A 72,089-nucleotide genomic window follows, 5' to 3' on the forward strand; every position below is an offset into this window, starting at 1 on the left:
TCCTGATTGTTTACTGCTTGGGCTGCTACAATATTCTCCCCAATAGGCTCCTCGTGTTGTTCAGTTGTGTCATTTAGCTCCACCTCTTCCTCTATTTCTTCTTCTGAGTTCTCTGTACATTGCCAGCCTCTCGGTTTGTGTACTTGTTTCTTGTTCCTTCTTTTATTTTGCGGACAGTTATTTTGTAGGTGTCCTGTTTGTTGGCAGCCTCGACATCTGAATGCCGTGTTTTCATAATCAAGGGGTTGTTTCCACTGTGAGTTATTGTGGATCAGAATTATATTGTCAGGAAGCCCTTCACTGAGATCAGCCTCCACGCAGATTCTGGCGAAGGTATGAATGCCTCTGTCTATTCTGTCAACATCTTGCTTGATGTAAGAACCTATGGCATTCCCTATTGCTGCAAACACATTTGGAAACCAGAAATGTAACGGTAGATTGTGGAGCCTAACCCAAACCGGCATTTTGGACACCACCATAGTGGAAGGATCGAAACCCGGGAACCAGGGGGTCATGAAGAGGCCAGCATTGCCCCAGAACCATGGCCCCTCCAAGAGAACAGAATCTTTCTCCTTAACCGAGTCAAATTTTACCACAAAAAAACCCTTTGAGCACAAATGAATGTCACAATTTGGGGTCCATGTGGAATAAATCCACTGTTTTAAAGCATCTGCTTTTGGCCAAAACCCATTGAATCTGCAAATGACAGCTGTTGAAGAAAGGTCAGAATTAAAATTATTTACCTCAGGCATGTCGACTTGCAGAACCGGTATCTGTGGTCTTTGCTCCACAATGTAGGGTCCAGGAAGATCTGGAGTTGGTGTTGTTTTCGCTTCGCCCTTCCCTTTGACAGCATCTTTAAAGGAAGTTTTGCCTTTAGGGCCTGGGCCAGAGCTTCCCCCTCTCAGCCTTGTGCTTACTGTGAGGGTTGAGTCTCGGCCAATACCATAGCACTGTACTGTACAATTATCCTGCAAGATTTTGCCGGCATATATCAAACTTAGCAGATTTGAAGGAATGCCTGAGTCTGTTTGTATTTCATCTTTTATATCTTTAATCAATGATCCTGTCCAGAATTGCTTACAGACAGTTTTCCCTGACAGCATTCTAATGAAAATTTGATTTCGTTTCTGTTCTGGGGCCTGGGTATCTGGCTCGGAATTTTTCTCCCCTGACATTTCTCCTTTTTGGGGTTCTGACCCTCCAGGAGCTGAGTGCCAGTTCGGCCGATGGATACCGTCCCTCGTTGGGGCCAAAAGAGCCATGAGATCCGAGCTCGCTCTGAGGCTCATCTTTTGATTTTTTCCCAGATCCGCTGGGTAATGATCAGATCTGTTGTTTTGTGGAGCGAGGGGGGACAGATCCGTCTCATGCCACCTTGGGAAAACAAAAAAAGACATAGAGATTTCCATTCTGCTCTGTTTCCCATTTCCGCCGTCAAAACAAACTAAAAAGGGCAGCTTGCCCGTTTGATAGCGCAGAATCCACTGGGGCTGTGTGTGATTCGAATGATTTAGATCATAGTAACCGTGACAGCGAAAATGGGTCTCCAGCTTCGCCCTGGGGAAAACGATACATGCCGCACAAGGGTAGAAAAAAACAAAAACCTGATTGCTGTGGTTCAAAACCTGTATCAGCCTTCCGTTAAGGAGTCCAGACCACGTCTTGTGGTTTCCTTGCAGCTCAGTGTGTCTCTCGTGCCTACCCCAAAACGTTCCTGCATCGTCCAGAAACTCGGCGGCGGCGGTAAACCTTGCGGAAACCCTATGCGCACGAAGCCCTGCCATCGTTCAGCTTAGGTAGATCAGGAAGAGCTGCCCCAACTTATTTTATAGTTGATCTTTCTTAAGAAGTTTGCCTTTAAGGTTCACCGCGTGATGTAGATATACAATTCCTAAATATGCAATCTAAGATGTTAAATAGTCGTTTACTTTCTTTTTGCAATGAAAATCCTAGCTACTAAGGAAAGAGAAATGAAATTCTTTCAACATAGAGCAGAGAGCACACACTAGATGCACTTTTCCTAAATCAATTTCAGAATGCAGTCTAAATGAAAATGCACATGCATGTATTGTTTTTCAGTTTCCTTAATGTGAGAATGAAAAAAGAAAACTAAGTACAGATCTGAACTATCTTCTTTCAAAGCAACAGTACTAACAATTTTCTCTTCAAAAAACGAAAGGAAGGCTAAGATGACACTTTGCGATTTCGAATTCAAAAAAACAAAAGGAAGACTAAGACGACACTTTGCGATTTCGAATTCAAAAAATGAAAGGAAGACTAAGATGACACTTTGCGATTTTGAATTTAAAATTTCTTTTGACACTTGAAATACTATTACTTCAAATCAAATACAATGGCAAAAGTGTAATCGACTATCTAAAAGAGGAATTCTTTACGACACTCTTTTTCTTGACTAAAAACGACACTTGCAACACTTTCAAATCAAAAGACAATAGTTCGATTAAGCTACTTTTTGCAAAGGAGAATTGTAAATGATGAAAAATACATAAAAAAACATTCACAATTCCTTATCAGTGGAGGCTGAATAATGCAAAGGAAGATGGTTTTGATAGTGATATACTGATCATAGACAGCAAAACTACTGAATAAAGCTGAAGACAATGAAGAAAAAACCAAAATCTGGAGGCAGAAACAGTCTTACTCAATCATCGCACCTATAACACAGGGAAACAGGGATGCATCTCACCTGCAACACACGGGAGGTGCGATGCATCTAGATTTCCAATGAGAGACAGTGCGATGGTCCAAGGACGAGACTAAGCTTGGTTTTCACTCACAGTTTGCAGCTAAGTTCAGGGATTTAGGTTGAGCTAATGATAGTCAGTAAACACAAAGTATAGGGGCTGATCTAATGAGGTTATTTGAGCTACCATCAGGGCACTTAGGATGTTTGCAAGTCAGATGTTCAGTTCATAAACCAACCCGGAGATTGACTGAAGCAGCGTTGATCTACTTTGCAGTTGCATAGCAAAAACAATTCGAAGGCTAGCTGGCTTAACATCAGGCTCCGTCTGTGGTTTATAAAGGAAACAACATTAACAAAAAAAACAAACTATTCGCTCCCCAATGGAGTCGCCATTTTGTTATCAGGAAAACTAGTGTCCATTCAGAGCTACTAGTCCCACTAAGACGGGTAGCTATCTTAGAAACAAAAAAACTAAAGTTACTTGTGTTTTCCTTTCTGAGAGATAGATGAGAGAGAAGCAGAGAGTACCAACCTCAGTCTTTCGCTAGTCTCCTTACTTGTTTCCTCTCTCCCTTGATAGAGCTTTCGCCACTCCTTCCTCACTTGTCCCACTTCAAAGAACACCTGTAGAGTCAAAGCAACAAAATATCATCAAAGCATAGAGATCTATAACCATAAACAATGTAGGATCAGATGTACATTAACCATATAAATGCATATACAAATACAAGATTCAAAGATATACAAGCATATGGAGGAAAACTCAAATAACTTTATTGATAGAAGTAGTAGAAGAGAGGATTACAACCAAGTTGTCTGATCCAACATCATCCTCCCAGCATGAAAGCCCTCTTCACCTCATACAAAGCAAGATCACCCAACAATACAATGTCTTCAAAGAGAAACCAACAGCACTTCCTTGCAAATTACAAAATTACAGCCTCTGGATCTCTAGGATGAGGGATCCATATATAGATGTTTGCAGGAGAGTGAGTCAACTTCTGGGATTTTGATTAGTGTCATTTCACTGATAGTTCTTGGTTCCACTTGGAGATTTCATGATCTCTTACTCATCCCTGGGCAAATTCAAAGAGGCAAGTGTCATATGAGCAGTTTCTAGAAGATTCTTTGAGTTTCCACCTAGCAAACTGCTTCTGCCATTTGTCTGCTCTCGCTCATCACACCCTACAAAAGGGATTTTCAGTATGCATCACACCCCCCGTGTGTAACAGGTGAGATGCATCGCACCCTCAGCATGAAGCACTCTGTATGGTCCAGTTTTGACCAGTTCTGAGCAGTTTTTTAGGGAGAAATTCTGGGAAATGATGTAATCAGCTGACCTTGTTCCTTTAGGGTATGAAACAACACTTTTAGGGGTTTGAGAGCCCTTGGTTTATGGACATATGTGATTGGGGTTGTAGTGCCCAAATATGTCTATAACACAACTCCTTATTTTTTCTCTCAAGCTTCTTAGCATGTCCATCCAATCAAGATATTTTGGCATTCCTCGCTATTCAACTAATATTTTCTCTTCAACTATCCTTTCTTCTTCATATCCATGATGTGATTGCTCAAAGCTATATTGCACCGTTTTACTATTCTTTCCTTGCTCTTTTGGTTCTATATTATACCACCCTTTTTTGTCACATGGTCCTTAAACTTCATCTCTTTAAGACTTCGTGTCTTTTATGTGTTGTCATACACACACATAACTATTAGATTATAACAAATCTCAATGCATAATAAACATTATCACCTTAGCTTTCTGTTTAAATTTTTTGGTGTATAACTAGCTACACAATTCACCTTGGTTAGTGTATTCATATCAATAAAATCATATAGATCCTCATTATTATGCCACATGTAAACATCAAATAAACTATACCAATCCGCACACATAACCAATATGCAAACAACCATACTTCTAATGCTCGACATAAGGTTTTAAGGCCTCATTGGATCTTCAAGGTCCAGTGTCGAACCCTCACTTATTAGTTCTATGATGATGCCCTTCCAGTCCAAGTGTTGCACTTGGGAGCTCTCATACCACTCTGTAATGTATCACCTTCTGATCCCAGCCCAAAATGAAGGTTAGAAGGATTTAGTTATGATGTTGACCCAACCTCCATGGTGTCGTTATGAAAATGGAGTCTAAAATTCAATTCCTTTCCAGTTATTTCAGAACTTAAAATGGGTAACATCGTTATGTTCATCTCATCGAGACCTTTCCAACGATATAAAATTTTGCCTCGATATGATTCTTGGATCGAGAGATGTGAATATTTGAAGATATAGAAATTACAAACCTTGCCACGTCATCATGAATTCCCACATGGGAATCACATAATAGCCCATTTGGCACTTGACATTCCTACTCTACCATCTTGGATAACTCCACATGCATAGACACACTCCTTCGAATAATTTGAGGTCGGCCTATTCCACTACTTCACAAAACTTTAAACTTAACCAAAGTGCCTGACCCCCGACCTGGATGTCGGCACGATCCCCAACCTGGAGATCCCTCCTGACCTTACCACCAGGACCGACTAGGCACTATGACTTTGAATGGCCTGATTCCTGACTAGCGGGCTTGCCCGACTACTCAGTCTAGTACACACTTTGGGTCAAACACAACTTCACTCGAGATCCAACCTTTTCAACCAACTCCCTTGACCCTTGACTTGGTGGGTCCTACAGGTAAAATCAAGCATGTTTTGCAAGTGTTTTACACTTACAATTTTTTATTTTTTATTTTCCTGAATTCCTTCCTAGTTTTACATAGACTCCATGACATTCAACTAATTGTTGAAAGATGTACAGGAGTTATAGTGAATAAACTTGGAAAAATAACATTCCTCAAAAGATGCGCTCAGTGAGTGTGCATTCATGGGATTTTATTCATAATGACGTGGAACTTGAATAGCTCCCTCACACCACATAAACACATTTATTATGACCAATAATCTCATACACAAAGAAACTAATTAGCACAATCCAATAGATCGTATGCGTCAATTTCATTAAAGTCACACAACAATTTATGCTCACACAACACTTATAGGGATTCAACCATTTTTTAGACATGCATACAAGAAATCTAATATCCATTGACAAACAATAATCCATGTTCCTTAATATCAGTATGATCATTGATCCATTACCATACACATGTACATGTCATTCAAAACATTAGGAGCATGATTAAATACTTATCTCATGTGGAAAATAGTTTTTCAACTAAGACTAGGAATTCAACTCTCCACCCAACCATAGACAAGCTACAACCACTATTACTTGTAGTTCTCACCCCTGAGCCAGATTCCAGAGCTTGAGGTGGAGTGCTTTCCAAGGGAAAGCTTGAACAAATAAATAGTTGAAACGAGATACCACTAGGCCACTCTACCTTCATCCACCAACTACATGAGCTTCCTCTCAACCCTCTAAAACTTTTCATATGTGATGTACATCCATGCCAGGATACCGCGTTATAAAGAATTCAACTCACTTTCAGGAGAAGAGATTCCACATTAAAAGGAAGATTCATCAGTGGATAAGCCACCATAGGAGCGTCGAAGCCATTTTACCAGATAATTCATCAGTGAGAGCGAGCACCAATGTTGACACTACCTAGTGGTTCATCAGATCCCTAAATACCTGGGTGCTTCTCTCCTATTTAGTGGTCCATTAATCCACAAGCTTCTAGTGGTTCTTTAGCCTTTAGGTGAGCTAATGCTCTCTATAATTCTTTCACCCAACAAGCATATATGAGGATCCTTTAGATGGTTTTTAATCTCTCTAGAACTTAACAACAATGAATTATGGTCGTTTCCTTATTTTTGTTCTCACTTCCACACTTCGAGAAATTTTCATTCTCTTACCACAATTTTCCTTGCATGCTTTCTTCCACTGCTTTTTCACGCCCCCAAAGAGCTCGTTCTATCCCTGCATATGTCTCCATGAGTGCATGAGAGTGATATCCCTCATGAAAGTCCTCGTCGCTTTCCCAAACAGACTAATCATCCATCGTTCTCCAGGATTGCACACTAGTCAACCTCCCAGGACAATTCAACCCGTGCTGCCTTTAATAGTTTGTCCTTTTCTTGCTTTTTGTTGCAGCTAAAGGAAACTTGGACCTATCCCTTCTTCTTTAAGTTAATTTATGGCATAGTTAGCCCATGTAAACCACTTATCCAACCAAGACTAATAATTAAAACCACATTTCCCTCAAGCAATCTCCTTCCTTAAGAAATGGAATTTGTGTCCCTCTCTTAGCCATTTGAATAATTACAAATATCTAAAATGAGAGATATTGACCAGGGGATATCACATATAATGTTCTAGATGAGGATTTGGGATGCTTGGCATCTTAAACTAGCTTTTGGAGGCACAAGAAACTTTAGGGGCTAATATTTGTAGGTGAGCTAATTTTCCATGTTTTTTCCAAAAACAAGATTCACCAGTTTCCATTTTTTTGAAAATGATTCACCCACATTTTATAGGATAAAATTATTTTACCTTAAAAATCACCAAAAAATTATATAGACTAATATAAAATCATTAGAAATCTAAATATTTTTACAAAAATATTGCCAAACATTTGACAATTTGCATATTAGGGACTACTAAGTTTCGCCAAGGTTTCTAAACTTTAGGATAAACTTCCATCCTTGAAATTTCCTTGTTGGGAGGATGTTATCATATGTTTGAAGCTCAAAACCCTTGGATGCACAACCATCCTTCTTGGGAAACCAATTTTAAGAGCTTGGCCTTCCTCTATTATAGCAAACCAAGTTAGAGTTATATGTCCTTAAGGCCTCTTTAATAATGTTCTAAATAAGAAAAAGAGCCTTGGAGATGTGCATACCCTTGAGGAAAACACTTAGGAAAAACTTGGAAGAATTAGGAGGAGTTTTGAAGTGACCTTGAGCTTTTTCTATGTATTGAATGAAGTTTTTCTCATTGTGACACAAGTTGTATTGCATGAAGAAAATATTCATGTGATATAGCCATGAAGAAATTTTGTTGTGCAAAATAGTGGAGGCCACATAGTCTAAGGGGACACATGGAATGGATGAGTTAGATATTGCAGTAGGAAAGTATTTATGTGGAGTGAATCCTAGAGGGCACACGCCATGGACTTATTGGCTGGATTCCATGATAAAGGTTTATGTAGCGTGACGTATCACACCAAAACAATTTGTGGTGCAATACAATGCACCCATAGACTTTTGTTGATGCATGAAACAAGGAACCTTGACATGAGTTATAGGGTCACAAAGTTCAAATTTTGGGAATGCATGAGTAAGAAGAGAAAGAATCCCCTTATAAATGGAAACATGCTAGTGTGGTAAAATTATCACACAGAGAAAAACATGAAGGTGCAACATAACACATCCATAAAAGGTTCGGATGTGATATGTTGCATCATTTAAATATTTTGTGAATGTGATATAGGAGGCAAGAGATAAGAGAAGATAAGGGAGAGTTGGTGTGTTGGGAAATTTTTGAATGGTGCACCATATCACAATAAATTAATTTTATTTCTATATGTTGCAAGCAACAAAATCTTCTAATGATATGACATGGGGAGAGGTGGTAGTTTTTTCACATGACAGAATATTTTCCCCTCTATGAAATGGTGCAATAATAAAAACAATGGACACTACACAAATTTTTTGAGGACATGGTACAAGAGGCCAAGAATAGAATGAAGTTGGGGAGAAAAGAAAACAACCTATATAACATAGAAGGAAGTTTTTATCCAAAGTGATATTGCATAGGAGAATTTTTTTACCAAGTGATATGTTGCATGGTGTAAATAATTCTGGCACAATAAGTTAAATGCCATAGATGTAACAAAGGAGTTTGTATATGTTCTATAAGCTAGAAAAAGGGAATTTTTTCCTTGGTAATCATAAAATCCAATAGAAGCCCATACAGGTATGACATAGAATCCATACAAATGACACATAAAAAAGATTCCATACCACTTGTACAAATGATGACATGGCAAGAAAGAGAAATCTCTTAAGGAAAACTCAAAGTTCTATATCTTTGTGCTCGGACCTCATAATTAGTCAAGAATATAGTTTTTGGAAGGCTCTCGATGAACATAACACCTTCAAAATTTAGAAGTGGCGAAAGAGTCACGATTTAAGAGGAAAATTCAAATACCTTACCTCCTTTATGACATTTAAGGGGTTGGGTATGTTATCCTTGTTATTATAATAGCCATGGACATCATAGCTTTGTATAGTGAAAGCCTTTGAAATTACACAAGCATTTTGAATGACACCCTTTCACTTGCAATGTCATTGTTGGTGATCTGCACCATAATACAAAGGTTTGTAAGCTTTATTTGTGTTTTTATAGGATTTGGATTAAAACACAAGTAATTTTTAGTTCTTGACCAAATTGGTGTGATGCACAATGATCGTTTAGGTTTAGAACTATGTAATTTCACAAAGATTTATCAAATATAGGTTTCTTGGTTGTAGCCTTTTTGGGACAAATTTAAACTTGTGCACAATTTTTTGTTCAAGATTTGTGTTGATTGATTTACAATGGGATATGATATTGTACTCTATTATTTCATTTATGTTGATATATGATACTAAGTTCATTGATTAGTTTGATGAAATATTTCATGGTTGTGTTGTGCATATTTTTTCTTAAAAAAACAATAAAGCCTACTTAAGCGACTAGAGCTTATATGACCAAGTCTACCATGTAAATCTAGTGATTTCCACATGTTTCCCGTATTCTCACTGTGTGTTAAAACATTTATAAAATTGAAAATTGTGTATAGTTGTAGGAAATACTCATTTCCATTGTCCATGGAAACACTTTAAAAGAACACAAAAACAAATGTGTCGAAGAAGCATATATACACACAAACACAAGTTCCAAGGGAAGCATACACACAAACATAGGAGTTTTAGAGGAAGGATATACACATAAAGACAAAATATTTGAAGCAAGGAGAACAATTTTTTCAATGAAGTGCAACAGAATCATCAAGCACCCTCATAGAAGTGGTTGGTGTAGGTTGTTTAAAGCAATGCATATCAAATTAAGTTCACAATAACAAGTGTTTGGGTCTCACATTAATTAGGTAAAACTAGATACCTATACTGGTTTCTTACTAAAATGTTATAGAAGAACATGTGTGTTCTAGTTCAATCATAATTTGGAGTGTTATAGATAAGACTAATATTGCCATAAATTTTACCTATCAATTTATTTTAAAAATGCCTTGAAGACTTCAATTTGCATTTGTGATTTTGTCAATAGTTACTAACACCTATATTTTTCCAATTGTACTTCAATTTTTTAAAGTATGGAGTAGCCACTATCACTTCCTTTTTTCCTTTAGGCTATGTATGAGTAATACATCATTCCAATTTTCAGGTGTTCTATAATTACTTTAGCTTTTCCATTTGACTTGCATGAAACTATTAAATTAAAACTTCTCTAAAAGGAAAGTATAAGTAGCTTTTCTATTAATTTCACTTGTTTTGATTGGTAATAAAACAATTACAAAGTTATTATGTTTGTATATAAATTTACATAGAAAATGTGTTTTATCAAGAAAATTAATATATTTTAAGAATGAATAAGTAGTTAATAAAAAAATAGGAAAGACAATGATTCTAGGCTCCGCGTAGGTCCCAAAGTTCCACCTCCAAACTTCCAAAAAGAAAACATTATTCTAGTATGTTAATCCCCAATTCATGGGTTGCTCTATAGGACCTAGGAAGTCAACCAAGACAAACACGAGGAATCATTCTAATATGCTAATCTTCAATTCATGGGTTGCTCTAGAAGACTTAAAAAGTCAACCAGAAGAAACACAAGGGATTTCCCAGCTCCATCCAACATCATTAAAACTAAAAACATATTGCTCTACTTTGCCATTAAGAAATAAGTGTGGGAAAATACCATAAATTTCATGTGAATGAAAGTTTACCCTTTCCTATAGATTCAAACCACCACTTAACATTATTCAGGATTATTAATTTTGGTCCTCCACTTAATATATACATTGAAATAGATATAGATTAAATAACTAAGGGAATTAGATTATCCAATATCCATTTTTTAACTTTAATATTCATTCTTTCAAGCAAGAGGCTTGAGTGGCAAGATAAATCAATGCATAATTCTTAATATGTGTTAGAATAAAGCTGAATCAATGTTGAATGCTTAATACATGGTAGAATTCTACTAATTTATCTCTTTTGGTTTAAGAGTATGCCCTTAATATGATTTTTGCTCCATCAAACTCTTACTCTCAGTACATGATAATACCAAACTCTTAATACATGGTAGAATTTTACTAATTTAAATAATCTAAAGTATTTTGTTGCTCAATGTTATGACTCCTATTGAACTTGATCCTTAATATACACTAATCTTGAACTCTTAATACATAATATAATTCTATTGATTTAAACTTTTTTTGTTTTTTATTTTGTCTTTAATATGATTCTTATCAAATTTATTAGATTTTAATATGATTTTTATCAAATTGATGCGTTTTAATATGATAAATGCGATTTGTATCAAATTTAAAATTCATCAAATAAATAATTTTTTCATACACTTTATTATTAAAAAATTATTTATTATTATAAATCTTTTAATTCTATTTATAGAAGATCTTAAATCTTTAATAAAAAAACCAAATCTTTAATTTAATTATTTGTTTATGATAGAAAATGAAACCCTCATTTTTATCAATCCCTCGATTCTATTTATGTGAAGTAGCTTGAATCCTGGATAAGGAGCCAAATGTATTGCTTTCTCTAAATCCATCTGTAAGTTCTTTATGTAAACTTGATTAATAAATTTAATTTGCTTCTAAGTTCTGTTAATTGACATATGGATATGGAATAATGACAAATTCAAGACTTAAAAACCTGAATGGAGAACACTGAAACCACAAAACTAAAAATTTCAATCTTATCTTTTAAAACAATATCTTAAAGTTTGCAGATTTATAACAGTTCTCAAAATACTGTTGGATTGCGACAACGTAGATCATGGTTTCCAAATAAGTTGCCATCCATTTATTCGGTGGCTTGCATTTACCAGTTCAGTTATCTATAGCGATAATCCTCATTAAACAGAAATTGCAGAAGAGTGACAAATGGCAGTTGATGGAAAAAAAAGGTATGTCATGGAGCAGATGGTGCAGTGGAGGGATTTTTTTATTGTAAATTCAATAAGAATGGGACAAAAATATTGAACTTAATTTCATTTCCACCCAAGTTTTATACACAGTGGAAGAATATTGGTGAAATAATAGTCCATTCTAAACTAATCCACATAAACAAAATTAATCGAATTTGTATCATTATTATTACTGCATCATTGGATAAGGATATTATTTGGTGAACCATTGTTTTCTATGGTGTGGGATCAATTTTTTGGCCATATGCTGTAATTGATTTGTATGTGGCATTTACGAAATAACTGTACCTAATGTAATAGAGACAATTAATCATTAGAAGTTACTGATTTTCCAAAAGAAATTATATTCCCATTAACAATTATTATCCCAAAAGATTTGCTTAGAAATTATATTCCCATAACAATTATTATCCCAAAAAATTTGCTTCAAAATTAGTGACTTTGCAGGAGAAAATATCCTCTCTACCACATTCATTGCTTCACAGGTAGTCCCCCGTTATCTCCTTACTTCACAGGCCATGGACATGACTGCATTTACCCTACCTGAAATTCCTTTTGATTTTGTTTTTGGCCTTTCCAGTAACATTATTGTGCGTTCCATACGTAAATTCATCCAGACCGATTGAATGGTGAGTTAAAATCATCCGATTCCCATGTGATCAACTATAAAATTTGTTCTGTTCTGCCAATCTCAGACTTAGTTTTCTGGTCCCCTAAAACTTAGCTTGTTCTTTCAGCTATGCACCATTATCAACCTCACATGACACTAGTTTCTCGAGTCTTTAACCCTATAAAGCCATCTCTATTGCTCCTAGACTGTTATAGCATTTCAGTTTTTGGAGCACTCCAATGCAGAGAGCCTCCTTAGAGTAGTTTTAACTTATAAACTTGGGAATCTGCATTGTTTTCTGAGGTCTGTGGAGTTATTTTTGTCAAATGGCTGGTGGTATGCTGATGCGTTTTGCGGCTTTTGCCTGTCTGTTCTTTCTAAGTTTCCTTCAGCAAGCTGCAGCCAGAAGAAATGGGTTTGTGAAGACAAAGGGCACCCATTTTTCTGTCAATGGGAATCCACTGTTTGTCAATGGGTTCAACTCTTACTGGTTAATGACTATGGCAGTAGATCCAACACAGAGAAATAAGGTTACCTCTGCTTTTGAACAAGCTGCAGCTTCTCGGCTCAATGTTGCCAGAACTTGGGCATTCAACGATGGCCAGTACGAGGCATTGCAGACTTCTCCCGGTGTATATGATGAACATGTCTTTCAGGTTTGTGCATGGGGTCTTGCAATACGTCAAGCCTTCAAGCCCTGCACCCATTTTTGCTTGATGTTTTGTTTTTGGATGTCTAGATATGCTGGCATTGTTTGTATTCTGATTTTTGTGGTTGTTTTGTAATGAAGGCCCTGGACTTCGTGATCTCTGAGGCCAAGAAGTATGGTCTCAGACTAATACTTAGCCTGGCGAACAATTATGCGGACTTTGGAGGAAAGGCCCAATATGTACAATGGGCTCGCAATGCTGGACAGAATCTCAACTCTGAAGATGATTTTTTCACCAATCCCACTGTTAAAGGATACTATAAGAACCATATTAAGGTAACAGAGTGTATGCATTTCTTTCGTTATATATATATCCACATACATAGACCAATTTGTATATTATATATATATATATTTACAAAAAATTAATAAAATCTTCATTCAACAATGCATTTTGCTGCAGACTGTATTGACCAGAGTGAACAGCATTACTGGAGTAGCCTACAAAGATGACCCTACAATCTTTTCTTGGGAGCTCATGAACGAGCCTCGTTGTCCAAGTGATCCTTCTGGGAGGACCATCCAGGTCATATAGCAACTTTTGTTTTTTAATCAAAATTAAAAATGGAAAACAAATATATTCAGATATTCAATCAAGAATGCTCTGTTTTGAAATTTCATTTTTGTAGTTGAGCATCACAGTTCATAGCTCTTCTAGGTTCATAGTTTGGTGGGTTCTGATAATAATTTCCCTGTCTGATAATTAATTATTTTTGGTATAAAAATGGAAAACAAATATATTCAGATATTCAATCAAGAATGCTCTGTTTTGAAATTTCATTTTTGTAGTTGAACATCACAGTTCATAGCTCTTCTAGGTTCATAGTTTGGTGGGTTTTGATAATAATTTCCCTGTCTGATAATTAATTATTTTTGGTAATGATTTTCTGTAACTGCTATGAGTAAAAATGGTGGTTCTTTGGCTGTGATGAGGAAACAGGGATGGATAGAGGAGATGGCTAGCCATGTCAAATCCATTGATAGAAACCATCTTCTGGAGGCTGGGTTGGAAGGGTTTTATGGGGAATCCAAAAAAGAAAACAACCCAGGCTTCTATGTGGGAACAAATTTCATTACCAATAACCAAATCAAAGGAATTGATTTTGCAACTATTCATTGCTATCCTGATAATTGGTAAATCTCTATCTTACCCCCACACATATATACTCACTCTTTTGAATGATATAAAGCTTGCACTAACATATTGAACTGTGATTTCAACTTTAAAGGCTTTCTGGATCAGATGAGGAGGCCCAACTTTCGTTTGTGAAGAGTTGGATAGAGAGTCATTTGAAATATGGGAAAAGAATACTGAAGAAACCAGTTCTGTTAGCAGAGTTTGGGAAATCCTCTAAAGACCCGGGATTCGACATTAGCCAGAGAAACGAGTTATTTGGTGTGATTTATAAACACATCTATGCTTCTGCTAGGAGGGGAGGAGCGAGTGGAGGAGCCATGTTTTGGCAGCTGATGGCGGACGGAATGGATTCATCTGGAGATGGGTATGAGATTGTTTTGTCTCAGAACCCATCCACAACATCTATTATTTCTGCTCAGTCTCATAAATTGGCTGAGCTTACTCATTTGTTAACAAAGTTGTATGAGACTGGAGGCCGAGATTGATTGTCTAATTTGTGTACATATTTAGTGAGAGTATTTCTGCACCAAGTATTAGTTAGTATTGAAATCTATATTGATCAGGTATTAGTGAAATCTCGATTGAGCAGCCTGATGTTGATGATAGTCAAAAGCCTCTGAACCAGAGCGAGAAGATGGGGAGCTGTGTAAACATCGAGTTCCAGTTCCATAGGTGCCCTTGGCTAAAAGTGAAGAAAACAAGCAGGGGCAAATTGGTATATACATGAATTTTACTATGAGGAGATGGCAATAGACATCCAAGAGCATATGTTTGTTTTACTCTGAGGAGATGGCAATAGTCATCCAAGAGTATATGCTTGTTACTCTTTAAACCAATGTTGTATATTTGATTAGACACATCCTAAATGCATAATATTTGATTACGAGGGTTAGTACTCTCTCACTTTTGTAATGGGTGAGGTTGTAAGTTTACATCCTCTTTGATTTTATGTAAGGGAGAGTATCTTATATATGATTGTATTATTAATATTTCAATGCCATAGCCAGGGTCATTGAGTTTATAATTATAAAATTTAGTTTAATTTACATATTTATATTTTTGGTTATGGAATTGAATTTAAATATTAATATAACAATTTAATATTTATTTTATTTTATTTTATTTTATTTATTTATATATATATATATATATATATATATATATATGATAGAATAATTGCTTTTTAAAATCCAGTTGGATGGTTTTTTTTTAAATTTATGATTATGTGTTATTAGACGTGTTTTTAATATCAATATAGTGTTGAATTTGTTTTTTCTTCTTCAATATTTGATTTGATTTTTTCTTAACTTTAATAATTTTAATGTTAAATTTTTATTGAAAGTCATTATTGTTATAATTTGATTTTAAAATTCAAATTATTTTTGTGTGATTAGATTTTGTATTTTTGTTGTAAGGTGGTTAAGGTTTGAAATTAGTGGTAATTAGGAGGGGATATCTCACAAAAAAATCAGTCATGTTAAAAGTTTGTATGGTCTAGACCAACTATGGCCCCTAAGTGATTTTGATGGCTTAGACACCTTTAGATGACATGCAAGTCATAAACACACTAAAATAAATCAGAATTTAACAAATAAAAATACTTTATTTATATATTATTTTTTCATTTTTAATACAAAATCATGTATATTTTTTATAATAATTTCGAAAAAAAAAATCTAACCTTTTAAATAATCAAAGTTGTGGTAATCTTATAATGTTTCTCTTATTACTTTTTGAATATAATAATAATATAAAAATTTATTTTTGTAAAGTTCAATAAAATCAATGTAAAATCAATAAATGTTATTAATCATATTTTTTAATTAAAAGCATTATTTTTTAAAAACGATAATTTATTTCATAGTGAATATATTCCCTTAATATTTCAATTACAATTTCAGTTAAATCTCACCCAAATTACTTCAAAACAACAACAATTCATCATAATTATATACACAAATAATTGAAACTTATTCATCGTTTAAAGATTTTTTGAATGTGACATAGGAGACAAGAGAAAAGAGAGGACAAGGGAGAGTTAGTGTGTTGGGAAAATTTTGAATGGTGCACCATATCACAATAAATTAATTTTCATTCTATATGTTTCCAACAACCAAATCTTCTAGTGATGTGACATGGGGAGAGGTGGTAGTTTTTTCACATGAGTGAATATTTTCCCCTTTATGAAATGGTGCAACAATAAAAACAATGGACACGACACAAAATTTTTGAGGACATGGTACAAGAGGCCAAATGAAGAATGAAGTTGGCAGAAAAGAAAACAACTTATATAACATACAAGAAAGTTTTTATCTAAAGTGATATCACATAGGAGAAATTTTTTACCAAGTGATATGTTGCATGGTGTAAATAATTCTGGCACAATAAATTAAATGCCATAGATGTAACAAACGAGTTCTATAAGCTACAAAAAGGGATTTTTTTCCTTCATAAGCATAAAAACCAAGAGAAGCCCATACATGTACGACATAGAATCCATACAAATGACAGATGGGAAAGATGCCATACCATTTGTATGAATGATGACATGGCAAGAAAAAGAAATTTCTTGAGGAAACTTCAAAGGGATATAACTTTGTGCTCAGACCTCATAATTGGTCAAGAATATAGTTGTTGGAAGGCTCTCGATGAACATAACACCTTCAAAAAATAGAAGTGACTAAATAGTCATGGTTTAAGAGGAAAATTCAAATACCTTACCTCATTTATGACATTTAAGGGGTTGGGCATGTTATCCTTGTTATTATGGTAATCATGGACATCATAACTTTGTATAGTGAAAGCCTTTGAAATTACATAAGCATTTTGAATGACACCCTCTCACTTTCAATGTCACTCTTGATGATCCGCACCATAATGGAAAGGTTTGTAAGCTTTATTTCTGTTTTTCTGGGATTTGGATTAAACCGCAAGTAATTTTGAGTTCTTAACCAAATTGGTGTGATGCACAATGATCGTTTAGGTTCAAAACTTTGTAATTTCACAAAGATTTATCAAATATAAGTTTCTTGGTTGTGGCCTTTTTGGGACAAATTTAAACTTGTGCACAATTTTTTGTTCAAGGTTTGTGTTGATTGATTTACAATGGGATATGATATTTTTTGTACTCTATTATTTCATTTATGTTGATATATGATTCTAAGTTCTTGATTAGTTTGATGAAATAAGTTTCGTGGGTGGTTGATTGTGCATAATTTTTATTAAAAATAAATAAATACTACTTTTGAGACTAGAGCTTATATGACCAAGTCTGCCATGTAGAGCTAGAGATTTCTCTATGTTTCCCATATTCTCACCATGTGTTAAAATATTTAGAAAATTGACAATTGTGTATAGTTGTAGGAAATACTCCTTTCCATCGTCCATGGAAACACTTTAAAATAACACCGAAATACATGTGTCGAAGAAGTATAGAGACACACAAACACAGGTTCCAAGGGAAGCATGCACACAAACATAGGAGTTTTAGAGGAAGGATATACACATAAAGACAAAATATCTGGAGCAAGGAGAACAACTTTTTTCAATGAAGTGCAACAGAATCATCAAGCACCCTCATAGAAGTGGTGGGTGTAGGTTCTTTAAAGAAATGCATGTCAAATTAAGTTCACTAACAAGTGTTTGGGTCTCACATTAATTAGGTAAAATTAGATACCTAGACTAATTTCTTACTAAAAGGTTTAGAAGAACATGTGTGTTCTAGTTCAATCATACTTTTGAGCGTTATAGATAAGACTAATATTTCCATAACTTTGGGATAGCATTGGATGTGCTCTAGGCCTCAAATTTTGCAGGGAGTCTTGGGCACATGTATTCCAAAGAACCCAGAAAGCGTTTTGGGAAATTCCACCCAGAAACGATTTCATTAAAATAATTAATATTTTTTAATGGGACTCTAAGTCTAAACTTAGGAAATTAAAAATATTAATGGGTATTAATCTAATTGTGGGTGTAACTTCTAGAAGAAGACGAGGATCAAGATAAAATGATATTAGCCATTGATTTGCTTTTAATTTGGGTCTTTGAATGTCAACAAAATTATTATTTAAGGGAGCTTGAGGGGCATTTGGAAAACACTGAGAGATCAAAAGATCGAATTTCTGAAGTGAGAAGTTCTTAGTAGGAAATTCTGATCGAGGAGATTTCTTACAGAGAGGGGAAATGAGTATCTGAAAGAAGGAAGGTTTCCTGGGATGAAGAGTATGAGGCAGAGAGAGGGCATAAGGATGTCCAAAGAGAGGCAGATGTTGTCCCATGTAGATCTGACACAGTGACAACGTAGGCCTTAGAGGGAGATCAAATTCCTGCTAGGAAATCAAATTTCAGTAGCCGGGAGCCGGGGTGTGAGACCAGGAGGCAAAGATTCAGATTTTCCAACTAGCAAAGGGTCCAGAGAAGGAACCGTGTGATACCCAGTAGGGGTGACGCAGGAACTGCATAGGAGTGACACAGTGCTGCGCAGAGGGTACGCAGAGGCTCCAGTTCAGCATGATCAGACTCAGATTCTCCCACTGACATGGTGAGATCATTTTGCCATTCATTTTGTCTAGTTTCTCTCTATATCAATTGCTAGTTGAGAACCCAAGGATTGTACTCATATTTTCTCCTGCATAAGAATAAACAGTCAGATCTGTTGCACCGGTTTTCCTGCATTGGGTTTTTTCGGGGACATTTGTCCAAAAATAACGGTGTCTATTGTGTTGTATTTTCTTTCTTTCTCAGTCTCTCGTTTCCACATAATATTTAACTAAGTGAAGGATACAATGTATGTATTTCAATATTTGTTGTAGGAAATTGCAAATAATCTGTTCATGTAAATCTATCAAGTAGGAGAAATATCTTCAGTTGTTGTAGTAGGGATTTCATTTTAGGAATTTTCACATTTTACATATCAGTTTATTTTAAAAATGCCTTAAAGACTTCAATTTGTACTTGCAATTTTGTCAATAGTTACTAACACCTATATTTTTCCAATCCTACTTCAATTTTTTTAAGTATGGAGTAACCACTATCACTTCCTTTTTTCCTTTAGTGTATGTATGAGTAATACATCATTCCAATTTTCAAGTGTTAAAACTTCTTTAGCATTTCCATTCGACTTGCTAAAACTTCTCGCAAGTATAAATAGCTTTTCTATTAATTTCACTTGTTTTAATTGGTAATAAAAAAATTACAAAGTTATTATGTTTGTATAAAAATTTACATGGCAAATGGGTTTTATCAAAAAATTTAATATATTCTAAGTGTCAGACCAGGAGGTAACTCCTCAAAAGGTAATCGTATTATTCATTCAGGTTGTTTATTATTATATACAAGAGGGAGTGACTGTTCAGTTCATCTCCCGATGACTCTTCATTTTCTCTATTATTTATTTACACTAATTGTAGTTGTTCAGCCAATCCCTATGATTAGGTGTCAACATTCCCCCCCCCCCCCCCCTTAATCTGAAGGGATGTTGGTGAGTCCAAGCATCGTTCTGAATCTTTCAAGCTTTTCTCTTCCAAGCGCTTTGGTGAAGACGTCTACAATCTGCTCATTAGTGGAACAATGGTGAAGATGGATTGTTTTGGCCTCAACATGATGTCGAATGAGATGATATTTTGTATTGATGTGCTTCGTTCAATCATGGAATTTTGGGTTCTTAGCCAACTTTATTGCGGAGGTATTTTCAATCATGAGTGGAGTCGACTATACTTGTTTTATCTGCAAATCTTCCAGAATTTTCCTGAGCCACACAATTTCTTTTGTTGCCTCAGCTGCTGCCACATATTCTGCCTCTATTGTGGAATCTGTTGTAACTGATTGTTTGCGTGATCTCCAGGAGACAACTCCTGATCCAAGACTCATAGCATAACCTGAAGTAGATACCCCAGGTTTTTTATATCCATCAAAGTCTAAATCAAAGTATCCAATCAAGCTGAAGTCGCCCACCTGTGTATACTTGATTCCAAAGTATTCAGTTCCTTTCAAGTACTTTGGAACTCTTTTTGTAGCAGACCAATGCCCCTCACAAGGTTTTTGGATAAACCTGGAGAGGATTCCAATAGCAAACAAAATGTCTAGTCTGGTAGTAGTTAGGTAGTTGAGACTTCCTACAAGTTGTCTATACTTTGTTGCATCCTCAAATTATTTTCCTTCAATGGATGTGATCTTTAAGTTTTGTTCCATTGGAGTAGTCATAGGATTGCATTCATTCATGCCAAACCTATTCAACGGATCTCCAATGTACTTCTTTTGAGAAAGGAATATGGACTTCGGATGTTGATTTACTTCAATACCAAGATAGTAATGAACATAGCCCAAATCAATCATTTCAAAACCTTTCCTCAATTCCTTCTTTATGGATGCAATGTAGCTCTCATTGTTCCCTATCATCAAAAGGTCATCTACATATACCACAAGATATACAACTATTTTGCCAACCTTCTTGACAGACAAAGTTGCATCATCAAGATCATAATGTTTGAAATTGAGTTTCAGAAGATGCTCAATTAGTTTTTCATACCAAGCTCGCGGTGCTTGTTTGAGGCCATACAAGGATTTCACAAGTTTTCATACTTTATGTTCATGTCCTTTTACAGCAAATCCTTCAGGCTGAGACATAAAAACATTCTCTTTTAGATCTCCATTCAAGAAAGCATTTTTTACATCCATTTGATGGACTTTCCAACCGTTTTGAGCTGCTAGGGCAAAGAGTATCCGGATGGTAGCCCATTTTGTTGTGGGGGAAAAAGTCTCCTCATAATTGACCCCTTCCTTCTGTGCAAAACCTTTTGCCACAAGCCTGGATTTGTGCTTGTCAAGTGAGCCATCAACTTTATACTTGTTCTTGTAGACCCACTTGGGGCCAATTGGTTTGGTTCCCAATGGAGGATCAACCAGCTTCCAATATCCATTCTTTATCAAGGCATCATACTCCTTCTGCATTGCTTCTTTCCATTCATTATGAGAAGTAGCTTCTTTGAAGGAAGTTGGTTCAAAATCTATAGACAAATTCAATTCACAATCATAAGAAACATCCATATCAACAGGTGAATTAGAGTCATCTATATCACCTCCATTTTTTCGGGTTGAATTTCTAGTTCCTATATTTTCAACCTCATCAAGATGAACACTTTCAAGTGTCTTTGTCAACCACTTTGGGGGACCTTTCTGAGATGGTCCAGGCTGCTCTGTTGATTGAGTTGGGACTAAATCAAGATTAAGTCTCACAATTCTATCAATCACATCACTCAAAGTATCATCCATTGTTGGAGTTTCAAGCGGGGGAGAGAGTGCTTCAGAAGAAGATTCCACAAGTTGATCTAGTATAGGAATCCCCCCTTCAAGATGTGGAATCTGATTATCAAATTCTTGAAATGATTTTGCATTTGCGAATCTATCCAAGCGATCAAGTTTCCGCTCAACAACATTGTCAGTTTTGGATGATTCAAGAAAGATTACATCTCTAGATACAACAAACTTTTTATTGACTTCATCATAGAGATGGTATGCTTTGGAGGTTTTTGAATACCCGAAGAAGATACACTTAGGAAATCTTGCACCAAGTTTGTTTCTATGTCCCTTTGGTATCAAGCCATAACATGTAGAACCAAAGACCTTGAGATGCTTTACCGAAGGAATGTGCCCATACCACATTTCATAAGGAGTCTTGTTTCTAATAGCATTAGATGGACATATATTCTTTACATATACAACACATAGAACTGCATCAGCCCAAAACATCATTTTTACATTTTTGAAAAACATCATGGAGCGCACCATATTTAAGATTGTCTTTATTCATTCTTTCAGCTACTCCGTTCTGTAGGGGATTATAACGCACAATTGTTTGATGTTTGATCCCATATTGGCGAAGATAGTTTTCAAATTCATTTGAAGTGTATTCCTTTCCATTATTAGTGCAAATAGAGCCAATATGAGATTGTGCATCATTTTCAATCCATGTATGAAAGTTCTTGAATGTTTGAAAAGCATCAGATGTGTTCTTCAATAAATAAACCCAACACATTCTAGTGTAGTCATCAATAAATGCCATGATATATTTATTTCCATTTGCAAAAGGAACATGCATTGGACCACATAAATCTGAATGAATGAGTTCAAGTTTTCTATGTGCTCCGGAATGTGAATCATGAAAAGACTGTTTGCTATGCTTTCCTAGAATGCAAGCATCACATTGCTTAAGTTTCCTAGATATTGTAGGCAAACCAGTAACACCATTTTTCTTCAACAAGCAGAGGCTGTCATAGTTCAAGTGTCCAAATCTAGCATGCCATAATAAACTTGATGGAAATGTACCTTCTTCATAATGAGAATTGTATGAGAAATTTTGTGCACGAGCAGAGGTACCTTGCAGCTTGAGAAGCCTTTCTTCTTCTATCCCTGTCATGACAAGTGAGTGGTCTTTTGCTCTTCTCACCTCAAGCTTGCCATCAAACATATGAATGGAGTGTCCTTGCTGGTGGATGTGGACCAAGGACAACAAGTTTCTCCTCAGCTATGGGAGATATAAAACATGATGCAAAAGAAAGTCTGGAAGACTAGGAAATTTAAGCATGATTGTACCAAGCCCTGATGACTTGAGTTTTGATTTGTCTGCAAATATACTGCTCCATCAACATTGTCAGTAAATTCTTCAAAAAAATCTCTTCTAAAAGTCATATGGCAAGTTTCTCCTAAATCAAGCAACCAATCATTTTTCCAAGAAGCAAGTGAAGCATTAAATAAGTCTTCATTTACTCCAATATTACATTGTGCCACAACATAGTGAGCGAATTCAGGTGCTATACCTTTTCCTTTGTCATTAGTTTTACGTTTGGGTTGGTTTATTTCATGCTCAATTCTGTCCCAAGGCAACTTGCATGTGGATGCATCATGTGATCCATCTCTTTTGCAGTGTATGCAGTGAAAATCTAACTTTTCTCCTTGAGAGTGTCTGCCCCCCCTGCCTCTGAAATTTCTTCCTCTTCCTCTTCGACCACCTCTTCCTCTCGAAGAATTTTGAGCAAGATTCTTCTCTATATGTGCAAGGCACACAACCTCTTCAGAAGACTGAGGATTTTTCTTCTTCCAAAAATATTTCTCTTTCAACAATTTTTTTCACAAGGGAGTCAAAGGAAATATCTTTGAGGTTTCCATTTGCTTGCAATGACTCAAGATAATTTGAGTAAGTGGGATAAAGTTCCTTAATAAAAGCTATCAGAGGAATGTCGAGTTCAACATTAGTGACTTTGATATCATGCATAATAGATTTTACTTCTGATGCAAGAGCAAGAGGATCATTATTTTGTAATTCAAGGGTGAACAATTTATTCATGAGTTGAAGAATTTCAAGTGCAGAGTGTGATTCATAGAGTTCCTTTAGTTTTTGTAAGGCTTCGAAAGCATTTGAAAATGGTGAAATATGGCGACTCACCTCTTCATTTACTGATGCAACAATCAATGCATAAGCCTTGTTGTTCTTATTTTCCCAAATGGTGAATTCCTTATCTGAGGTAGGTTGTTTTGGCTCTTTGTCTCTGTTTCCAACACACACTCCTTTCCACAAATCACTAAAAATGAGAGTGTTTTGGATATTCCGAGACCACTCAGGATAGTTCTCCTTCCCATTAAGAACCACTCCCACAACAGATATCAATGAGTGCATTTTAAAAATATGTACTGTGTAAAAAAAATTGCTCTTCTGCTGGTAAAAAAATGACGTAGGATGTTGACGAAAATGAGGTGGTAGTCTGTAATTCAACTACTAGTTAACTTTGTAACCTCATCAGCAAAGTTGCATCTTTACACAATTCGCGGACCTGTGGGTTATGGGCCCACAACATTTTATTAATTTATTTATCATAGTCGGAATGAACACGATTTCTTTAATGTTTATGACTAGAATTCAAATAAATTTAATATTCTTTATGATCATTTCGCATCCACCAAAACTGTTAACCTATATGCATGTTGTGATGAGATTATCGTCCGATCAATCAACCACCGAATCGGTCGTGATGGACGGAACTCAACGAGGTTTTAATCCCGTTGTATAAAACCTTATCACGTCCGAAATTTAAATTAACTCACATGCATCTTCCGACACGATATGCATCTGATTACCCATTAAATGGATGGTTCGATCACTCTGAACCTTAAACTCTTTTTAATGATTTTATCGGGTCCACTAGCTGAGGTAACTTTCTTGCAAGTTCCAGCGTGATCACGTGGATCTTCTTAAATTCGGTTCTGTACATGGATTTTCCCCCTGAGGGTCCCGCTTATCTGACCAGTCATTGTCGATCCCTCGTTGACTTCTCCTTTTATCAAGCGCTTCAATCTGCGCCATTTATCTCACTTCTCCAGATCCAACGGATATCACGTCATCCGCTCACCAACTAACCCGGATGATCTCCACCGTCGATGTGACCCGTCCAATCAAATGGTTGTCGCGCAATATTGCGTGAAATATTGCATGACCAATATCAGGTCAAGAGCGTGCGAGAAAAGTGGTTTTCCCATGCTACGTGTCGCCCGCTAAGGTTAATCACGTGAATTTTAGGAATATCGTTTATAGCCTTTAGGGCGCGCGAGATACCGCTTCCCACTTATCAATACCAATCTGTTAGGATATTCCGACACATAGGAAATAGTTAAGTACAACTTGGTCTAGTGTAGAGTTAGGTATAGAGTTAGGTAAAGTGTGTTTCTTTACCGTTGTACATTTTGTAACTTACAATCCGACGGTCACGATATGTAGTGATCCGACGGTTCAGTCTCTCCCCGGTATTACCGACACTTGATCCGTGGCTTGACACCCGATTGGTCCATGATTTCTATTTAAAGCGCATGGAGGGTCATTTGTAGGGAAAATCCGTGCATGAGATAAACATATGTAAATTTTCATTCTTTTATTAATAAATTGCCTGAAGTGGCCGCGTTGGCTCAGGCCGTGGACTGTTTCCCTCTTTGAGGGTTTTAACCACGTCAAAAATACTGGTGTATTGATCTGCGATCTGGTTGTGAGCGGTGTCCTTTGGTGTTCTGTCTGAGGAACTTACCCTGTAAATTCCTACATGGTATCAGAGCTATTTGAGGGCCACGTCCGTTGGTGATCCAAATCTGAAGCCGGTAGAACTGCATCCGACTGTTGTTTCCTAGATCTGTTGTTTCTGACTGCTTTCGGGCCGAGAGGACTACTCTGTTGTGTTGGGAGCATCTGTTCTAGTGAGGAACCCCTTTCGTTTCACGCGAAAAGGTTTCCGGTAGCCCTAGCTGCGTCATTTTTAAGATCTGGAGGTATACAGTGTTTATTTGCAGTTTACTGTTATTTTCTCTCTGTTTATTTCAATTTCGGTTTATTTAGCTTTTTTTATTACCGGATCTATACCTTTCATTTCTGCGTATGCTCTTTGCCCTGCGACTCTGTGCGATCTAGGCAAATCAGAAACAGAAAGGAAGGATTTTTCTCATGCGTATGCTCTTTTCCCTACGCCTTAGGGTGATCTCGGAAAATTAGAAACATTGAGGAAAATATTTAGTTTCCGGCCAAAGCTAACTTTGAGCCACAAGGTTCATTTTTGAAAATATTTAGTTTTTCAGCTAAAGCTAACTTCGAGCCGTAAGGTTCGTTTTCTTTGCATGTCAGTGTTGGGTTTTGTGTTTTTTTGTTTTGTAGGGAAAAAGAGCCTTCTCAAAGCAAGCACGCAACCCAAAGCATCAACCCCCCCCCCCTCTCTCTCTCAAATTTTTTGTATAGCTCAATTGGTTCAAAGCTATTCTAAGAGAGTAGAGGTCTTGGGTTCAAGTCTCCATTTTGTGGGGGCGGACTTTTTCATTTCCGCACATTCCCGCACCTCATCGGCAACTTCAACAACTTTTTTTCAAAAAGCCATAACTTCTTCATCCGGAAGCTGTTTTCAGAGCCGTTTTTTTTAAACCAGCCTAATTTTTCGAGATCTATCCATTGGAACACTTATTTTCAGCATCTTTAGCTTCAGTTTCCATTGAAATGGAAAGTCAATACCAAGTTACCCTTGACAGCACCAACTACTTCCAATGGTTGGCCTACATTGAGGATTTACTTAGAAGTAAAGGTCTCTACAAAATAGCCTCAGGCTAAGAAAAGAAACTGAAGGATGAAGATAAGGCTGCTAAATGGGAAAATAGGCAAGATCAAGCACGTGGATTGATAGGGATGTCTATTTCTCCAGATCTTAGATTCCATATTGCAGAACTTGATACTCCTTATGAAGCAATGAAACAAATCAATAAAGTTTTTGGGATTAAAAATGAACTTAGAGCCCATCAACTTGAAAATGAGTTGCTTACATTGGACCCTAATAATTTTTCTTGCATTGAAGATTTCTTGTCCAAGTTCAAGACCCTTAGATATCTCTTGGAAGGTGTTAAAGTTAAGAAAGAAGATAGTAACCTTATCTATTCCATTCTTACAAAGTTGGGACCAGCCTACTCTGTGTTTGTTTCCACCTTTCATTCTACAAGAGAAGCCTTCATTTCTCAAGGAACAGACTACAAGTCCCCTTCCTTTGACTCTTTTTGTGATTCTTTAATAAGAGAACAAGAAAAACTCTTACACCTTGGTCTTCTTAATCTTGGAAACTCTTCCAAGAAAGCGTTAGCCGCCCAGCAGCAACCAAATTCAAAGAATCCTAAGAAGTCATATCCTAAAAAGAATGGTCCTAAACCAAACAAAGGTCCTAAGCAATTTCAGCCCCAAAATGAAAAATCATTTCAACAAAATGATAAGACAAATAAAAACAAAGGGAAGAAGACTGATAGACATTGCAATTTTTGTAATCGAGATGGCCACTTAGAATCAAAATGCTTTAAGAAGATGGAAGCCTTGGAAGCAGCAATGAAGAAGCATAACATCCATTTGGGGCAATCTTCAACTTCAACTTCATCTTCAGGAATGGCACTTTCTGCATGTGGTTGTCAAGCATCTCGGTCTGGCTATGCATTAAATGTATCTTCTTCTTCTCATTCTCATGAGTGGCTCATTGATTCTGGAGCTTCTTATCACATGGCCAAAAACAAAGCCATGTTCTCTTCTTTAAATGATTGTAACACCAAAAATATATATGTTGGTGATGATAGATCTCTTAATGTTGTAGGGACTGGAACTGTTCATCTAGACAATGGTCAGTTTAATGATGTATTATGTGTTCCAACCTTATCCTGCAACCTTCTATCTGTATATTAGATAACTCATTCAGGTGAAGGTAAAATCGTTGAATTTTCACCTCATGATGTTGTAATCAAGGACTTAAGAGATCCTAAACAGATTTTGGCTACTGGCATTGCTGATGATTTTACAAGGTTGTATAAGTTTCACAACTTTGGGTCATCAAATCTTCCCTCAGTATTTGTTGCTCATAACGATGAAGTGAGCAAACTTTGGCATGAGCGATTTGGTCACTTAAACTATCGCTCCCTTCAGCATCTATGTAAAGAAAATATGGTGACAGGTCTTCCTATGGTATCTTGCAGAGATGGTGTTTGTTCCAGATGTGTACTCGGAACACATCATCGGGACAGTTTTGAAAAACGTGCCTCTTGGCACGCCTTAGCCCCTTTACAGCTTGTGCATAGTGATTTATGTGGTCCACTTCCAGTTGTGTCATTCTCTGGCTGCAAGTATTTCTTAACTTTCATTGATGATTTCTCCAGACGCACTTGGGTATACTTCTTAAAACTCAAGAGTGAAGTATTTAACACTTTTTTGGCCTTCAAGGCCTTTGTTGAAAAACAATCTGGACATCAAATTCTTAAGTTAAGATCTGATAATGGCGGAGAATATGTTAAAAACACATTCATCAACTATTGCCTTGAGAATGGAATTCAGATGCAACATACTGTTCCATATACTCCACAACAAAATGGTGTAGCTGAAAGGAAGAATCACACCTTAAAGGAAATGGTTAATTGTATGCTACAATCTAAAGGACTTGGTCTTAGTTTTTGGGCAGAAGCAATTAACTGTGCAAATTACATAATAAATCGCACTCCTACTAAGGCTTTAAAGAATATCACTCCAGAAGAAGCATGGAGCTCAATCAAACCAGATGTAAGTCACTTTCGTGTTTTTGGAAGTGAAGCGTGGGCCCATATTCTAGATGAAAAGCATAAAGCTTTAGAACCTAAGAGTGAAAAATGTACTTTTGTTGGATATTCTGAAGATGTCAAAGGCTATAGACTTATTCCATTTAAGTCCAAAAATGTTATCATTAGAAGAGATGTAAAATTTGATGAAAATATATCGGCCCGCGAGCCTAGTCCAGCGGATGTGCCACCTCTCCCTATCTCTTCTACCTTTGAAAGCATTTCTTCTTCAGATGATGAAAGTGAGGATGACAATCCTCCCCCACCATCTCAGGATCCTCCTTCAGCTCCTGAGCTTCCAAAATGGGTTCGTGCTACTCGAGATGCAGCAGGTGATCTTGCCGGTGATCCTACAGATCAGCGACGCACACATTCTCAGTTCGAGAGAGTCTCTTCTTTACTAGCTCAAGCTCCAGTAAATTATGATCCTGACACCTTTGCAGAAGCTTCAGGCCATCCAGATTGGGAAGCAGCTATGAATGAAGAATATCATTCATTATTGGCAAATGATACATGGGATCTTGTTCCTCTACCAAAGGGACGAAAACTTGTTAGATGCAAATGGGTTTACAGAACCAAGTATGGACCAGATGGGAAAGTTGATAAACATAAAGCTCGTCTTGTTGCTAAAGGTTTTTCACAGGTTGAAGGCATTGACTACACTGAAACCTTCTCCCCTGTTGCCAAAATGAACTCTATCCGCCTTGTTCTTTCCCTTGCTGCCTCTTTCAAATGGGAAGTCCATCAGATGGATGTTAAATCTGCCTTCTTGCATGGGGACTTGCATGAAGAAATCTATATGGAACAACCCATTGGCTTCATACAAACAGACTCCAGCCTTGTATGTCGAATTAAGAAATCCCTTTATGGTCTCAAGCAAGCTCCTCGGGCTTGGTATGCCAAAATGGATAGCTTTCTTTTAGAATCTGGCTTTTCTAGGTGTCATTCTGACAATACTGTCTACACCAAGAAAGTGGGAAACTCTCTTATCATCCTTGTTCTTTAAGTTGATGATCTTATCCTTACTGGTAGTGATCCCAACCTTATAAGCCATGTGAAATCTAGCCTTAAAAGGAAATTTGAAATGACAGACTTAGGACACTTACACTATTTTCTCGGTCTTCAAGTCTTGCAATCCAAGGAGGGTATTTCTCTTTCCCAGTCCAAGTATGCCTGTGATATTCTACGCCATTTTCACATGGAAGACTGTAAGCCAGCCCCTTCTCCCTTTCAGTCTGGAGTCAAACTTTCAGTCACTTGTACTTCTCCTGAAGTTGATGCTACCTTATACCGTCAACTTGTAGGAAAACTTTTGTATCTAACCCATACTCATCCTGACCTTTCCTTTGCTGTTGGCCTTGTTGCTCGGTTCATGCAAAACCCCCGTGAAAGTCATTGGAAAGCAGCTAAAAGAATACTTCGTTATGTTCGAGGTACAGTTCAGTTTGGGATTCATTACAGTGCCGAAGCATCTCCTCTATTGGTTGGTTTCACTGATTCCGATTGTGCTGGTGACCCTGATGATCGGAAGTCTACTGCCGGTTATGTGTTCACTCCTGGTTCAGGACCTATTACATGGGCTTGCAAGAAACAAGGTGCCATTTCTCTTTCATCAACAGAAGCAGAGTATCGTGGTGCTGTAGAAGCTAGTAAGGAAGCCTTGTGGCTTCGTCAGATCCTGTCAGAGTTTGGCTTTGAGCAACAGCATCCGACTACACTTTGGTGTGATAATCAAAGTGCCATTCAGCTATGCAAAGATCCAGTCCAACATTAGCGCAACAAACACATTGAACTGCACAAGCACTTCATTAGAAAGCTCATTCACGACCATGTTCTTGAAGTGCAATATTGTTCAACAGATGATCAAGTTGCAGACATCTTCACAAAGGCTCTCACAGAGGCGAAGTTCACTAAACTTCGATTTATGGTTGGAGTTCAGGAAGTTGTCACTAAGGGGGGATAGGCTCTAGTGCCTCCTTCCTTCTCCTATTGTGTCATATTTGTAAATCCTTCAATCCTATCCCAAGTTGTTCTTAAGGGGGGATGTTAGGATATTCCGACACATAGGAAATAGTTAAGTACAACTTGGTCTAGTATCGAGTTAGGTATAGAGTTAGGTAAAGTGTGTTTCTTTACCGTTGTACATTTTGTAACTTACAATCCGACGGTCATGATATGTAGTGATCTGACGGTTCATTCTCTCCTCGGTATTACCGACACTTGATCCATGGCTTGACACCCGATTGGTCCATGATTTCTATTTAAAGCGCATGGAGGTTCATTTGTAGGGAAAATCCGTGCATGAGAGAAACATATGTAAATTTTCATTCTTTTATTAATAAATTGCCTGAAGTGGCCGTGTTGGCTCAGGCCGTGGACTGTTTCCCTCTTTGAGGGTTTTAACCATGTCAAAAATACTGGTGTATTGATCTGCGATCTGGTTGTGAGCGGTGTCCTTTGGTGTTCTGTCTGAGGAACTTACCCTGTAAATTCCTACACAATCACGTGCTTAATTCATGCTTTTAATAAAGGCACTTAAGGAAAGGTTTAGCACTAAAACTCAGTATTATCGCTCAACACTAATTGGCTTTGATTTATAAATAAAATGTATGAACAGAGAAAAATACCTCGCATAACCAGCCAAACGTTTGTAGCAGTTGCCAGAGAGGGGTAGTAGTTGCGAGAGAGGGGAAAACCTACAGAACGATTATCAAATTCTTGAGAGAGGCACACCTGTGGAGTGGTTGCAAGTGGTCAGTTCTGCAAAATAGGAGGTACATAGGCAGAATGGAGTTACAGAGCAGAGAGGGAAGCCAAAAATGGCGTTGGCTCTAATAGCATGTCAGAACAGGAGGTAACTCCTCAAAATGTAATCGTATTATTCATTCAGGTTGTTTCTTATTATATACAAGAGGGAGTGACTATTCAGTTCATCTCCTGATGACTCTTCATTTTCTCTATTATTTATTTACACTAATTACAGTTGTTCACCCAATCCCTATGATTAGGTGTCAACACTAAGAATGAATAAGTAGTTCATAAAAACAATAGGAAATACAACTATTCTAGGCTCCATGTATAATTGAAGAGGTTGCAAAGTTCCACCTCCAAACAACCAATAAAAAACACCATTCTAGCATGTTAATCCTCAATTCATGGGTTGCTCTACAAGACCTAGGAAGTAAACCAAGACAAACACGAGGAATCATTCTAGTATGCTAATCTTCAATTTCATGGGTTGCTCTACAAGACTTAGAAAGTCAACCAAAAGAAACACAAGGGATTTCTTAGCTCAGTCCAACATCATTAACACTAAACACATATTGCTCTACTTTGCCATCAAGAAATATGTGTGGGAATATACCATAAATTTCATGTGAATGAAAGTTTGCCCTTTCCTATTAGATTCAAACCACCACTTAACATTATTCTGGATTATTAATTTTGGTCCTCCACTTAATATATACATTGAATTAGATATAGATTAAATAAATAAGGGAATTAGATTATCCATAATGCATTTTTTAACTTTAATATTCATTCTTTCAAGCAAGAGGCAAGATAAATCAATGCATGATTCTTTACTAATTTAAATTATTTTGTTGTTAAACCCTATTCTTAATATACACTAATATTGAATTCTTAATACATCATATAATTTCATTATTTAAACTCTTTTGTTTTTTATTATATCTTAATGTTAAACTCTTAATACATCATATAATTCTATTGATTTAATTTTTTTTGTTTCTTATTATATCTTTAATTTGTTTCTTAGTATCAAATTTATTATATTTTTAATATAATTCTTATCAAATTTAAAATATATTAAGTAAATAAATTTGACATACATTTTATTATATTAATAGAATTTATTAATTCTATTTATGGAAGATCTTAAATTTTTAATAAAAAACCAAAACTTTACTTATTTGTTGTTTCTTATAAAAGTTTATTTTAAGATAGAAAATGAAACCTTAATTTTTATCCATCTCTGGATTTTATTTATGTGAAGGATCTTGAATCCATATCTAGTTTATGATAGAAAATAAAACCCTATTTTTTATTAATCCCTTAATCCTATTTATGTGAAGTATCTTGAATCCTGGATAAGGAGCCAAAAGCTTAATCTGATTATGTATTGCTTTCTCTAAATCCATTTGTAAGTTCTTTACGTAAACTTGATTAATAAATTTAATTTGCTTTAAGTTCTCTTAATTGATTTTATTTATGTGAAGGATCTTGAATCCATATCTAGTTTATGATAGAAAATAAAACCCTATTTTTTATTAATCCCTTAATCCTATTTATGTGAAGTATCTTGAATCCTGGATAAGGAGGCAAAAGCTTAATCTGATTATGTATTGCTTTCTCTAAATCCATTTGTAAGTTCTCTACGTAAACTTGATTAATAAATTTAATTTGCTTTAAGTTCTCTTAATTGACATATGGATATGGAATAATGACAAATTCAAGACTTAAAAACCTGCATGGAGAACACTGAAACCACAAAACTAAAAATTTCAATCTTATCTTTTAAAACAATATCTTAAAGTTTGCAGATTTATAACAGTTCTCAAAATACTGTTGGATTGCGACAACGTAGATCATGGTTTCCAAATAAGTTGCCATCCATTTATTCGGTGGCTTGCATTTACCAGTTCGATAATCCTCATTAAACAGAAATTGCAGAAGAGTGACAAATGGCAGTTGATGGAAAAAAAAGGTATGTCATGGAGCAGATGGTGCAGTGGAGGGATTTTTTAATTGTAAATTCAATAAGAATGGGACAAAAATATTGAACTTAATTTCATTTCCACCCAAGTTTTATACACAGTGAAAGAATATTGGTGAAATAATAGTCCATTCTAAACTGATCCACATATACAAAATTAATCAAAGTTGTATCATTATTATTACTGCATCATTGGATAAGGATATTATTTGGTGAACCATTGTTTGGGATCAATTTGTTGGCAATATGCTGTAATTGATTTGTATGTGGCATTTACGAAATAACTGTACCTAATGTAATAGAGACAATTAATCATTAGAAGTAACTGATTTTCCAAAAGAAATTATATTCCCATTAACAATTATTATCCCAAAAAATTTGCTTAGAAATTAGTGACTTTGGAGGAGAAAATATCCTCTCTACCACATTCATTGCTTCACAGGTAGTCCCCCGTTATCTCCTTACTTCACAGGCCATGGACATGACTGCATTTACCCTACCTGAAATTCCTTTTCATTTTGTTTTTGGCCTTTCCAGTAACATTATTGTGCGTTCCATACGTAAATTCATCCAGACCGATTGAATGGTGACTTAAAATCATCCGATTCCCATGTGATCACTATAAAATTTGTTCTGTCTCAGACTTAGTTTTCTGGTCCCCTAAAACTTAGCTTGTTCTTTCAGCTATGCACCATTATCAACCTCATATGACACTAGTTTCTCGAGTCTTTAACCCTATAAAGCCATCTCAATTGCTCCTAGACTGTTATAGCATTTCAGTTTTTGGAGCTCTCCAATACAGAGAGCCTCCTTAGAGTAGTTTTAACTTATAAACTTGGGAATCTGCATTGTTTTCTGAGGTCTGTGGAGTTATTTTTATCAAATGGGTGGTGGTATGCTGATGCGTTTTGGGGCTTTTGCCTGTCTGTTCTTTCTAAGTTTTCTTCAGCAAGCTGCAGCCAGAAGAAATGGGTTTGTGAAGACAAAGGGCACCCATTTTTCTCTCAATGGGAATCCACTGTTTGTCAATGGGTTCAACTCTTACTGGTTAATGACTATGGCAGCAGATCCAACACAGAGAAATAAGGTTACCTCTGCTTTTGAACAAGCTGCAGCTTCTCGGCTCAATGTTGCCAGAACTTGGGCATTCAACGATGGCCAGTACGAGGCATTGCAGACTTCTCCCTGTGTATATGATGAACATGTCTTTCAGGTTTGTGCATGGGGTCTTGCAATACGTCAAGCCTTCAAGCCCTGCACCCATTTCTGCTTGATGTTTTGTTTTTGAATGTCTGGATATGCTGGCATTGTTTGTATTCTGATTTTTGTGGTTGTTTTGTAATGAAGGCCCTGGACTTCGTGATCTCTGAGGCCAAGAAGTATACTTAGCCTGGCGAACAATTATGCGGACTTTGGAGGAAAGGCCCTATATGTACAATGGGCTCGCAATGCTGGACAGAATCTCAACTCTGAAGATGATTTTTTCACCAATCCCACTGTTAAAGGATACTATAAGAACCATATTAAGGTAACAGAATGTATACATTTCTTTCGTTATATATATCCACATGCATAGACCAATTTGTATATATATATATAGATATATACACACAAAATTAGTAAAATCTTCATTCAACAATGCATTTTGCTGCACACTGTATTGACCAGAGTGAACAGCATTACTGGAGTAGCCTACAAAGATGACTCTACAATCTTTTCTTTGTTGGTGAAATAGAAGAAAAATAGGAAAGAACTACACACATTCAGTTAATATTGACGAAGAAAACACCATAACTAACTGGAAACCAAACACACAAATAGACACAGGATTTACGTGGTAAAACCTCGACAATGTGTCAAGGAAACATCCATGGGGCAAGGGATTGGAATGTATTATTCAGCAATGATTCTCTTCACTTACATTTCATGGGCATTCACTAGTTTTATATCATCGACCTCCATTACATAACTGATAATTCGGTATAAAACTGAATATTTACATTTTACCCAAAATTACTAATTCGTTGTCAAACTAACAAACTCCACCTTGACAACAATTTTCCTAATCCCTTGCCCATGCCCATTCATCATCTTTTCTGCAAGCCAAGAGAAGCTAAACACCACCGCAGCTTCTCTATTGTAACTGGCTTTGTGAACATGTCTGCACAATTCTCTCGCGTATGGACCTTTTGAAGCGCTACTTTTCCGCCATCGATCACATGTCTCGGAAAATGATACCTTACATCAATGTGCTTGGTTCTGCTGTGATAAGCAGGATTTGTAGCCAAGTGAATAGCACTTTGACTGTCACAAAGTACATTCACTTTCTCTTGCGTCCTTCCAATCTCATCGAGCAGACCCTTTAGCCAGATTGCTTCTTTACTGGCATCTGAAGTAGCTATATATTCAGCTTCGGTAGTCACGGACAACGCAACTGTTTCTTGAAGCTTTGACATCCAACTAATTGCTCCACCTGCAAGAGTAAAGACATAACCTGTAGTAGATCTTCTTTTGTCCAAATCACCTGCATAGTCAGCATCTACATATCCGCAGACTGATCCTTCACTACCATTAAAGACGATGCAATGGTCACTTGTGCCTCTTAGATATCAAAGCACCCATTTCACTGCTTGTCAATGTTCTTTACCTGGATTTGCCATCGCATACATTAAGTTGCCTACAACGTTTGCATATGGTACATGAGACATATACTGCTTTTCTTCATCAGCTCTAGGACTCAAAACCAAAGAAAGCTTAAAATGGAAAGCTAGTGGAACATTAACAGGTTTCACATTATTCATGGAGAACTTTTCAAGTACCTTCTCCACATATTTCTGCTGTGATAACCAAAGCTTACCATTTTTCCTGTCTCTGTGTATCTCCATGCCCAAGATATGTTTTGCTGCTCCAAGATCCTTCATATCAAACGTCCTAGAGAGTTGAGCCTTTAACCTGTTGATCTCTTCCATGCTTTTGCTTGCAATAAGCATATCGTCAACATACAAAGCTAAGATAATGAATATGCCATTGAAACTTTTGAAGTACACACAATGATCATACTCACTTCTTATAAAGTTTTGGCTCACCATGAAGGAATCAAACTTCTTGTACCATTGTCTGAGAGACTGCCTCAGACCATACAATGATTTCTTGAGCTTGCAAACTAATCTTCTGCTGCGACCTCATACAAAACCTTCTGGTTGTTCCATATATATCTCTTCGTTCAAATCACCATGTAGAAAAGTTGTTTTAACATCTAACTGTTCTAACTCAAGATTAAGCAACGCAGTTAATGCCAACACAGTACGAATAGAAACAAGTTTTACAACTGGAGAAAAAATCTCATGAAAGTCTATACCTTCAACCTGAGAGTACCCTTTTGCTACCAATCTTGCCTTATACCTTTCGATACTTCCATCAACTTTCCGTTTCAGCTTGAAGACCCATTTGCATCCAACAACACTTCTCCCTTTAGGAAGCTCTACAAGATCCCAAGTATTGTTCTTGGCTAAGGAGTCCATTTCTTCTTCCATAGCCGCTTTCCATTTCTCGCTATCTGTTTCATCTACTGCTTCCTGATAACAAGAAGGTTCCCCATCTTCAGTAATCAAAGCAAAAGATGAAGCAGAATCTTCATACCTTTTGGGAGTTTTCCTTTCCCTTGTAGACCTTCTAAGAGCGACTGGTTGCTGAACTGGTTCAGAAACTTGCACTGGTTCAGAAGCTTCAACGGCTTCCTTTGTGTCTTCAACACCTTTTTCTCCAGAAGTCTCTCCTTCCTTTCGACTGTCACCGAAAGGTCTAGCCTCCAACTGAACTCGTTGATTCGGCGATACCTGTTCCTGTTCAATTCTTTCAACATTTGATTTTAACAGAGAGGATTCATCAAATGTTACATCTCTACTAATGACTATCTTCCGCAATGTAGAATCCCACAACCTATATCCTTTCACTGCATAGTCATACCCAACAAAGACATAACATTTCGACTTTGGATCTAATTTTGAACGCTGATTTTTCAGAATGAGAGAATAAGCATCACAGGCAAATATTCTCAAATGTGAATAGTCGCAAGACTGACCTGTCCAAACTTCTTCAAGAATTTTACAATCAATTGCTACTGAAGGTGATCTGTTAACTAAATAACAAGCAGTAGATATTGCTTCTGCCCACAACTCCTTTTGCAAGTTAGCATTGCTGATCATGCTTCTGGCTCTTTCCATAAGAGTCCGATTCATATGCTTAGCAACACCATTTTGCTGAGGAGTATAAACAACAGTTTTGTGTCTAACAATTCCCTCATCCTTACAGTATTGTTCAAATTCAACTGAAGTGAACTCACCACCATTGTCAATTCTTAGACATTTAATAGATTTGCCTGTTCTTTTCTCTACCATTACTTTAAATTGTTTAAAGTAATACATCAGCTTTCCTTTTTAGCATATAGACCCAAACTTTATGAGAGTAATCATCAATCAACATTAAAAAATACAATGCACCTCCATATGACACAACAGGGGATGGCCCCCACAGATCAAAATGAATATAGTCTAAAACATCTTTACTATTATGATTTCCAACTTTAAATCTCTGTTTACACTGTTTTCCATACACACAATGTTTACAGAAGTCTAACTTCAAGGATTTCAAATCGGGAAGATATTTACGTTTCATCAGTGTCTGAAGACCTTTCTCACTCATATGACCCAATCGGTGATGCCATAAAAGAGTACCTGCTTCTTCCTTTTCTGATGCAACCGCTGCTTCACTGACCTGAGTACTTCCTTTTAACCTGTAAAGATTTCCGACCTTTTCTGCCTTCATAACCACAAGGGCTCCTTTGAAGACTTTCAAGATGCCATCCTGACCTGTAAACTTATAACCATCTGAATCCAACACTCCCAAAGAAATCAAATTTTTCTTCAAATCAGGTACATGTCTAACACTAGTTAATGTTCTAACTGTGTTATCATACATCTTAATCCTAATATCTCCCATCCCAACAGTCTGACATGACACATTGTTACCCATAAACACAGAACTACTGTTTACATTTTCATACGAGGTAACCCAATTTCTATGTGGGCACATGTGATGCGAAGCACTAGAGTCTAACAGCCAGCTATATAAACCTTGAGAGACATTACATTCAGGTGAAGTTTCATCTATCATACATAATTCTTCAGCAGATAAAACTTCTTCTATCATACCTGAATCGACCTGATTCGCTTCGTTCTTCAGGTTTTCGGATTCCTTTCATTTCCAACAGTCCTTCTTCAAGTGTCCAACTTTACCTCAGTTCCAACATTTTGCCTTACACTTCTTTCCCTTCGATTTCGATCTGGAAGACCCCCTTGGTTTTTCTCCTCTTTCCTTTGAGCGTCCTCTAGCTACCATGGCTTCTGATGCAGTTGTTTTAGTGTTGGATTTCCTTCGTACTTCTTCAAACAAGAGAGCTCCCACAACTGATTCAAACTTCAAAGAATCAGCAGTGCTCAAGCTGATTGAAGTTACGAAGTGATCCCATGATTCAGGCAGAGAACACAGCAAGGTTATGGCTTTATCTTCTTCCTGTATTTTGACTTCCATATCTGTTAATTGACATATTAGTGTATTAAAAACATTCAAATGTTCTGCAACGTTTGAACCTTCTTTCATTCGAAGACTGTATAACTGTCTTTTCAGATAAATTATGTTGGTTAATGACTTTGTCATATAGAGTTTTTCAAGTTTTTCCCACAATCCTGACGCTGTAGTCTCTTCAACAATGTTGAAGAGAACTTCATCCGCTAGGCATAACCGGATGGTACTGAGAGCTCGGGCATCCAAGTCCTCCCAATCTGAAGTAGTCATGGTTGCAGGTTTCTTAGTTTCCCCATCCAATGCCTTGTGCAACCCTTGTTGCACAAGCAAATCCCTAACCTTCAGTTTCCAAAGAGAAAAATTGCTCTTTCCGGTGAATTTCTCCACCTCGAATTTCGCATTCGACATCTTGGCCATTTTATTCTTCTCCTAGGGTTTCAGTCTTTTCAGAGGTTTATATTTCCTTCTTTTTTTTCTTTTTTTTTTTAAGTTTTTTCCTTCAGCTAAGGTGTATATCTCCTTATTTCTCCAAAAAGAAAGAACCCTTAAAAAAAATAATTCTCCTTTCCTTCAATAAAAAAAGAAATCTGTATTCTTTTCCTTCTATTTCACTCACACATTCCTTTATTTAAAAAATTTCTGAAATAATTGCTGAATATTTTTTTTCTTTGTTTTTTTTTATTCAAAGAAAAAACCTTTAACAAGCCCATAATTTATTTAGCAATGGCTGAAAGGAAAAATGATACCCGGTCTTTCACGCAGCTTTGATCAGCATAGAATTCTGCGATCTCTGGTACGTAATAGCACCACAGTTCCAGCACCCTTCCTCTAGCACTTCCACGCAGCAGCACCTCTAGCACCCTCTAGCACCTCCACACAGCAGCAAGCAAGCAGGAAAATCAACGCAGCAACACCTCTAGTACCTCCACGCAGCAGCACACAGGTCTTTCCTCATGCATCCTCACGCAGGTACAGTCCCTCTAGAACCTCCACGCAGCAGCACGCAGGCAGGTTCTCACTCTGGAATCACGCAAGCTCTGTGCCTACGTTTCACGCCGAGCAGATCTCACTTTGGAATCACGCAGGCTCTGTGCCTACGTTTCACGCTGGGCAGAGTTTTTCTACAGCCTCTGGACCTCAGAGTATCCATGCTATTCGCACACAGTTCTGGTCTTCACGGGATTGCAGAGGCATGTGGTTCTGGTCTTCATGCACTCTTTGGCCTCACGTTGATACAGCCACCAATCAATATCTCCTCCACTACTCCAACCGTTCGACAGACACCATGCCTTTTCTTCAAAGCACAGACACTTTCCTTCAACGCCCAGACTCACTGCACCAACTGCTCGGCCCTCGGAGCTCTGATACCACTTGTTGGTGAAATAGAAGAAAAATAGGAAAGAACTACACATATTCAGTTAATATTGACCAAGAAAACACCATAACTAACTGGAAACCAAACACACAAGTAAACACAAGATTTACGTGGTAAAACCTCGACAGTGTGTCAAGGAAACATCCACGGGGCAAGGGATTGGAATGTATTATTCAGCAATGATTCTCTTCACTTACATTTCATGGGCATTCACTAGTTTTATATCATCGACCTCCGTTACATAACTGACAATTCGGTATAAAACTGAATAATTACATTTTACCCAAAATTACTAATTCGTTGTCAAACTAACATTCTTGGGAGCTCATGAACGAGCCTCGTTGTCCAAGTGATCCTTCTGGGAGGACCATCCAGGTCATATAGCAGCTTTTGTTTTTTTAATCAAAGTTAAAAATGGAAAACAAATATATTCAGATATTCAATCAAGAATGCTCTATTTTGAAATTTCATTTCTGTAGTTGAACATCACAGTTCATAGCTCTTTTAGGTTCATAGTTTGGTGGGTTCTGAGAATAATTTCCCTGTCTGATAATTAATTATTTTGGTAATGATTTTATGTAACTGTTATGAGTAAAAATGGTGGTTCTTTGGCTGTGATGAGGAAACAGGGATGGATAGAGGAGATGGCTAGCCATGTCAAATCCATTGATAGAAACCATCTTCTGGAGGCTGGGTTGGAAGGGTTTTATGGGGAATCCAAAAAAGAAAACAACCCAGGCTTCTATGTGGGAACAAATTTCATTACCAATAACCAAATCAAAGGAATTGATTTTGCAACTATTCATTGCTATCCTGATAATTGGTAAACCTCTATCTTACCCCCACACATGTATACTCACTCTTTTGAATGATATAAAGCTTGCACTAACATATTGAACTGTGATTTCAACTTTAAAGGCTTTCTGGATCAGATGAGGAGGCCCAACTTTCGTTTGTGAAGAGTTGGATAGAGAGTCATTTGAAATATGGGAAAAGAATACTAAAGAAACCAGTTCTGTTAGCAGAGTTTGGGAAATCCTCTAAAGACCCGGGATTCGACATTAGCCAGAGAAACAAGTTATTTGTTGTGATTTAAACACATGTATGCTTCTGCTAGCAGGGGAGGAGCGAGTGGAGGAGCCATGTTTTGGCAGCTGATGGCAGAAGGAATGGATTCATCTAGAGATGGGTATGAGATTGTTTTGTCTCAGAATCCATCCACAACCTTTATTATTTATGCTCAGTCTCATAAATTGGCTGAGCTTACTCATTTGTTAACAAAGTTGTATGAGACTGGAGACCGAGATTGATTGTCTAATTTGTGTACATATTTGGTGAGAGTATTTCTGCATAAGCAGTAGTTATTATTGAAATCTATAGTGATCAGGTATTAGTAAAATCTTGATTGAGTAGCTTGATGTTGATGATAGTCAAAAGCCTCTAAACCAGAGCGAGAAGATGGGGAGCTATGTAAACATCGAGTTCCAGTTCCATAGGTGCCCTTGGCTAAAAGTGAAGCCTTGGCTAACAGTGAAGAAAACAAGCAAGGGCAAATTGGTATATACATGAATTTTACTATGAGGAGATGGCAATAGACATCCAAGAGCATATGTTTGTTTTACTCTGAGGAGATGGCAATAGTCATCCAAGAGTATATGCTTGTTACTCCTTAAACCAATGTTGTATATTTGATTAGACACATCCTAAATGCATAATATTTGAAGGAAGTTATTTAGGATTACGAGGGTTAGTACTCTCTCACTTTTGTAATGGGTGAGGTTGTAAGTTTACATCCTCTTTGATTTTATGTAAGGGAGAGTATCTTCTATATGATTGTATTATTAATATTTCAATGCCATAGCCAGGGTCATTGAGTTTATAATTATAAAATTTAGTTTAATTTACATATTTATATTTTTGTTATGGAATTGAATTTAAATATTAATATATAATAATTTAATATCTATTTTATTTTATTTTATATATATATATATATATATATATATATATATATATATATATGATAGAATAATTGCTTTTTAAAATCCAGCTGGATGGGTTTATTTTTAAATTTATGATTATGTGTTATTAGACGTGTTTTTAATATCAATATAGTGTTGAATTTGCTTTTTTTTATGCAATATTTGATTTGATTTTTTCTTAAATTTAATAATTTTAATGTTAATTTTTTTATTGAAAGTCATTATTGTTATAATTTGATTTTAAAAGTCAAATTATGTTTGTGTGATTAGATTTTGTATTTTTGTTGTAAGGTGGTTAAGGTTTGAAATTAGTGGTAATTAGGAGGGGATATCTCACAAAAAATTCAGTCATGTTAAAAGTTTGTGTGGTCTAGACCAACTATGGCCCCCAAGTGATTTTGATGGCTTAGACACCTTTAGATGACATGCAAGTCATAAACATACTAATATACAAAAAAACAACTTTAAAAATAAATCACAATTTAACAAATAAAAAATACTTTATTTATATATTATTTTTTCATTTTTAATACAAAATCATGTATATTGTTTATAATAATTTCGAAAAAAAATCTAACCTTTTAAATAATCAAAGTTGTGGTAATCTTATAATGTTTCTCTTATTACTTTTGAATATAATAATAATATAAAAAATTATTTTTGTAAAGTTCAATAAAATCAATGTAAAATCAATAAATATTATTAATCATATTTTTTAATTAAAAGCATTATTTTTTAAAAACGATAATTTATTTCATAGTGAATATATTCCCTTAATATTTCAATTACAATTTCAGTTAAATCTCACCCAAATTACTTCAAAACATCAACAATTCATCATAATTATATACACAAATAACTGAAACTTATTCATCGTTTAAAGATTTTTTGAATGTGACATAGGAGACAAGAGAAAAGAGAGGACAAGGGAGAGTTAGTGTGTTGGGAAAATTTTGAATGGTGCACCATATCACAATAAATTAATTTTCATTCTATATGTTTCCAACAACCAAATCTTCTAGTGATGTGACATGGGGAGAGGTGGTAGTTTTTTCACATGAGAGAATATTTTCCCCTTTATGAAATTGTGCAACAATAAAAACAATGGACACGACACAAAATTTTTGAGGACATGGTACAAGAGGCCAAATGAAGAATGAAGTTGGCAAAAAAGAAAACAACTTATATAACATACAAGAAAGTTTTTATCTAAAGTGATATCACATAGGAGAAATTTTTTACCAAGTGATATGTTGCATGGTGTAAATAATTCTGGCACAATAAATTAAATGCCATAGATGTAACAAAGGAGTTCTATAAGCTACAAAAAGTGATTTTTTTCCTTCATAAGCATAAAATCCAAGAGAAGCCCATACATGTACGACATAGAATCCATACAAATGACAGATGGGAAAGATGCCATACCATTTGTATGAATGATGACATGGCAAGAAAAATAAATTTCTTGAGGAAACTTCAAAGGGATATAACTTTGTGCTCATACCTCATAATTGGTTAAGAATATAGTTGTCGGAAGGCTCTTGATGAACATAACACCTTCAAAAAATAGAAGTGACTAAATAGTCATGGTTTAAGAGGAAAATTCAAATACCTTACCGCATTTATGACATTTAAGGGGTTGGGCATGTTATCCTTGTTATTATGGTAATCATGGACATCATAACTTTGTATAGTGAAAGCCTTTGAAATTACATAAGCATTTTGAATGACACCCTCTCACTTTCAATGTCACTCTTGATGATCCACACCATAATGGAAAGGTTTGTAAGCTTTATTTGTGTTTTTCTGGGATTTGGATTAAACCGCAAGTAATTTTGAGTTCTTAACCAAATTGGTGTGATGCACAATGATCGTTTAGGTTCAAAACTATGTAATTTCACAAAGATCTATCAAATATAAGTTTCTTGGTTGTGGCCTTTTTGGGACAAATTTAAACTTGTGCACAATTTTTTGTTCAAGATTTGTGTTGATTGATTTACAATGGGATATGATATTTTTTGTACTCTATTATTTCATTTATGTTGATATGTGATTCTAAGTTCATTGATTAGTTTGATGAAATAAGTTTCATGGGTGGTTGATTGTGCATAATTTTCCTTAAAAAACAAATAAATACTACTTATGAGACTAGAGCTTATATGACCAAGTCTACCATGTAGAGCTAGAGATTTCTGTATGTTTCGCATGTTCTCACCATGTGTTAAAATATTTAGAAAATTGACAACTATGTATAGTTGTCGGAAATACTCCTTTCCATCGTCCATGGAAACACTTTAAAATAACACCGAAATACATGTGTCGAAGAAGTATATAGACACACAAACACAGGTTCCAAGGGAAGCATGCACACAAACATAGGAGTTTTAGAGGAAGGATATACACATAAAGACAAAATATCTGGAGCAAGGAGAACAACTTTTTTCAATGAAGTGCAATAGAATCATCAAGCACCCTCATAGAAGTGGTGGGTGTAGGTTCTTTAAAGAAATGAATGTCAAATTAAGTTCACAATAACAAGTGTTTGGGTCTCACATTAATTAGGTAAAATTAGATACCTAGACTAATTTCTTACTAAAAGGTTTAGAAGAACATGTGTGTTCTAGTTTAATCATACTTTTGAGCGTCATAGATAAGACTAATATTTCCATAACTTTGGGATAGCATCGTATGTGCTCTAGGCCTCAAATTTTGCAGGGAGTCTTGGGCACATGTATTCCGAAGAACCGAGAAAGCGTTTTGGGAAATTCCACCCAGAAACGATTTCATTAAAATAATTAATATTTTATAATGGGACTCTAAGTCTAAGCTTAGGAAATTAAAAAAATTAATGGGTATTAATCTAATTGTGGGTGTAACTTCTAGAAGAAGACGAGGATCAAGATAAAATGATCTTAGCCATTGATTAGCTTTTAATCTGGGTCTTTGAATGTCAACGAAAATATTATTTAAGGGAGCTTGAGGTCATTTGGAAAACACTGAGAGATCAAGAGATCGAATTTCTGAAGTGAGAAGTTCTCACTAGGAAATTCTGATTGAGGAGATTTCTTGTAGAGAGGGGAAATGAGTATCCCAAAGAAGGAAGGTTTCCTGGGATGAAGAGTACGAGGCAGAGAGAGGGCATAAGGATGTCCAAAGAGAGGCAGACATTGTCCCATGTAGATTTGACACAGTGACAAAGCAGGCCTTAGAGGGAGATCAAATTCCTGTTGGGAAATCAAATTTCAATATCCGGGAGCCGGGGTGTTAGACCAAGAGGAAAAGATTCAGATTTTCCAACCAACAGAGGGTCTAGAGAAGGAACAATGTGATACCCAATAGGGGTGATGCAGGAACTGCATAGGAGTGACACAGTTCTGTGCAAAGGGTACGCAGAGGCTCCAGTTCAGCATGATCAGACTCAGATTCTCCCAGTGACATGGTGAGATCATTTTGCCATTCATTTTGTCTAGTTTCTCTCTATATCAGATTGCTAGTTGAGAATTCAAGGATTGTACTCAGATTTTCTCCTGCATAATAATAAAACTGTTAGATCTGCTGCACCAATTTTCCTGCATTGGGTTTTTCTAGGGACATTTGTCCAAAAATAACGGTGTCTATTGTGTTGTATTTTCCTTCTTTCTCAGTCTCTTGTTTCCGCATAATATTTAACTAAGTGAAGGATACAATGTATGTATTTCAATATTTGTTGTAGGAAATTGCAAATAAATTGTTCATGTAAATCTATCAAGTAGGAGAAATATCATCATTTGTCGTAGTAGGGATTTCGTTTAAGGAATTTTCACATTTCACATATCAGTTTATTTTAAAAATGCCTTAGAGACTTCAAATTGTACTTGCAATTTTGTCAATAGTTACTAACACCTATATTTTTCCAATCCTACTTCAATTTGTTAAAGTATGGAGTAACCACTATCACTTCCTTTTTTCCTTTAGTGTATGTATGAGTAATACATCATTCCAAATTTCAAGCGTTAAAACTTCTTTAGCATTTCCATTCGACTTGCATGAAACTATTAAATTAAAACTTCTCGCAAGTATAAATAGCTTTTCTATTAATTTCACTTGTTTTAATTGGTAATAAAACAATTACAAAGTTATTATGTTTGTATAAAAATTTACATGGCAAATGGGTTTTATCAAAAAATTTAATATATTCTAAGTGTCAGACTAGGAGGTAACTCCTCAAAATGTAATCGTATTATTCACTCAGGTTGTTTATTATTATATACAAGAGGGAATGACTATTCAGTTCATCTCCTCATGACTCTTCATTTTCTCTATTATTTATTTACACCAATTGCAGTTGTTCAGCCAATCCCTATGATTAGGTGACAACATTCTTCCCCCCCCCCCCCCCCACCTTAATCTGAAGGGATGTTGGTGAGTCCAAGCATCGTTCTGAATCTTTCAAGCTTTTCTCTTCCAAGCACTTTGGTGAAGACGTCTACAATCTGCTCATTAGTGGAACAATGGTGAAGATGGATTGTTTTGTCCTCAACATGATGTCGAATGAGATGATATTTTGTATTGATGTGCTTTGTTCGATCATGGAACTTTGGGTTCTTAGCCAACTTTATTGCGGAGGTATTGTCAATCATGAGTGGATTCCACTATACTTGTTTTATCTGCAAATCTTCCAGAATTTTCCTGAGCCACACAATTTCTTTTGTTGCCTCAACTGCTGCCACATATTCTGCCTCTGTTATGGAATCTGTTGTAACTGATTGTTTGCGTGATCTCCAGGAGACAACTCCTGATCCAAGACTCATAGCATAACCTGAAGTAGATACCCCAGGTTTTTTATATCCATCAAAGTCTGAATCAGAGTATCCAATCAAGCTGAAGTCGCGCACCTGTGTATACTTGATTCCAAAGTATTGAGTTCCTTTCAAGTACTTTAGAACTCTTTTTGCAGTAGACCAATGTCCCTCACAAGGCTTTTGGATAAACCTGGAGAGGATTCCAATAGCAAACAAAATGTCTGGTCTAGTGGTAGTTAGGTAGTTGAGACTTCCTACAAGTTGTCTATACTTTGTTGCATCCTCAAATTACTTTCCTTCAATGGATGTGATCTTTAAGTTTTGTTCCATTGGTGTAGTCAGAGGATTGCATTCAGTCATGCCAAACCTATTCAACAGATCTCCAATGTACTTCTTTTGAGAAAGGAATATGGACTTCGGATGTTGAGTTACTTCAATACCAAGATAGTAATGAACATAGCCCAAATCAGTCATTTCAGAACCTTTCCTCAATTCCTTCTTTATGGATGCAATGTAGCTCTCATTGTTCCCTATCATCAAAAGATCATCTACATATACCACAAGATATACAACTATTTTGCCAACCTTCTTGACAGACAAAGTTGCATCATCAAGATCATAATGTTTGAAATTGAGTTTCAGAAGATGTTCAATTAGTTTTTCATACCAAGCTCGCGGTGCTTGTTTGAGGCCATACAAGGATTTCACAAGTTTTCATACTTTATGTTCATGTCCTTTTACAGCAAATCCTTCAGGCTGAGACATAAAAACATTCTCTTTTAGATCTCCATTCAAGAAAGCATTTTTTACATCCATTTGATGGACTTTCCAACCGTTTTGAGCTGCTAGTGCAAAGAGTGTCCAGATGGTAGCCCATTTTGTTGTGGGGGAAAAAGTCTCCTCATAATTGACCCGTTCCTTCTGTGCAAAACCTTTTGCCACAAGCCTGGATTTGTGCTTGTCAAGTGAGCCATCAACTTTATACTTGTTCTTGTAGACCCACTTGCGGCCAATTGGTTTGGTTCCCAATGGAGGATCAACCAGCTTCCAAGATCCATTCTTTATCAAGGCATCATACTCCTTCTGCATTGCTTCTTTCCATTCATCATGAGAAGTAGCTTCTTTGAAGGAAGTTGGTTCAAAATCTATAGACAAATTCAATTCACAATCATAAGAAACATCCATATCAACAGGTGAATTAGAGTCATCTATATCACCTCCATTTTTTCGGGTTGAATTTCTAGTTCCTATATTTTCAACCTCATCAAGATGAACACTTTCAAGTGTCTTTGTCAACCACTTTGGGGGACCTTTCTGAGATGGTCCAGGCTGCTCTGTTGATTGAGTTGGGACTGAATCAAGATTAAGTCTCCCAATTCTATCAATCACATCACTCAAAGTATCATCCATTGTTGGAGTTTCAAGCGGGGGAGAGAGTGCTTCAAAAGAAGATTCCACAGGTTGATCTAGTATAGGAATCCCCCCTTCAAGATGTGGAATCTGATTATCAAATTCTTGAAATGATTTTGCATTTGCGAATCTATCCAAGCGATCAAGTTTCCGCTCAACAACATTGTCAGTTTTGGATGATTCAAGAAAGATTACATCTCTAGATACAACAAACTTTTTATTGACTTCATCATAGAGATGGTATGCTTTGGAGGTTTTTGAACACCCCAAGAAGATACACTTATGAATTCTTGCACCAAGTTTGTTCTATGTCCCTTTGGTATCAAGGCATAACATGTAGAACCAAAGACCGTGAGATGCTTTACCGAAGGAATGTGCCCATACCACATTTCATAAGGAGTCTTGTTTCTAATAGCATTAGATGGACATCTATTCTTTACATATACAGCACATAGAATTGCATCAGCCCAAAACATCATTTTTACATTTTTGAAAAACATCATGGAGCACACCATATTTAAGATTGTCTTTATTCATTCTTTCAGCTACTCTGTTCTGTAGGGGATTATAACGCACCGTTTTTTGATGTTTGATCCCATGTTGGCAAGGATAGTTTTCAAATTCATTTGAAGTGTATTCCTTTCCATTAACAGTGCAAATAGAGCCAATATGAGATTGTGCTTCATTTTCAATCCATTTATGAAATTTCTTGAATGTTTGAAAAGCATCAGATGTGTTCTTCAATAAATAAGCCCAACACTTTCTACTGTAGTCATCAATAAATGTCATGATATATTTATTTCCATTTGCAAAAGGAACAGGCATTGGACCACATAAATCTGAATGAATGAGTTCAAGTTTTCTATGTGCTCTGGAATGTGAATTATGGAAAGACCGTTTGCTATGCTTTCCTAGAATGCAAGCATCACACTTCTTAAGTTTCCTAGGAATTGTAGGCAAACTAGTAACACCATTTTTCTTCAACAAGCATACGTTGTCATAGTTCAAGTGTCCAAATCTAGCATGCCATAATAAACTTGATGGAAATGTACCTTCTTCATAATGAGAATTGTATGAGAAATTTTGTGCACGAGCAGAGGTACCCTGCAGCTTGAGAAGCCTTTCTTCTTCTATCCCTATCATGACAAGTGAGTGGTATTTTGCTTTTCTCACCTCAAGCTTGCCATCAAACATATGAATGTAGTGTCCTTGCTGGTTGATGTGGACCAAGGACAACAAGTTTCTCCTCAGCTATGGGAGATATAAAACATGATGCAGAAGAAAGTCTGGAAGACCAGGCAATTTAAGCATGATTGTACCAAGCCCTGATGGCTTGAGTTTTGATTTGTCTGTAAAGTATACTGCTCCATCAACATTGTCAGTAAATTCTTCAAAAAAATCCCTTCTAAAAGTCATATGGCAAGTTTCTCCTGAATCAATCAACCAATCATTTTTCCAAGAAGCAAGTGAAGCATTAAATAAGTCTTCATTTACTCCAATATTACATTGTGCCACAACATAGTGAGTGAATTCAGGTGCTATACCTTTCTCTTTGTCATTAGTTTTACGTTTGGGTTGGTTTATTTCATGCTCAATTCTGTCCCAAGGCAACTTGCATGTGGATGTATCATGTGATCCATCTCTTTTGCGGTGTATGCAGTGAAAATCTGACTTTTCTCCTTGAGAGTGTCTGCCCCCCCTGCCTCTGAAATTTCTTCCTCTTCCTCTTCGACCACCTCTTCCTCTCGAAGAATTTTGAGCAAGATTCTTCTCTATATGTGCAAGGCACACAACCTCTTCAGAAGACTAAGGAGCTGTCTTCTTCCAAAAATCTTTCTCTCTTTCAACAATTTTTTTCACAAGGGAGTCAAAGGAAATATCTTTGAGGTTTCCATTTGCTTGCAATGACTCAAGATAATTTGAGTAAGTGGGATAAAGTTCCTTGATAAAAGCTATCAGAGGAATGTCCAGTTCAACATTAGTGACTTTGATATCATGCATAATAGATTTTACTTCTAATGCAAGAGCAAGAGGATCACTATTTTGTAATTCAAGGGTGAACAATTTAATCATGAGTTGAACAACTTCAAGTGCAGAGTGTGATTCATAGAGTTCCTTCAGTTTTTGTAAGGCTTCAAAAACATTTGAAAATGGCGAAATATGGTGACTCACCTCTTCATTTACTGATGCAAAAATCAATGCATAAGCCTTGTTGTTCTTATTTTCCCAAACGGTGAATTCCTTATCTGAGGTAGGTTGTTCTGGCTCTTTGTCTCCGTTTCCAACACACACTCCTTTCCACAAATCATTAAAAATGAGAGTGTTTTGGATATTCCAAGACCACTCAGGATAGTTCTCCTTCCCATTGAGAACCATTCCCACAACAGATATCAATGAGTGCATTTTAAAAATATGTACTGTGTAAAAAAAATTGCTCTTCTGCTGGTAAAAAAATGACACAGGAGGTTGATGAAAATGAGGTGGTATTCTGTAATTTGACTGTTGGTTAACTTTGTAACCTCATCAGAAAAGTTGCATCTTTACACAATTCGCGGAAATGTGGGTTATGGGCCCACAACATTTTATTAATTTATTTATCACAGTCGGAATGAACACAATTTCTTTAACGTTTATGACCAAAACTCAAATAAATTTAATCTTCTTTATGATCATTTCGCATCCACCAAAAATGTTAACCTATATGCATGTTGTGATGAGATTATCGTCCAATCAATCAACCACCGAATCGGTCGTGATGGACGAAACTCAACGTGGTTTTAATCCCGTTGTATAAAACCTTATCGCGTCCGAAATTTAAATCAACTCACATGCATCTTCCGACACGATATGCGTCCGATTACCCATTAAACAGATGGTCCGATCACTCTGAACCTTAAACTCTTTTTAATGATTTTATCGGGTCCGCTAGCTGAGGTAACTTGCTTGCAAGTTCCCGCGCGATCACCGTGGATCTTCTTAAATCTGGTTCTGTACATGGATTTTCCTCCTGAGGGTCCCGCTTATCTGACCAATCACTGTCGGTCCCTCGTTGACTTCTCCTTTTATCAAGCGCTTCAATCTGCGCCATTTATCTCACTTCTCCAGATCCAATGGATATCACGTCATCCGCTCACCAACTAACCCGGATGATCTCCACCGTCGATGTGACCCGTCCAATCAAATGGTTGTCGTGCAATATTGCGTGAAATCTTGCACGACCAATATCAGGTCAAGAGCATGCGAGAAAAGTGGTTTTCCCATGCTACGTGTCGCCCGCTAAGGTTAATCACGTGAATTTTAGGAATACCATTTACACCCTTTAGGGCGCGCGAGATACCGCTTCCCACTTATCAATACCAATCACGTGCTTAATGCATGCTTTTAATAAAGGCGCTTAAGGAAAGGTTTATCACTAAAACTCAGTATTAACGCTCAACACTAATTGGCTTTGATTTATAAATAAAATGTATGAACAGAGAAAAATACCTCGCAAAACCAGTGAAATGTTTGCAGCAGTTGCCGGAGAGGGGTAGTAGTTGCGAGAGAGGGGAAAACCTACAGAACGGTTATCAAATTCTTGAGAGAGGCACACCTGTGGAGTGGTTGCAAGTGGTCAGTTATGAAAAATAGGAAGTACATAGGTAGAATGGAGTTACAGAGCAGAGAGGGAAGCCAAAAATAGCGTTGGCTCTGATAGCATGTCAAACCAGGAGGTAACTCCTCAAAATGTAATCGTATTATTCATTCAGGTTGTTTATTATTATATACAAGAGGGAGTGAATATTCAGTTCATCTCCTGATGAATCTTCATTTTCTCTATTATTTATTTACACTAATTACAATTGTTCACCCAATCCCTATGGTTAGGTGTCAACACTAAGAATGAATAAGTAGTTCATAAAAACAATAGGAAATACAACTATTCTAGGCTCCATGTATAATTGAAGAGGTTGCAAAGTTCCACCTCCAAACAACCAATAAAAAACACCATTCTAGCATGTTAATCCTCAATTCATGGGTTGCTCTACAAGACCTAGGAAGTCAACCAAGACAAACACGAGGAATCATTCTAGTATGCTAATCTTCAATTTCATGGGTTGCTCTACAAGACTTAGAAAGTCAACCAAAAGAAACACAAGGGATTTCTTAGCTCAGCTCAACATTGTTAAAACTAAAAACATATTGCTCTACTTTGCCATCAAGAAATATGTGTGGGAATATACCATAAATTTCACGTGAATGAAAGTTTGCCCTTTCCTATTAGATTCAAACCACCACTTAACATTATTCTGGATTATTAATTTTGGTCCTCCAGTTAATATATACATTGAATTAGATATAGATTAAATAACTAAGGGAATTAGATTATCCAATATCCATTTTTTAACTTTACTATTCATTCTTTCAAGCAAGAGGCAAGATAAATCAATGCATAATTCTTAATATGTGGTAGAATAAAGATGAATCAATATCGAATTATTAATACATGGTAGAATTCCATTGATTTATCTCTTTTTGTTTCTAAATATGCCCTTAATATGATTTTTGCCTATTAAAACACATAGCAATAGCGAACTCTTAATACAGGGTGGAATTTTACTAATTTAAATTATTTTGTTGTTAAACCCTATTCTTAATATACACTAATATTGAATTCTTAACACATCATATAATTCCATTATTTAAACTCTTTTATTTCTTATTATATCTTAATGTTAAACTCTTAATACATCATATAATTCTATTGATTTAAATTTTTTTGTTTCTTATTATATCTTTAATTTGTTTCTAAGTAGCAAATTTATTATATTTTTAATATAATTCTTATCAAATTTAAAATGCATATAATTCTTATCAAATTTAAAATGCATTAAGTAAATAAATTTAGCATACATTTTATTATATTAATATAATAAAATTTATTAATTCTATTTATGGAAGATCTTAAATTTTTTATAAAAAACCAAAACTTTAATTTCATTATTTGTGGTTTCTTATAAAATTTTATTCTTAATTTTTATCCATCTCTTGATTTTATTTATGTGAAGGATCTTGAATCCTTATCTAGTTTATGATAGAAAATAAAACCCTATTTTTCATTAATCCCTTAATTCTTTTTATGTGAAGTATCTTGAATCCTGGATAAAGAGCCAACAGCTTAATCTGTGAAGTATCTTGAATCCTGGATAAAGAGCCAACAGCTTAATCTGATTATGTATTGCTTTCTCTAAATCCATCTGTAAGTTCTTTACGTAAACTTGATTAATAAATTTAGTTTGCTTTAAGTTCTGTTAATTGACATATGGATATGGAATAATGACAAATTCTAAGACTTCAAAACTTCATGGAGAACACTGAAACCACAAAACTAAAAATTTCAATCTTATCTTTTAAAACAATATCTTAAAGTTTGCAGATTTATAACAGTTCTCAAAATACTGTTGGATTGCGACAACGTAGATCATGGTTTCCAAATAAGTTGCCATCCATTTATTCGGTGGCTTGCATTTTCCAGTTCAGTTATCTATAGCGATAATCCTCATTAAACAGAAATTGCAGAAGAGTGACAAATGGCAGTTGATGGGAAAAAAAGGTATGTCATGGAGCAGATGGTGCAGTGGAGGGATTTTTTTATTGTAAATTCACTAAGAATGGCACAAAAATATTGAACTTAATTTCATTTCCAACCAAGTTTTATACACAGTGGAAGAATATTGGTGAAATAATAGTCCATTCTAAACTAATCCACATAAACAAAAATAATCGAAGTTGTATCATTATTATTACTGCATCATTGGATAAGGATATTATTTGGTGAACCATTGTTTTCTATGGATATTATTTGGTGAACTATTGTTTTCTATGGTGTGGGATCAATTTTTTGGCAATATGCTGTAATTGATTTGTTTTCTATGGTGTGGGATCAATTTTTTTTGGCAATATGCTGTAATTGATTTGTTTTCTATGGTGTGGGATCAATTATTTTGGCAATATGCTGTAATTGATTTGTATGTGGCATTTACGAAATAACTGTTCATAATGTAATAGAGACAATTAATCATTAGAAGTTACTGATTTTCCAAAAGAAATTATATTCCCATTAACAATTATTATCCCAAAGAATTTGCTTAGAAATTATATTCCCATTACAATTATTATCCCAAAAAATTTGCTTCAAAATTAGTGACTTTGCAGGAGAAAATATCCTCTCTACCACATTCATTGCTTCACAGGTAGTCCCCCGTTATCTACTTACTTCACAGGCCATGGACATGACTGCATTTACCCTACCTGAAATTCCTTTTGATTTTGTTTTTTGGGCTTTCCAGTAACATTATTGTGCGTTCCATACGTAAATTCATCTAGACCGTTTGAATGGTGAGTTAAAATCATCCGATTCCCATGTGATCAACTATAAAATTTGTTCTGTTCTGCCAACCTCAGACTTAGTTTTCTGGTCCCCTAAAACTTAGCTTGTTCTTTCAGCTATGCACCATTATCAACCTCACATGACACTAGTTTCTCGAATCTTTAACCCTATAAAGCCATCTCTATTGCTCCTAGACTGTTATAGCATTTCAGTTTTTGGAGCTCTCCAATACAGAGAGCCTCCTTAGAGTAGTTTTAACTTATAAACTTGGGAATCTGCATTGTTTTCTGAGGTCTGTGGAGTTATTTTTGTCAAATGGGTGGTGGTATGCTGATGCGTTTTGCGGCTTTTGCCTGTCTGTTCTTTCTAAGTTCCCTTCAGCAAGCTGCAGCCAGAAGAAATGGGTTTGTGAAGACAAAGGGCACCCATTTTTCTCTCAATGGGAATCCACTGTTTGTCAATGGGTTCAACTCTTACTGGTTAATGACTATGGCAGCAGATCCAACACAGAGAAATAAGGTTACCTCTGCTTTTGAACAAGCTGCAGCTTCTCGGCTCAATGTTGCCAGAACTTGGGCATTCAACGATGGCCAGTACGAGGCATTGCAGACTTCTCCCGGTGTATATGATGAACATGTCTTTCAGGTTTGTGCATGGGGTCTTGCAATACGTCAAGCCTTCAAGCCCTGCACCCATTTTTGCTTGATGTTTTGTTTTTGGATGTCTGGATATGCTGGCATTTTTTGTATTCTGATTTTTGTGGTTGTTTTGTAATGAAGGCCCTGGACTTCGTGATCTCTGAGGCCAAGAAGTATGGTCTCAGACTAATACTTACCCTGGCGAACAATTATGCGGACTTTGGAGGAAAGGCCCAATATGTACAATGGGCTCGAAATGCTGGACAGAATCTCAACTCTGAAGATGATTTTTTCACCAATCCCACTGTTAAAGGATACTATAAGAACCATATTAAGGTAACAGAGTGTATGCATTTCTTTGGTTATATATATATATCCACATACATAGACCAATATGTATATATATATATATATATATATATATATATATATAAAATTAATAAAATCTTCATTCAACAATGCATTTTGCTGCAGACTGTATTGACCAGAGTGAACAGCATTACTGGGGTAGCCTACAAAGATGACCCTACAATCTTTTCTTGGGAGCTCATGAACGAGCCTCGTTGTCCAAGTGATCCTTCTGGGAGGACCATCCAGGTCATATAGCAACTTTTGTTTTTTAATCAAAATTAAAAATGAAAAACAAACATATTCAGATATTCAATCAAGAATGCTCTGTTTTGAAATTTCATTTTTGTAGTTGAACATCAAAGTTCATAGCTCTTCTAGGTTCATAGTTTGGTGGGTTCTGATAATAATTTCCCTGTCTGATAATTAATTATTTTTGGCAATGATTTTCTGTAACTGTTATGAGTAAAAATGGTGGTTCTTTGGCTGTGATGAGGACACAGGGATGGATAGAGGAGATGGCTAGCCATGTCAAATCCATTGATAGAAACCATCTTCTGGAGGCTGGGTTGGAAGGGTTTTATGCGGAATCCAAAAAAGAAAACAACCCAGGCTTCTATGTGGGAACAAATTTCATTACCAATAACCAAATCAAAGGAATTGATTTTGCAACTATTCATTGCTATCCTGATAATTGGTAAATCTCTATCTTACCCCACACATATATACTCACTCTTTTGAATGATATAAAGCTTGCACTAACATATTGAACTGTGATTTCAACTTTAAAGGCTTTCTGGATCAGATGAGGAGGCCCAACTTTCGTTTGTGAAGAGTTGGATAGAGAGTCATTTGAAATATGGGAAAAGAATACTGAAGAAACCAGTTCTGTTAGCAGAGTTTGGGAAATCCTCTAAAGACCCGGGATTCGACATTAGCCAGAGAAACGAGTTATTTGGTGTGATTTATAAACACATCTATGCTTCTGCTAGGAGGGGAGGAGCGAGTGGAGGAGCCATGTTTTGGCAGCTGATGGCGGAAGGAATGGATTCATCTGGAGATGGGTATGAGATTGTTTTGTCTCAGAACCCATCCACAACATCTATTATTTCTGCTCAGTCTCATAAATTGGCTGAGCTTACTCATTTGTTAACAAAGTTGTATGAGACTGGAGGCCGGGAATGATTGTCTAATTTGTGTACATATTTGGTGAGAGTATTTCTGCACTAAGTATTAGTTAGTATTGAAATCTATATTGATCAGGTATTAGTGAAATCTCGATTGAGCAGCTTGATGTTGATGATAGTCAGAAGCCTCTGAACCAGAGCGAGAAGATGGGGAGCTGTGTAAACATCGAGTTCCAGTTCCATAGGTGCCCTTGGCTAAAAATGAAGAAAAAAAGCAGGCGCAAATTGGTACATACATGAATTTTACTATGAGGAGATGACAATAGCCATCCAAGAGCATATGTTTGTTTTACGCTGAGGAGATGGCAATAGTCATCCAAGAGTATATGCTTGTTACTCTTTAAACCAATGGTGTATATTTGATTAGACACATCCTATGCATAATATTTGAAGAAAGTTATCTAGGATTATGAGGGTTAGTACTCTCTCACTTTTGTAATGGGTGAGGTTGTAAGTTTACATCCTCTTTGATTTTATGTAAGGGAGAGTATCTCCTATATGATTGTATTATTAATATTTCAATGCGATAGGCAGGGTCATTGAGTTTGTAATTATAAAATTTAGTTTAATTTACATATTTATATTTTTGGTTATGGAATTGATTTTAAATATTAATATAATAATTTAATATTTATTTTATTTTATTTTATTATATATATGAATGAATAATTGCTTTTTAAAATCTAGTTGGATGAGTTTTTTTTGAAATTTATGATTACTTGTTATTAGACTTGTTTTTAATATCAATATAGTGTTGAATTTTTTTCCCTTCTCCAATATTTGATTTGATTTTTTCTTAAATTTAATAATTTTAATGTTAAATTTTTATTGAAAATCATTATTGTTATAATTTGATTTTAAAGTTCAAATTATGTTTGTGTGATTAGATTTTGTATTTTTGTTGTAAGGTGGTTAAGGTTTGAAACTTGTGGTAATTAGGAGGGGATATCTCAAAAAAAATTGTTAAAGGTTGCTGTCGCCTAGACCAAGTATGGCCCCAAGTGATTTTGATAGCTTAGACACCTTTAGATGACATACAAGTCATAAACACACTAATAAACAAAACAACAACAACAACGACAACAACTTTAAAAATAAATCATAGTTTAACAAGTAAAAATACTTGATTTATATATTATTTTTTCATTTTTAATACAAAATCATATATATTTTTTATAATAATTTCCAAAAAAAAAATCTAACCTTCTAAATAATGAATGTTGTGGTAATCTTATAATGTTTCTCTTATTAATTTTTGAATATAAAAATAATATAAAAACAATTATTCTTTTAAAGTTCAATAAAATCGATGCAAAATCAATAAATATTATTAATCATAATTGTTTAATTAAAAGCATTATTTTTTAAAAACTACAATTTATTTCATAGTGAATATATTCTCTTAATATTTCAATTACAATTTCAGTTAAATCTCACCCAAATTACTTCAAAACATCACCAATTCATCATAATTATATACATAAATAATTGAAACTTAACAATATACAGGGTGAATGTAGCATTTATTTATTTATTATTTTTTAACAAAATTGAGTAGATTTGGTTTTAAATTTATGCCTGGCCGCAACAGATACCCAGCAAAATTGTTAACATTATATACAGTGAATGTAGCATTTATTTATTTATTTTATTTTTTAACAGAAATGAGTAGATTTGGTATTAATCTGCGCTGCAACAATACCCAGAAAATTTGTTACATTTTCTAATCTAGCAACTTGTCCCATGGCATGGATATTACTAAAGGGCATTCAACACCATGAAAAAGCCTTAGGACAGTGGAATTATGTAGATTAAACAATTTAAACTCGAGTTGTTTAAAATCTCTATCTGATTTTGATTAAAATTAACCAAAAAAATATCATGAAAAGGGTCATTTCGTCTATAAATTAGACTAATCCTTATTACAATATCTAAGGGACTACATAGAAATTTTAATATGACTATTTCTTATATGAGTACAATTTACAAAATCTTCCCAGCACAAAATAAAATTCCCCCAGGGTGAGTACATTACATTAATATATGGTGTAATTGCCCTCTTTAGGTATCCAATTGAGGTCATGGAGTGAACTTCCATCATACTTGCTAGTGGCACTAGCTTCTGTGTGATTTGAGTTGTGTGATTTGATGTTAAGTATTTCAATTTGCTGGCACAATACATCCATCTCATCTGATTGGTTGGCCAATTTGCCCTTTAGATCTTGTATTTCCTCCATTATATTAATAATGGACTTCATTTGCTCATATTGCTTCATGTTTACTTCAAGCATGTCAAGTTGTAAGGTTTCCATGTTTTCCATCGTCTATCTACAACTATTACATGTTTTCCTACTACAATCTTCGATTTTTATATTCTTGCATGTCCACATTTTGATTCGGACATGTTTGAATAGATAATGATCACTTCTATCCTCAGTTGAGGTTGCCTTTTCTCTGGAGTGTGTTTTTTTTTGTTGTAAGCAAGGGATTGTAACCTCTCGTATTGATTTGTTGCTTTCTTGTCGCCTTTGTGAGTAAATTTTCGGCATCGTTGGTCCTCGAGATGGCTGCAGTCATCAGGGTCCTGGATAACCTCATTGTAGTTTGGCTGACAACTCATCTTTTTCAATTGCATTGGACGGGGTAAGCAATGAGAGTAAATGTTGGTATATTTGCTCAGGAAGCCATGGATCTAGTTGAGCTGAGAGGCTCATTCTATAGCCCAGTATGACGTGTAATGTTTTCTGTCATAAAATTTGAAATTTTTCTCATGTCGGCCAAACTAAAAAATTTGAAAAATCTTAAAAAAAAATAAAAATTAAATAACTATACAAAACATGTAAATAATGTCCACTCATAAAAAAAATTGCATGTGAAGAAATTGGATCCCTCTCGGCTCATGTTAGATTCATATTTAATATGGATTTATGCTGGTGTAGATCATGGGCATGAACAAATGCTAAATTTTCCAAGTGGACGCTCTTCAAAGGGTGGTTTAGGCCCCCAAGACTCAAAGGAGAAATTCTTGCTACTAATTCAAGGAATGGTTTGCACCCTCTCTAGATTTGAGAATTCCAATTATAAATGTCAATACCAAGCTGGAGAGAAAAGCTTACCTACAGGTGAGTTTGTTTTTCTATCAATCCATAGCAGGGGATACTAGTCAAGCTTATTGCTTGGGTGCACCGTGTTTCTGCCTCATTATCCAATGGTGACTATGAGAAGTTGTCACTATTGCCAGTAGCCATGTGTTATCTTACAGAGATGTTGCTAGATTCCAAGCCAATCCTCCAATTAGTGAGAAACCATGGATCGATGCAGAGGTATGAGAATGAAAGGCACTCTGTGTGAGTAAGAGTAACCTCAATGAGGTGAATGCATGCCTACATAACTTGCCTCAGCCACCATCTATTCCTCATCCAGGGACTGTTAAAATAGGGAATTCCTCTTGCCTTTTATTGCTAGTTCTACATAGAGTTATATAGCATAGATGAAATCCCACATGTGACTCTCTTAATGTCTCCATAACTATTCATTATCCCCACTTCTCTAATTTCCATTACAAGATGTAATGGAGATCCTGCGTTGAAGTAAGGCCACTACCAATTTTTTGTACTCTGTTTATGAGAGGGAATTGACTTCATTTTCTCTTTCAAGATTGCTCTAGGTACCACAATGACAATCTAGCCCATTTTAAAAAAATTCAATTGATTCCTTATACAGACTTTAGGACTTTGGTCCATAATCACTTTGGTCCAAGATTGATTCCTTATGGCCCCTTCTTTTTAAAATTTTCAATTGATTGCTTATATAGACTTTGCAAGTTACTCCACCCCTATTCTCCATTGATACATAATTGTACAACCTTCAGTTGGCATGCTCTATTAGCGTGTTGATATACTTCAATGCTCTTATTGACTTATAATTGTACAACCTTTAGTTGGCATGCTCTATTAGCATGTCGATCTACTTCAGTACTCTGATTTCTTAGGACGTGGAAAAAATATTTTTGTGGGATACCTTCCACTAACCTTGTTATTTGTTGTAGTAAGAGTTTGAGATGAATTTGGTCCAAGATTGTGGATGGATTGATATGGTTCCAAGGTCATGGAGTGATGCTTGCAGTGTTGGGAGAGGGGTTAAAGCAAGTTACTCCACTCATATTCTCCATTGACCTATAATTGTACAATCTTTAGTTGGCATGCTTTATTAGCATGTCAATCTACTTCAGTGATCTAATTTCTTAGGACGTGGAAGAAAGAATTTGTGGGATACCTTCCAATAACCTTGTTATTCGTTGTAGCAAGAGCTTCAGCTTGTTCTCCTTTGGGCAAGTTCCTTTATATATATGTTGAATTATGATGAGTGAATCCCCCAAAATAATGATATTTGACACATGAAGTTCATTGGCCATGATTAGTCCTTGGAATAAATGATGCATATATGCATGGTTATTGGCCATATGTGCCAATTCCCATGCATATTTGCCTACCAATTTTCCATTGGGGTTATATAGAACCCCTCCCCCTCCTACCACCCCTAGATTTTTCTTTGAAGCTTCATCAAAGTGGATAATCCAACATTTCTTTTCCTTCTTCCATTCACCTAGGTCTTGATTTGAGAGTGTAAGTTTCCAACATCACTCAACTTTTCTAGTTTTGTTGATGGTTGGTGTGCTTATTTTCCCTGGATCCACCATTATTTCCAACCAAAGTTGTTCCAAAGAATCAAGAGATTAATTTGGTTTGCCCAGTTTTAGGCTACCACATTCGAGACACATTGTTATGGCTTTCAGTGTTGTTGATCTAGGAAGTTGATTGAGATTTTTGAAGATGGCGTTGTTCTTGGGTAATGTTTATGCCAAGAAGAGAAGAATAATTGGGGGTCATTGGGCCAACAAGTTTTGGTAAACAATGAGGTAAGAGGCTCTTCCCATACCAACTTTATATATGGGAAAAGCAAGAAGTGATGAGTTATTGTTGCTTCTTGTTGTTTGCATAGTGGGCATCTTGAGGGCCCTTGAATGCCTCTTTTCCTAAGGTTATCAGCTATCAATATTTTTTTATGATATAATAACCAATAGAAGGTGTTAATTTTTGGATTTGCATTATTTAGCCAAATTTTTTCTCCAAAGAGAGGACTTTGAAGGAATTTGGGTAGAGAACAATTCTTCATAGCCTTCTTTGATGGTGTATGTAGAGGTTTTCCATCTAAGCTAATATTCCTCATGTTTATTCCAAGATGCACATCCCACCTAGTTATATTTCTAGACCTCTGCCAAGTGTATAATATGGTTAGGAATTCCACTAAATTTCCGTCTAATCCAATGCCCTCTTTTGTCCCATAAAGAGATGTCTACTAGCAAATATTTCCTCTAAGCAGTGACAATTTCCTTTAGAGGAGTTAATTCCAACAATCCTTCCAAAGGTGGGTGATCCATGATAGGGTCCATCCAGACATTAGTTTTTGTTCCATTCCCTTATCCAATAGAATTTTCTACTTATGATAAGGGTTACTACTAAGATTAGCTTGCAAATAGTCAATCCATTTCGAGTAGGTTGTATCCATTCAATGCTCCTTTTTTCATCATGTGGAAGGAATTTTGTTATGAAACCAGCTCACAAAATAGAAGAAGAGATAGATCAACGAATTCAAAATAATTCCCTTTGAGGAGGAAACCTCCTTTACCGTTGTCTTGATGGGGCCTGACCTAGGTTCAACCTTATGTGCACCAACCAACAAAAACCCAATTGCTGGCCCTTTTGGAAACAACTTGCATAGCGTGGGTTGCAGTCTCACCTGAAGTAGTATTGGGGGATGCTAGAACCAAGTTTCTACATCTAGAGGCCTGTGTGATGGTTTCCTGGAGTTACTATGGCTTAGATCTACCTTCACGTAGCTCTAATCCTTCCGAACAGATAACTACTGCAAATCTATCTAAACGACTTCCAGATCTTCACAAAGGTACTTAATTGTACTTATCATGAATAAAGATTACAGATCTACCATTTTCGCGCAGTAAACAAGCATTAATTCATATAAAATATATCACAGAGCAAATATACATGAACTTAGCAGAAGTAATTAATAAGACACAGATGCATCAATTTCAGCCCAAAACAGTCTTTATTAAGTATAAGCGTTTAATTACAGAGTTATTATCCTTGCGCACTCAGTTGCATGAGCCTTCCCCTTTCGCCTAAGTACAGGAAACAAAAATTCCCCTGCCTTAGCACCTTTCCCTTACAATGATTCTTCACTATATGATATCTTCTTAGACTCGCTATGACTAAACTATATATAGAATTTTATTTACAATACCATGGTCTGCAGACCATGAGTAGGTCTCAAAACAACTCTATCGCCTACCAAAATAAGGGACTAAAGCCCCTTTGACTTCTACTAGCCTCGTGCTCCTCTTCCACATTTTGCAGAGACTTTACATTCTCTACAAAAAGATATTACAAAATTTGCTCAAAATTGACTCAAAACTTGACTTAACTGATCCTAGAGACCCCTTCCCAATGGGCCCCCAACACAAATTGGGTGACCCGCCCTCGAGTCACTTAGCTAGTGAAACAACACCCTACACTGCGGCCTACTGCACTTCCTCGACCAGCGTCTCTGTTGTAGGACCTTCCACTGCGAGGCCCATTGTCCGTTGTGTTTACTAGATAGTCTTTAAATTTTCTTGGACTAACAGAGTAAGTTGGTTGGCTTCCTCTGTCGATGGTTGTGTCCTGGCCTTCAAGATGGCCTCTTTTCTCTGCAGCCCCCCAATCTGTGTTTGCAGTTGTTTCCCTTCTGTCAAGCGAGTGAAACGTTAGATTGGTGCCAAAGTGCACGCAGTTGTCCCGAGTTCATCGAATTGTTGATGCTTCTCCCGGATATCTGTTCCAATTTTCTGCAGAGTTGGGTCCTTCTGCAGAATCATCCATAATTCCATTTCCTATTCAAAAATATCAATGCAGCCTTTAATCGTTGTATCTAACATGGCCATTCCTTCTTTGATGGCTGCTCCGTGCTGCTCCTGACTTTTTGCGGAGTTGTTGGCTATAATTTCAACTGTAGCTCTGAGATCTGCATTTGTAAGTTAAATCGGACTCAGTTGACTTCCTCCTTTGATTCTCTAACTTCGGCAACCAATTTTTGAATCTTCATTGCTGATGCTGCATCTTCGGGAATGCTGAGCTCTGGCAGCTCATTACATACCTGCGTAATGGTTGCCTCCAAAGTCTGGCTGCGCGTGGCTAGTTCTTCCTTCTCTTTCAGGGCCTATGCCTTTTCTACAAAGATTTGTTCATTGTTCATCTTTACCTCGCTGATGACTAGCAGCGCGCACTACTCCTTAACCCAAAGCTCATCTGATACCCCCTTATGGAGTGCGTAGAGGGTCTGAATCGATAGCCCTGCTAGGTTGACACCCACATCCTTGATCTGTGCTAACTAGGTGTTTGCTTCATTTGCCTGTGTGCGCATTGATCCCTCTGGTAATGGTATGACTTTGAGGTCCAGAGTCCTATTTTTCTCCAGCAAAATTGCACTCGCTTACTGTAGGCTCATTTTTAATCCAACTCGCCTGTCCCCATGCTAGCTTGAAGACGACATGTTTGAATCTACAACTCGCGCGGATCCTTCTACATGTTTCCCAGTGTCTGCAAGTACTGATGTTCAAACTATTGCCACAGTTCGGTCATTGTATCATAGGCCTTATCTCCGATCTCATTAGGGTCCCCCTTAGTGAGGACCATTGGATCTACATGTAGGTGCTTGTCCAATTTCTACTTCTTTTTGGGTCCAGACTTTGTCTCCTTCTGGTGCTTTGTGATTCTGAAAGGAGTGCTCTGCTCCTCGCCACCACCTCCTTCCTCCTCCAACCCTTCCTTATCCGTAGTATGTTGAGAAGCAGACTCCTCAACTTCCACTGTGGTCTTCTTCGCAACACGCTCCTTTTCAACAGTTGCCTTGGAAGCAGCTTCCTTCTTTTTCTGTGTGGATTTTTCTCAGGCTATTGCCTACTCAGCCTCTTTCTTTTTCTACGTCATCTTCATTTGCACAGAGGAACTCTCTCTGCCCTTGCTTGTTCCTGTGATGAGACTTGTGGGGTGCAACCACTCCCCTGGCCATTTCCCCATGTTTTCCTGCACATCGGCCTCATTGACTAGGTATGGTAACTTGTGCCAGAACTCTTTTGAATCTCATCACACGTGGATAGACATGTTAGGAAAATCTGCCTTAAACTCTATGTATGTCTCAAACTTCTCAAACAGGGTTAGTGACAGCCTTGGCCTCTAGTTGATCACCATGCAGAGGTCCATCTTGACTAGCACCCATAATATTTTCTTCTCCACGACCCTATCCAAATCCTTCGTTGTCCACAATGAAGTGAACTTCGCGGCTTCTGGTAAATCGACATCCTATGGAGTGAACTAACTATCTTATGGTAATCTACATGCAGCTAGGGAAATAACAATAGCAGTTAGGCATAGTGGAATTCCTTGCTATCATCCTGTGTTTCGCAACAATTCACAAAAAACTCCTTACAAAGATATTGTGCCCATTTGTACTGCACCCCCTTCGCACATTGTACAGCCAATGAAATGACTGGCGTCGACACCTCATCTGCGCAACACTTTCTCATGACCTTGCAAACCAAAATATGAGTATCAAACTTCACCGTCTTGTCCGTGATGGAACAGATAGAGTAACTGTGCAACTTCTTCACTAAGCCAAACTCACTCTTCATTATGTCAGTGAGTTGTTTTTCTTTCCTCTTGCATCCAAACTCCTTGGTTACATCCACCCCTTGGTAGGGAAACCTGGTGATGGTGTGGATCAACATCTCTGTGATGGGGATGGAATCTCCTAGCCAGAGACACGCATCATGAACCAATATGAGTAATTTGCGTATGCACACTGTTTTAATAGTTGTTCTGTTGAAATGTGGTACCCGTAGCATATTCAGCAATTTGGCTTTCTCAACCCGCGCGACCCGCTTCATAGGATCCAGTCGCCTGACTCATGTCTCTTCAAAATAGATCTTGGCGAAATACTTGTTTTGTGCCAACTGCAGAAATTTTTCGTGATCAACTAGATCCTAATCTTCCATTTTAGTGTAGGAATACTCCCTAAGAGCTCACCTTCAAATACCACCTTTTCCGGCAAAAGCGATGTAGAGACCATAAACTTTTTGAAATTGGGAACTTTCGGGACCTTTTCTTTGCCTTTTCGCGGAGCGATATACTTTGGGAGCCTAGTGATAGGCTCACCCTCCTCCTTAGCATCCAACTCTTCAACCCCTTCATGAAGCTCCTCTTCATCAAGATCCAGGGGTTCATGTGGCTATTTGGATTTTTCCATGTTCCCTTTTTGTCAAATCTCTATAGGGTTATTCCTCAGTGACTGCCTCACCAGAACAGACTGTGGTTTCTTCTCTTTTTCCTTAGCGATAGATGATTTAGCCCTAGGTGACCTCAGCACCATAGGCACAAATGGTGTGGCTTCCATCATCGATGCGATTTTAGGGGCTATGACTTTAGAGACAGAGGATTTAATGGCAATTTGTCCCTCCGTGATGGCTTCCCCATCCTTTGACAAGCATTGCATGCCCTACAATATGCCTTAGAATCCTTATGCACTTTTGGCCACCATAATCCTGCGCATAGAATCTTCTCCACATTTTCTCTACCTGCATAGTGTCTTGTTGGTACTAATCCACATGCTTCGGTGAGGATGTTAGTTCGTTCAAAATTCGGAACATATCGGTGTAGTATTTCATCAGTTCCCATCTTATACAAGTGTCCTGCGATCACAAAAAATTCAGCCGCGCAGACCACTTATTCCTTTTTTTGCTGGGTAGAATATCCTTCCAGGGTTATGCCAGTAGTCAAAAACTGGATTATATCAGCGAAATGATCATCTGCGACACGCACCGCAAAGAGTTGTGCATCAAACAACTTGTATTCTATACTAGTAGGTTCTTCGCCTGTCTCGATCCTAGATAGATGATCTCGTCCCACGTTTAATCATCCAGGCTTCACAATTACCTCAAAATCATACTCCTAAAAAAGCAAAAACCACCTGCAGGTCTTCCCACCCAATGCAGGCTTGTTGACCAGGTACTTGCGACCAGAGTGATATGTGTACATTTTGAAATGTGTGCCTAACAGGTAATGTTGAAATTTCTGCAGTGTGTAGACCATTACCAGTCCTTCACACTCTGTAGTTGAATGATTCTTCTTGGCCTTTGACAATTTTCTACTTGCGAAGGCTATAAGATGATCAATTTCGCCTTCTCCTGCCTGGGTCAATACCACACCCAATGCAATACAGCAAGCATCCACATGTACATGAAATTATTTCTTCCGGTTTGGAAACACCAAAATGGGCACAGTCACCATATTTTCCTTTAACACATCTAGATTGCGCTGACACTCCTCATCCCAGCAGAAAGGTGTGTCTGTGTTCAATAATTTCTCCATCGGTGCTGTTATATGTGCATAAGCTTTTATAAACTTTCTATAGTAACTAGTGTGCCCCAGCATTGCGCGCAACTTCTTTACATTCTTAGAAGCTTCTATGTTGACAATCACAACTATCTTCGCATGGTCTACAATTAATCCTTCCTTGCAGATTACATGGCCGAGCAATATCCCATAAGGCACAAAAAAAATACATTTATTTAAGTTCAGGGAAATATGGTATCTGCGACAAGTATCTAACATAAGGCATAGACTTGCAACGTGGAACTTTACCAATCCAAATACAGTCCAATCATCAAATTATACTTCTAAGAATTTATGGATGAACTCTTTAAACGCTACAATTACAACCCCTGAGAAGATTGGAGGCACATTCTTTAGCCCGAATGGCATTAGTGTGTACTTGTAGCATCCCCACTCTATCGTGAAGGTCATCTTGCTGCGATCTTCCGACGCGATCTTAGTCTGATGGTACCCTGAGAACCCATCAATGAATGAATAAGCTTCATGTCTGCCAACATTCTCCAAAACCTCATCCGTAAACGAAGTTGGAAATGGGTCATGAACGCACACATCATTAAGCTTTCTTAGATCCTTGCATATCCTAATTTGACCTTGTTGCTTCTTTCCTGGACAACCATAGGTATTACCCAATTAGACTCTTCTACTAGCTCTATGATTCCATCTTCCAGCATTTTGTCTAGCTCTTTGCACACCTTCTCCTTATACTCAGGATTTAGACGATAAGGTCTCTATTCCACGGGCTTCGCATTGGGCTTTAATGTGATCTTCATTACTCCCAGAGCCCCTACTATTCCTTTCAGGTTTGTAGAAATTTGAATAATATAAAACTTATTCACAGAGATTATCCTGATTATACACTATTTGCGGAATGCATGCATAATACATAACCTCCACTACCATTGATCATCAATTTGCAGAATTAAAAAAAACAATCACATGTGCACATTGAAACATCAATCACACATATCAACACAGTATGTAATGGGGAAAGCATACAGCTAAAAACCCCCAACTATCTGTATATTATAATGGTAGAGAACATGTAACAATACATAGTACAATACTCCTCACAAGTACTCAGTACTATCTCCACATGCTACACACAAACTAGCTCAAATCTGAACAAGTCATGGGTTCAAATCTCCTCCACTGTTTGCCTGCCTCTACTGCACAATCCAAGTTGAGAATAGATCAGATCCAAGTTTGAATTCCCTTTTCTTGTACTGCACAATCCTCATTGGCAATCTCAATCAATGATTGTGTAAATCTCATGCACAGCTATAGTCACAACAGATAGTAGTCTCACCCTTTCACCCACCTCTAACACTTGTCTCCACTGAACTGTCCATGCACTGAGTTAACTGATGTATTCTTTAGTTGATTTATGAGTTAATAATTAGTGAATTAATTAATAATTAATTCACATCACTCATCACTAGTGTATTTGGCAGTTAGACTAAATACAACTAGTTCAACTAAGTCAAACTGAACACAACTCCATCAACTCCACCAAACTCAATCACTTGAGTTCTAACTGAAGTCCATCATGCAATAGCTCAACTAACCCATAGGAAAAGCGTATTTCCTTCTGGCAGTTGCATGTGCCACATCCGTAGCTCGAACTGAAGTGCTGCAAGAGGATAAGATAATGTTTATAGTCCAAATATTATTAAGAGCTAATAATATTCGACTGTTCTATTTTTTGACTGGCAGTCTAAAAATAGACTCTGCCCATATGTCTAAAAATAGAGGTCCATCTATTTTTACCAACATGACCAATCATCCATAAATAGCATCCTGCAACTCATAGACCATGATCCATATGTCTAAAAATAGACTTTGCGCCAAAAATAGCCTGCGGGCCCACTTAGTAAAGGCGACTTCTTTTCACTAAGTTCCATCATCTTGTTGCATTTTCAACACTCCCTCTCAACAAGATATGGATTATCTGCAACCCTGTTGTGGCCACCAACAACCCCCCTCCTTATTTAGTATTAGCAATAAGACTATGTAAGTGGGGACCCTTAGTTAAAAAAATTCAAAAAATCAATTAGTACTCATACATGTTACTCCTTAAGAAACATCGCATCGCGCAGATAAAAATAGGGTATTTCCTTATGAGTCAAAATGAGGAAATGCGAGATTGCGACGCGAACTCCATCGCATCGAATGCATTAAGAAAAACTCACGTTGAAAAACCTTAAAAAATAGCCGATATGCGATATCGCATATCGCATCTCGCAAAATTTCATAAAAGACACATAATGATTTAACGATTAAGCGGTCTGCGATATTGCGATAGCGCGATCAAGAAACCTTGCGATAGACGATGAAATTGCGGTAATGCGATATAGCGAAATGCAATACTGCGATGCAGCTCGCAGAAACATTCCATTGCAGATTTTCCTGGCACAATATTCAAGAAAAAGTTTTCCATAAACTAAGAACTGGTTACACGCTATAATGATAATTAATGTATTATATGCCAGTTGTTAATAAAATATGGTTTTGTGTTGTTCGAAGAGCCAGTTCACGTCAGGTGGCATGTTTTTGCATATCCGTAGCATTTAAAACTTTCCTGTCGTTATTTATTATCATTACTCTCTCCTCACCTGTGAACTGCAGGAACGAAAAACAAAAGTTACACAAAGAAATGTGCAGGAAGCTATGAGGAAAAAGGGTAAAGCTCCAATGTTCAAAGACAGAGAAAAGACACCCTCATAAACAGATACTGCATGCAACAAAGCCACAGATTCACAGAATGATGCTAAGCCATCCATTACGGATCTTTCATATACAGCCATGGTTGAATGAGTACTGAAGGATGCTGATATCAACAGGCAGTTTAATGCTCAGGGTCAAGAGCTCACAAGGACATTATTTTTACAAATTTTGAAGCTTTATACCCGATAAAGATGAAGAGGCGCAAAAGGAGAAAAACGCATCAGAGAAGCCCAGATCAAAGAACGGAGGCAGTTTCCGATGCGCGATTAGCGCCTAGCGTTAATCTCGCATCGCTGAGAAAAGTGTTCGAGAAGGAAAGCCTCTAACTACTCAGTCACCTGTAAGCCCGAGAAGTGCAAGAAAGCAATGGTAAAAAACAAACTGGAAATAGAAAGCTAAAGAAAAGGCAGAAGCAATCCAAAGGGTTAACCAAGTGAACTGAGATTATTACTGGGCATACAATCCACATAGTCAGAGGATGACTCTCGAGTATATCATCGACTTTGCTGAGAAGATGGTGCTAGCTGTTACCAATTTTGTTTGCTTAGCTCAACCAAAAGCGGAAGATAGTCAGCCGACTCTACCCAGGCAAATACTGAATGATTGCAACATTAAGGAGCAAATGCAGAAATAGTTAGATATTAGATTTAATTTTTAGAAATAGCTTTGTTTTATTTTTGCTTAGAAAAAGGGCAGTCATTTAAACCGTATCCTGAATCTGTGTAATTAAGTTATTTAGTTAGTAGTAGTTAAACCCTTGTCATGCATTTAGAGAAGGGTCCAGAAATTTATCAAAAACATGTCCTCAGAACATGCACTTTTGCACCCTCAGAGGAGGTTTTGGTGAATGAATGGAACAAGATTTGTTGATGTTTGCATTTGATGTCTCCTACTGATGTTTCACTTCTGTACTCTTAGTAGATGTTAGAGCAAGGAGAGGTAAATCATTGTTGCTTGAAGCTTATGAGTAGGACTAGTCATAAATGGTACTTTTATCTCTTGACCATTTCTGCTTATGTGTTAAAGTGATATACAGTTTTTAGTTATTTATGTATTATTGCATGAATTCCTGAGTTATCATTTGGCACTTTTGTACGGTGATAGCTATTTATTTATGCTTAATATATGATAGCTCATTATGCGATATGTTTTTCACAACTGTTTCGTCTAACTTTTTATGTGAAGTGGTTCATCCTTATTGATTTCCTTTCTTATAATAGCTGAATGATCTTTATTACCAGTTGTTATTTGAAATCTTTTTAGATCGCATAATAGAATAATTACATCCCGGGTTAGTATAGACTTAGATGTTGCTGCTTATTAGATTATAATAACATAGAATTAGATTACAATTAGAATTAGAATATCTTAATTAGGAACTGTTAAATCAGGAACATCAAATTCTACACACACACACTCATAGATTGGAAAACTGGTCCCATATCCCCAGTCGGACCTGCTATACCAAACGGATAAGGAGCTGCCAACCAAGGTCTGGACCGGGCGGGTATCCCCCTTGTTGTAGACCCGATTTTCGGGGCTTCAACATATTTGGCGCTAGAAGGAGGGCCTGAACTATGAATGGCAAGTAAATCTAAATCTAAATACCATTATAAGAGTAAATCACCCTCACCATCTCCCTCGACTTCTCCATTACACTTAAATCCAGAGTTAGAAGTCGCTCGAGTATCAACCGCTGCTATAAACCCTGACATTTCAGAACAATCTACTGTTGAACTTCCTGAAGTCAAATCTCTGATTCACAAACTTCAGCGATTTTCCATTTCTCCTCAAAGGTCTGATAAATCTCAAGGTAGCGTGACTTCGCAATATAATCCTGCTCATCCCCTGACCAGGCTAAAGAGTGAAAAATTTGGCATTCAGCCAACCAAATTACCTCTTCCCACCAGGAAAAGAGCGAGGAAATCACCTAAAAAGTCCGACAGTGAGACTCTT

The 72,089-nt window shown here is 36.6% G+C and overlaps 2 protein-coding genes and 2 pseudogenes across 6 annotated transcripts; all 4 read left to right on the forward strand.

The window, feature by feature from the left end:
• The first annotated feature begins 12,349 nt into the window (after positions 1-12,349).
• Positions 12,350-15,419, forward strand: LOC149248318 (mannan endo-1,4-beta-mannosidase 1-like). Its single transcript, XM_089458400.1, has 5 exons — positions 12,350-13,174; positions 13,309-13,503; positions 13,631-13,753; positions 14,168-14,361; positions 14,457-15,419. Exons 1-5 carry the CDS (start codon positions 12,845-12,847, stop codon positions 14,848-14,850), a joined length of 1,236 nt encoding a protein of 411 aa, XP_089314526.1. The 5' UTR covers positions 12,350-12,844; the 3' UTR covers positions 14,851-15,419.
• An 18,067-nt stretch (positions 15,420-33,486) lies between these two features.
• On the forward strand, positions 33,487-34,619 carry LOC149248319 (mannan endo-1,4-beta-mannosidase 6 pseudogene; annotated as a pseudogene). The gene is made up of 3 exons (XR_016264672.1): positions 33,487-33,816; positions 34,170-34,443; positions 34,578-34,619. The product of XR_016264672.1 is annotated as a mannan endo-1,4-beta-mannosidase 6 pseudogene (transcript).
• LOC149248320 (mannan endo-1,4-beta-mannosidase 1-like) lies at positions 34,618-57,497 on the forward strand. 3 transcript variants are annotated; one of them, XM_089458397.1, is made up of 6 exons: positions 34,618-34,758; positions 55,103-55,376; positions 55,511-55,705; positions 55,844-55,966; positions 56,221-56,414; positions 56,509-57,497. In XM_089458397.1, the coding sequence occupies exons 1-6, from the start codon at positions 34,634-34,636 to the stop codon at positions 56,900-56,902; spliced, it is 1,305 nt and encodes a 434-aa protein (XP_089314523.1). In that variant the 5' UTR covers positions 34,618-34,633; the 3' UTR covers positions 56,903-57,497. The 3 variants fall into 3 exon arrangements, with proteins under 3 accessions (XP_089314523.1, XP_089314524.1, XP_089314525.1); XM_089458398.1 differs by lacking the exon at positions 34,618-34,758 and adding an exon at positions 54,555-54,739 and having other exon boundaries at positions 55,113-55,376; XM_089458399.1 differs by lacking the exon at positions 34,618-34,758 and adding an exon at positions 54,558-54,739.
• LOC149248321 (mannan endo-1,4-beta-mannosidase 1-like) lies at positions 40,484-42,078 on the forward strand (annotated as a pseudogene). Its single transcript, XR_016266662.1, has 3 exons — positions 40,484-40,563; positions 40,818-41,011; positions 41,107-42,078. The product of XR_016266662.1 is annotated as a mannan endo-1,4-beta-mannosidase 1-like (transcript).
• Positions 57,498-72,089: the final 14,592 nt, after the last annotated feature.

This window comes from Pinus tabuliformis, chromosome 7 (genome assembly GCF_031772625.1).
Source record: "Pinus tabuliformis cultivar Carrire ecotype Pingquan chromosome 7, CPIR1, whole genome shotgun sequence".
In the NCBI taxonomy this organism is placed as follows: Eukaryota; Viridiplantae; Streptophyta; class Pinopsida; order Pinales; family Pinaceae; genus Pinus; species Pinus tabuliformis.

What these genes read in the sequence shown, in the direction of transcription:
- LOC149248320 (XM_089458397.1), top strand. Translation starts at nt 34,634, where the DNA reads ATGCGGACTTTGGAGGAAAGGCCCTATATGTACAATGGGCTCGCAATG. An exon ending in ACTATAAGAACCATATTAAG is followed by an intron (nt 34,759 to 55,102) that starts GTAACAGAATGT and finishes GTTCTTTCTAAG; the next exon opens with TTCCCTTCAGCAAGCTGCAG. An exon ending in ACTATAAGAACCATATTAAG is followed by an intron (nt 55,706 to 55,843) that starts GTAACAGAGTGT and finishes ATTTTGCTGCAG; the next exon opens with ACTGTATTGACCAGAGTGAA.
- LOC149248318 (XM_089458400.1), top strand. Translation starts at nt 12,845, where the DNA reads ATGGCTGGTGGTATGCTGATGCGTTTTGCGGCTTTTGCCTGTCTGTTC. An exon ending in CTTCTGGGAGGACCATCCAG is followed by an intron (nt 13,754 to 14,167) that starts GTCATATAGCAA and finishes ATGAGGAAACAG; the next exon opens with GGATGGATAGAGGAGATGGC. An exon ending in CATTGCTATCCTGATAATTG is followed by an intron (nt 14,362 to 14,456) that starts GTAAATCTCTAT and finishes TCAACTTTAAAG; the next exon opens with GCTTTCTGGATCAGATGAGG.